The following is a 72,089-nucleotide window of genomic DNA, read 5'->3' as shown; positions in this document are numbered from 1 at the left end:
CAGAGGCAAGTTAAACAAAATAATGCTAGTATAGTATTTTCCAAGATGGCCTTTTTGCAATAAAAGATGACAAGACACTTGTAGCGAGATATTTTGATTCATTAAATAGCCTGAAATATGCAGATACAATTTAAAAAATGTGCTTTAATATTTATTTATTACTTTATTTATTTATTTTGTTACTTAATTAGTTATTTTTTGTTCCAAGACGGAGAACTCATGTAAATGTAATATTCCATTACCTCTTTTTCACAGAAGAGTATATCCTAAGTTTACTTTTCAAGATTACTACTTCTTGGCATTTAAGAAGCTTGACTGTTGTAAACTAGTGTTGATTTTTTTTCACTTCCAATGTATATCAAAGTTTAATTCTGAATAGAGTTAATGACTGATGACTTATGACTGCAAGACGCTTTTCCATATTCTTAGAAAATGTTTTATGGGTTTGTTCTGTTGTCTTGCTTGTAAGCAATGTAAATATATGAATGTCAGTGATAATTTAGATATTATTCATGGCAAAGGGCGTTTCAGTTGTAATATATCTGGGACTGTTTGTGTTGCATCTTGTATTTTTTGTCCTGTTTTTGATCTAGATAAAAACAGGAAATAAGGTTAAAATAGTGAATATATATATCAGCATACTTATACCAATAAGAAAAGGTATCCAACTAAAGTCAGCAAAAGATATTAATATTTGCCCCAGTTTTAACAAATGTATATTATTTATCTTGGAATATGTGTGTAAAACAGAAGACAGGTGGTAACTGGAGTACTTCTTTATTAAACAGAGAATTGTATTGGCAGCATGCAATGAGGGCCAATAAATGGCCTGGGATAAATGATATAATTTCTATTAGTTGTGTTTTAAAAGCTAAAAAAAACAAGGTAAAATAGCTGTTCGTTTCACATTTTTGTCATGTCATACTTCAATCAGTTTTGTCATATGATATTTTTTTTCTATCTGTATTTAAATTTTTCAGACTGTATGTTATAATTCAAGTCTATGTCCATACTCTGATTAAAGTGTTCAATGAGTTACTAAATATCTTGAGTTCATGACTATGTTACATTCTTTTTTTATTGTTTTTTGGTTCTTAGTTTCAGGCTTTGATACACCTATGATTTATTATTGGAAAAGGTGTAATATAACTGCATTTTTTCTCTTTTGATATTTATTTTTATAACTGGGTTCCCTTGCCTGTTTCTGCTTCTCTCAGTACTGTCTTTGAGGCATATACTTTGAAATATAGGTAGATTCAAGCAGAAGTACATCAGACATTATATTATATTATATTATATTATATTATATTATATTATATTATATTATATTATATTATATTACATTTCATTTCATGGTAAACAGAGATAATAAGCTTATGAAATATACCCCTTTAAGTGTACTTAGCTTTCTCTCTCCTTTTCGTCAACACTCAACCCCTTACCCTTTTTACCACCTACCCAACTCCCGATTGAATGCCACCACAATTTCCCACTGCAACTGCCATTTAGGTAGCTCATTCCTTGGGTCTGCAGTTCTCTGTGAAAGTGGTTTCAGAGATTCAGGAAGTAGTCATAAAAATCTGCTGCCTGTATCCCTTCTCTGCCCCTTTCATTCTTGATCAGAAGAACCATTCACATCTCTGAAATCACCTTATGCACCTGTATCATATCCCTCGTGTTTCTTTTAGTTTAAAGTGAAAACATTTGCAGTTCCTCTAGCTTTTTGTCATATTCCTTCATTTTCTGGTTGCTTGTGGAGTCTACCACCTGTGAAGACACTCCCCAGCATTCACTGCTGCCACTGCCTTATTCCACGGTTCCTGTTGTACCACTTCAATTCTGAACAACATCCTCTGATACAGTTACTTCTCTGCTGCCATCAGTTCTACTTCACACACAGCTGATACTTCATATGAATGTTGTCATAGTCTAAGTACAGTACATTGCCTTTGTTAGCATTGAACCTTACTTGCTACCATTCTGTCTGCATATTTAGCTTTTCTAAATTCTTTGCTAGACTGTGCCCACATCATCTACTGTTGCAATGTTTTCACTGGCAAAAAGGTCAGTCTGTTTTGAATTCCCCTTGGATGTGTCTGAGAAAAATACACTAAAGAATACTGGACATAGGAAAAATGTGTGTGACATTACACTAATCAGTTTCCTAATTCCATATATTGCATCTCTTACTACAACCATCTGTGTCCTGACATTCGATTATTCAGTTACCTAGCAGCTCAGTTTTGACCTTATTCCAACTCCATCCAATTTTGTTACATTTCCTGTGTTGTGCTGAGTCAAAGGCCTTGCTGACATCCAGGGGACTGTGCCTTTTGGAGCTCTACTGTGAGATTTATCTATAACAAAAAAAAAAAAAAAAAAATATATATATATATATATATATATATATATATATATATATATATATATATATATTTATATATATCAGGATTCACTTATAGCTTCTGGCCATTAAAACATGCTGACAGGTTGACAGCACTTTTTCTCAGCTCTTTTATCTAAGTTATATTTCTGACAGAAAATTAAAAAAAAATGAGACTCCCAAACTTCTTAAAGTTGACCATTAACTTCTATTACAGTCTTTGGAAGCCTACATTGATTTGTTTAAATTCTACAAATTTTCCGTCAAAATTTAAGCAGAAAGGGCTCAGATTTCTTCACAGAATGAGTCACCAAAAGAGCACTTCACAGGACCAGACAATGAAGAAGGAACTAAATCTTTGAAGTATGACAAAATGGACAAAAAGCTTATCTCTTTTAAAGAAAAATACACAAAACAAATGGAGCAGTTACAAGAATTAATAATGCAACATAAGACTCAGATTGCTGGCATAGAAGAAACATTAAATGGCATGTAAAGCAGACTCATGGAACAAGAACAGCAACATGAGTCTCTCTCAACCAAAATACCTTTCTAACAAACAAATTAGATGACCTAGAAAACAGGTCAAGGACAAACAACTTGCATATTTATGGACTACTGGAAAAGATTGAAGGAGACAAAACAAGTTTATATCACAATACCTGTAGGAGCTCATTATACCTTACTGCCCTGTAGGGATTTTGCTTTCAGGTTCCAAGGGATGCTTACAATTTTGCAGGTCAGCCTTGAAATTTTAGGTCTTTAAGCTTTGTACCCTTAAGCCTTTTACCTTCAGAACTTGATATGGCAATGGCTTTGAGAATACTCTTAATTGGCTGGTCAGTTTTAGACAGGCTTTACAAGCATACCTTTTTGATATGGCCTTTTATGTGGATTAAATATATGTAATTTCTGTTTAAGTTGATATGGTTTTCATACTTATTTATTTTATTTCTTTTGCTCTGTAACATGCTTTTTTAAGGATTTTTTTCTCTCCTTTCTGCATCATCCTATGGCATCTTACCCAATGCCCATATCTAATGACAGTTTCGCTAACCCCCCCCCCCCCATTAGGGCTTGGGTTGATGCAAAACCTAAAGGTGTCTTGGGTGTCTGGCCATTCATATCTGTCAGGAGGGGTCTTATTTTTATGCCCTACCCTGTTACTCCACACTCCTTTGGTTTCTTATGGTATGACTGAGGGCTGGGCATGCAGTGGAGATATATGGTGCATCACCCTGCCTCAGTGGCAGCTCAACCTTGTCTCCTCTCCACCCCCCTTTGGCATATGCCACCTGTTGTGACATCACCAGCCTCCTCCAGGGATCATCACAGTAGACACCCATGCAACTGCTACCCACTAGAGATGGTAATACCCATTCTTACCTTATACTCCATCTTATAGCTTAGCTGCTAATTGAACCCTGTGTTGCTTGGGCAGTAGTCAGGGCTTTATCACTCTATACCATTTTGTAACAGTGTTTTGTTAAAAAGCACTTAAACTGAAGAAACACCCAAATGCTGCAAAGACAGTAAACAGGAAGCTGTCACAAACAGATGCAAATGCCAGTTATAAAGGTAAACACTTTTGTACTTTACTAATACTTAATAGAACTTCATCAGACTGAAGTGTTATTAAAGTACAAAATTGGTTGCCTTTATAAATGGTATTTACATCTGTTTTTGGCTGCTTCATGTTTACTGTCTTTGCAGTGTTTGGGTGTTTCTTTAGTTGTCATTTTATGTTACTTGACTTTACATTTACATGACATTGTGTTTTTATTTACTTAAATAAACTATATACTGTCATTAAAGGTAAAGCCATTACTACTACACCAGGTGAAAATTTTTTATAGACCTTCCTAGAGAAATTTACTATCAATATTTGGTATCATTCACTGTAGTAATTGTTACCATGTTTAGAACCAATAGCATTTTTGTTTATTCTGAACCTATTTCCCATTTCTGTAGTCCTATAAGAACTGGTCTCAGTGGATGGTCCTGTGAAACATTCTGGAAGCCCCTGTGAGGTACATTGATAATCCTCTACCGTAGCTTCTATCCTGCTGCTTAACCAGAGTTTTGTTTCTTGAAATGTGTGTGACCTGAAATGTAATAATTTATCAGCTTTTCCCTTATGTGGAAAAGTGGTGTAATCTACGCATAACCAGATAAATAGTTAATGTAATAATTTGTATTGCTACTGTATGTCTAGTTTAGTCAGAATGTTTGAAATTTGATATGCTTGTTAGCCATAATATGCCTGTTACATGAACAGCTACATGAATGTAACTATCATGTTGGTGGCACTGCATGATGCGAACACAATAGCACTGTTTGGTATCCATTACATGGCTCTGCATGACATGTACAGCCACCAAACAAGTGAATGGCAGAATTTGCTAATGAAAGCATAAAGAGCTAAAGTACATGCTAATTAACATGGCAGAGATATTCAGGAAGCTATAAGAGCAATTGTGTACACTGAATGTAGGCTTTTGCCTTAAACACCAAAACTCTTTGGAATACATCATGATTACACTTAGAAAAAAAATAATGTGAGTAGTTACTGCTGCTATTATTATGCTGTAGGCGCAACAGGCCTTAAATCAGGGTGAGCTGCTGCCAGACCTTATGCAGGAGAAAGAATGGCATTTAGACCCCATTTGACTTATCATGGACTGCATGACACAGACATTGCTGAGAGATACAGAGTAGACATTGAAACATTGGAGGAAATATACAACTTCTGCTGCCCCTACCTCAGGTTCCAGTGAAATTGTGGAGAACCCATCCTGGTGGAAACAAAGGTATGTGTAGCATTACTTGTACTAACAATTTGTCCTTCCCAGAGACCCACAGGGATATATTAGTGATATCAAAGGCATCAGCCTCTAGAATATTACATCAGCTCTGAAATGCTACTACTTGCAGGGGATAACATCTGTTTGCCACACATCCCATATTGTGAAATGCAATCCATAAGTAAGGTTAAAATACATCAATTTATAAAAAAACAATCTACCTTTGCAGCAATCCAGTTGTTAAAGTAGAAACAAGTTTTTAAAGCAAATAACAGTAATGAGCTCTCTGGATACAAATTGTCTCCCCTACTATAATACAAGTTCCTTATCTACACGAGTACCTTTATATAGTGCAGATCCAATCCTCACAGTACTGTGAGTATGCAAATGAGGCATGAACTCATTAGCATTCATAAATTCCACAATATGCGTTAAGTGCAGGGCAGTTAAACATGGTGTAAGGACCTCCATGATTGTGTGCACATGCTCTAGCAGTGCAAAGGACAGGCATTGAGAGGTGTGACATGCAAAGAGCTTGCAAGTGTAAACGATTAGTCTGACTGTAATCAGGGTTTCATTATCAGCACTCTTTGATGTACACTTAATGAGAGTGTGTCAGGGAGAAGAGATTTACTTAAAGGTCTGTTAGTACATTGACTGACTTAGGACAGCAACATTCCTAACATTTGTATGAATCATTTATGACCAGTCTTTGCACCTCTGAGTAAATGTTCTTCTGCAATTCTAAGGAATTGCATCACTCACTGAAACATATATCAACAGCAAGGCAAATCACATAGCAGTCTTGTTAGAAAAGCAAAGATAAGAGAATGATGCTCACAAAATAAAGAGAAGAAAAGAGGTGCAGTGTTGTACATTTTTATTTTATAGTGTTAAAAGAAAGATAAGCTTATCTGTTTCCAATATAACAGGCATCTACGTATCTGACTGCAAATTACACAGCTGTCAAAACCTGGCTCTGCTGCACCTGTAATATCATTAAAGAGTACATCACATCTTGAGTATATGTAACATACTTTTTTTCTTGATAGTATATGCGTGTGTCTGGTATATGTGTGTGTCTATGGCACATTCTGATAATAATCTCAAGTGTGTGTTGTAAATGTCCTCGGATTCAAGCCCAGAGTGGGTGCTGTTTGGTGTTTAAAGAGCATACATTCATGCTGCAAGACAGCAAAGTTGAGGAAACATCAGAGGTCTATATTTCAACTACTTGTTTTATAATGTTTCTTCTGTGTAAGTGGCATTTTTTTTCTCTTCATTTGTGTCCCATTTGGCATTGTGCACCCTTGACTGGCAGTGGTCCCTAGCAGTGAACAAAGGTTCACATCCTAAGGAAAAAAGTGAAAAATATATCTTGGCCTGCCTTCTATAGTGCAAACAAGCCTAACACCAGTGTATAGCCATCGACATTCCGGATAGTACTCAATGAAGAAAATACACCTGTTAGGTAAGTTTCTCTATGGCACTTGGCACAAGGTGTATATGAAGTGAGTTTAGAGACAAAGGCCACACAATGCATTGTTTGAATGCAATTTACACATATTTTGTATGACTGAATTAAGAATAAATATTGACATCCAATGTTGTATATGAAGTGAACAGGCTAAAGTCTGTAATACATGATAAAATTCTTACCTATAGCCCCTGTGAATTGATGTTACAAAGGTGTTGTTATAAACTCACCTTTTCTCATTACTAATAGCAGTATCTTTTATGGCTGGTGTGACATATCTGACATTTTCTTGAGTGTGGTATCTCAAAAGCAGTAAAATGAGTAATGTGGACATATGTGTCATATATGCTGGAGAATTTATCCATACCTCACAAGTATTCATCATGACAGTTATATAATATATTGCAGACTTTGATGTCACAAGTAATTGTATGTACTGTGACAAGAATGACCCCTTGACATTCTCCGGGTGTCCCCTTTCACCTTTCAGAGCAATTGCCATTACATGAAATCCTGATGATGTGTATCCTAAATGCTACTTGTGATGTTGAAAGAAGATGTACAAAGGATGAATGTGTCATGCTAATGCTATAACTGCTGTGTTCCTTGCTACATATAGCCATTAAATCTGTAGGTCTGCAATGCAATGTATTTTTTTTAATATACTGCCTTTTGCATTTGCATAGCAGAGTGCAAACATGTTTCATCTCCTAAAGAAGAAAATTAAAAATTTAATTTGGGCTGCCTTCTGTTGCACAAATGAGCCTGGTGCCAATACTTGGCAGTCCACACTCTGGAAAGTCTCAGTGAAGAAATATATCAGTTAGATAACTTTCCCTGTGGCAAAAGGTTTAAGTGTAGTGAGCTTATAAAAAGAGAACAGTTGATGTATAATTCTAATGTAGATTACAAATACTTTGACAGAGGTGTCAGTATGCCATCTGTCACAACATTTTAATTATGAATGTAACAATAAATGTAAATGAGTATCATAACTATGTTTATCACAGTAAATGTATCATTAATGCTTGCTATAGAAGCCCAATATTATCTGTGTAAATTATGTTAAACATGACAATGATGATATTAAATTTAAAATGCACATGTACATGCATAGGTATGATGTACATGACATTTTTGTTATAATTATTGTGAGTTATCACAAATTATGAGTATGTGTTTATGATATTATGTGTTGTGGGATATACTTCTAATCACTGAAATATACAAATTTTGAGCAGCTAACAAATGATCCTGAAAGATAAAACCAAAACACTGAAAAAGCAAAACACATTTTTTTGTGGGGGGTGCACCCCCAACACCCCCTGCTAAGTATATACACCAACTCCAAGATGGGTATACAGTGGAGAAAGGGCAAATTCTCTGATTCCCTCTGTGCACAATCTTGCATGGACTTAACACTGGTAGAAGTGATCAAATGAGTTTCAATCACTTCTGCCAGTATTAAACACATTTGAGACTATGAACATTCAATTATATGGAGTGTTTCCATCTTGTGAAGTATGTATGTAACCTAACCCATCATAGTTTACTCAGGTTATGCAACTGTGTACATATGAGATACACAAATACTAACTTTTACATAGAAATGTAGTCCCATGACTAAGCACAGTCACAGACATTCTTTCTTTCTTTCTTTATTTATTTAACATACAGGCATTTCTAAACTATATCTCCATGTATTCTCAAATTGCTATATCTATAATTATGTTGTTTTAAAACATATATGACTTTCTGTGACACTGCCAATTAATAAACAAAGTTTAACAATTTAACCTTTTTTATTTTCATGAGTTTGATTCCCAGGTGGTACTACTCAATTTTGCTAGTGTGTTAGTCCCAACAGCCCAATATGTCACAATTCATACCATTTGTACTCCAACCAACTATAATTATAACAAAAAGCATGAAGCATTACAATGTTTAACACTGGAGCATATGTCAAAAGTTTGAACATCACACATGGCCACATCTCACTACCACAGTTCACATCTTCTGTACTTTTTAATGTAATCAGTGCCAATGTGTCTGCCAAGCCATTGCTGTGCTTTCAATTTCCCAAATGGAGCTGCCAAGGCTGTGCATCTTTGCACACAAGCTGTTATATGTGAAATATGAATTGGGTGCCAATTCACTCATATTTCTAGTTTGACTGCTGCAGACATGGCTGGCGATGGTAGTGATGTTATTCCATTAAGAGCAAAAAGGTGGGGTGTTGAGGAGTCCAGGATTTTGTGGCACTCCTTGTGAACCACTACAGCCAAAGGTTTCTGCAGGGGAATTATACCGGGTCTAAGTATAAGGCTGAGGCCTGAAATAGCTTGTCCATGGCTGTCTCCAGTGCAACTGGCATCCCATGCATGGAAGAGCAATGTTATCACCACTACAGTGATAATGAAAAACTGCAAGTGAGACCTCCTGAGCCAATGGTAGGATGAATTTAAAACTGCAAACACCCCTCAGCTGTGTACGTATACTGACCCATCACCTATGTATGATATGGCATTAATTAACCAGCCAATGCAGTTATTCTTTATGCTTTCATATGTCTTTTTTTCTTTTCTCTACTGTACAGCTTCAGCAAATAGAGCAGAAAACCATGAAGCACATTAGACTAACTTCCCTCAGAGAGGCACAGGGTAAATGTGCATCAGGTCTGAATTCAGGGCAGATAAGTATTTTCAGGCCATCACTGCATATTATTTTGAGCAGGCATACCTTAACTTTTATATCAAGCTTACATGCCTACTCCAGTAGATCTTGGTTATTGCATCAGGCAATGAGTACATCAGCTTACGTGTGTGTGGATTTAATACCCAGAAACAGATATTTGATTTTTCTTTACAGGATAGTAGTTATAAGATATTAACTGCAATACTGCATGACATAAACAATTCAATATTTGCAAATGCTTTTATTAACTTTGAAAGCATATATCTGATATGGCATAGTCAAATTTATGATTTTATTTGTCACATTATACAGTGAGATTGATTGATTTTATGACACATTAATGCCTACCCATCATATCTGAATGTGGCAAAGGTGTACATATTTATTTCTCATACTGGTTTATATACTGAAATAAAAAAGTAATATGATATGTCATTGATCTAACTCACTCTCTTTTTGTCTCTGCCTATCTTTGCTGTTGCAAAAAAATAACCATCAACATAGGGAATTATACTGACCACTGCAATTTGGCCCACCATACCTCCACAGGAGGCTGCAGCAGCATCAGCACGGGCAGCATAGACATTCAACATATTTGGGTCTCAGCCTCCCAGCCTTATTTCCACAACTCCTGCCCTACCTGCTACATCTGTGTCAGGTAGTTCTGCCCACCTGATGGTGCAGTGGTACCCTGCAGGAGCAGTAGTATTGGAGTGGAGGTGGTGATTTTGTCACCTGCCAGGATCTGACAGAACTAGTGTAAGGCATGATGGAGGGGGACCTCAGTGCTTGAATTGCCATGGTTGAAAAGTCCTACACTTATCCAGGGAACTGACACAAGAAACAGTGATGACAGTTCTGAGGGTGAGGAACAGATTCTCACTGTTCTAAGCGTGTCATGGATGTGCCTCTGATGTCCCCTCCCTATCCCCAATCATGGCATTCACCAAATTGTTCCTTCATCGCCATCACTGTCTGTCTTGAATGTATTGTATGTCTGTGCATGCTTCCTAGCTTATTCTTAAATATGTCCCTGACACTCTCATTCCTAGTCACCTTAATTAACATTCCTCTCTCTCTCCAAAAAAACAAGCAATTACACCCCATGCATAGCTCTGCACTTCACCTATATGTCATCTTGGACATACTTAAATTGGTCAAATTGGCTAAGCAGCATTATTCTGTAGTTATCACCCATCCCTGATAAGGTGACTCTCCAAAGTTATGAAATTTTGTGAACAATTCTACATTTATGCTGTGATGACATAGAGAGCTTTGTTGCTCCAACCACCATCCTGGAAATTCCTGTATTGTATCCCCTCTATCCTACCTTCTGCCCCCCACCCCCCTTTCTCACCATTGTCCTATCAATCCCTTTCTCACACATTTAATCTGGTCAAAAAATATAATCAGACACACAACACACATGACCAGAAATGATCCATCAAAAAGCCTTCAATTCTTGTCTTCTGCATTGCACAGAGGTTGGCATCACTCACCATTGCTGAGTGACGGTGAATGCTGTTTAGCTTCCAATGACAAAAGCTGAAGGTTTACATTTCTGCTGCACTAAAAATGTTCACTTTGTACAATTGTGCTTAACTCTGTTGCGCTATAGGAAAATAGAGTAAAGGAAGGCTAAAGGCAGTAGTTGTGAAACAGTTACTGTAACAGCTATTCGACTGGTGAATGTAATGAACTAGAAGTTTTTACATGGTGTGTTGAGATCATTTCCCAGTCAGTAGACTGAGTTCTTGCATAGTGTCCTGGGTTTGATTACAGCTCTATGTCAAATTATTATTCCATGACATTTTATATATTTGGCTCCAAATGTTTCTACTTATTTCTAGTTACAACTTTCAGTTAACGTACTGTTTGAATAATGCAGCAAGAAAGCACTTGCAAAAACATTCCATCTGCAACATGGAGACTCAGTAAACCATCCTTACCCTGCTTATGTCTTCATCTTGTTTCTTCTCTCCTGCTCTTACTTTCCCCCTGTAGCAGGCATTTTATTGTACAGAGCACGGCATGTTGAAATTCAGGGAAAACCTAAGAGTAACACACCATAAAAATGGTCCTAAATGTACCATAAACAAAATTCTTGCTATTTCTCTCTCTATCTCTCTTTCTCTGCTCAACCCATCTGATTCAGTGAATTCTCACTGAGCTTTCGACTGTGTGAATTAAACCATGCAAAGCAGGATTCCTTTGTAGTATGCTGAAATTAAGCCTAGATCTGTAGACTGAGTTTTGCATACATTCAAAGGTTCTATTCCAGAAATATGTTAAACTGTTATTGGCTGTTTTTATTTGATCATTTTATGTGTAGCTTTTGCCTGCATATTGCTTTTAGCCACTATTATCTGGCTTCTGCCATAATTTACTTGGTCCATCTACTCCTATGTATCTACCCCCTTCTCTGTCATTTACATATGCTCTTTAATTTTGAGGACTCAGTACAAAACCTTCTAGAATCACCAGGTTTGGGAAATACTATAATGAGACTGTTCTGCACACTGAGATCCTTCTATGGTCCCAAGTTTAAGACTCTTCTCATCTTCATCCCTAACTGTTTGACACTGGGATTCTGGTATCCAGTATGTCTTCAAAATTACTTTCTAAGCAGGGGCATTTTCTATGTTGTGCTACATTAAACTGGTTCAGCTAGGCAACTATGAATATGTGTCTTTATTCATAAGTAAAATTCCTTTATGAGACATTGATACTATTCCTTTTATTCCAACTTTAGGACTTTCTGTGGAAGCCTTAATTGTTTCTGGAAACATAAAAAGTTTCAGAAGGTTAATTTGCTGTAATTATTTTGGTTTCCTTTTTCCTGGTTATGTCACCTTTTAACTTACTTCACTTATTTTTGCAACAGTTTAAACAAAGCATATGCCACTTTGCATGGAGCTTGTTTTAACAGCGCACACCAACTCAATTGCTTTATCTCCTAGTATGAAAATTCGGAGATGAGTATTTCTATTATGTGCTCTTTGCTATATCACCTTTGCTCTCTTCAAATGTTTCGCTACAATAGGAATTATAGTTTGTAAGTTGCCCTGCAGGTCTGAAAGGTACTCTTCCTATGTTTCTTTTTCTGTATCTAGCAAATCTCAGGGATGACTGCCATTTTATAAAGAACAATATTATATTTATACTGTGTATTGCAGTTGAGTCTTGGAGAACTTTCCTTACAGCAAATAGAAGATATGAGAGCATTTATCCTCCTACTATTATAGCATTTCATAAGACTGATTTTAAATTTGATTATTCTTTTAAAGTGGTAAAGGAACCATTCTCTTTATTAGTAGTACACAGATGCATGTAGCTTTTCACATTAAAAAAATGTCAAGATTCTTGAATTACTGTACACATGAATGGGCACCTTTGTAGGATCTATCAGGAAATATCTACTCTAGAAAAGAGGACTACTAATTCTTCTGCTAAGGATTTTTATTGACTTTTTGTATGGGTATTGCCTCAAAAGTTTTATTGCAGAATCAATAATTCCCAGGATATATTGCTTGCCCTTTCTTGATGTTATACGTGAATCCACAGTGTCCACAGTTATTAATTCGAATGGGATAGCGATACTGGGTAAGAGTATCAATGGGTTCTTAAACCCTAGGTAGAGTGCTCGCTTTTGATATTCTGGGTAAACTTACAAAAAATCCCTATTCTCATCATAATACAAGGGCTGTAAAATCTAGCTAAAATCCTAGCTTTTGTCTTATCCATTCCTAAAAGATCACCCCAAATGTGACTATGTGACCTCAATGAAATTGCTCTCAAATGTCTTGGAACTAATTACTGCCTCCATTTCTGTTCTTTGCTTTGAGTTACCATGTAGAACAAATCATTTCTTAATTTAAAGTAAGGGTACAAAGTGGGGTTGTTTTTTTTTCTCCCCTTTGGTTCCCCTTCTACTCAAGCTATGTTCTTTATGTGTTTTATTTTATCTCATTTGTGTTTTTACTAGAGTAAAGCTTTGATCAAGAGTGACCAGTTGCAGTTGCAGTCTCACCCCAGGTTGCATTACACAACAATTTTACATAACTGGCAAAGCAAACAAGAAATTTAATACAAGAAAAACGTAAGTATAACATAATAAATGTGGTGGATGGTTTTATATCTGCTTACATATGTATTGTCACGACATGCAAGAGTCTAGTTACTCTAGTATTACCTAGCATATTATACTCTAATATTACCTAGCGTATTATCTTCTGATTGAGTTTTTGTGAAACTGATGTGGCGTATCTATAAGACAGCCAAATCAACATTATTTTTACCGGTATTTTGTCATGAAATAGAAACGCTGGAATGCTCTTCTATTAATACGGGTTCAGGCATTCCTCAACTCATATAGTTCAATTTTGCACAAAAGTCTGTTGTAATTGTTATAATGAAGTTTTCTTCCTTTATATCTGAAGGTGTGCACTCCAGCCTAATATCTGAAAACTTTTAGATTAAAGTAAGTAACTATTTTATTCTTGTATATGCTTTTTTTCCATTTTTTCTATATTCTTCTAGATTTTTATTGTTTTGCTACTGAATTTCTTTACTGATTTTTTATGGTGTGATATTGTGCATGCATCATCAACTGTTCCTCTATTTTGTCTTAATTTTAATTTTATTCATTGATTCAACAAATCAGCATTATGATACATATTAAAATCAGTGTTATGATACATATTAAAATCAGTAGGCAGTATTCCTCTATTTAAATTCACATAATGATATAATCCATTTATCGCTCATATGCTAAGGCTACACACTTGATTTTTTACAACTCTGCTACTGTATTTCATGATTACGTAATACAGTTTAGTATACTTTTTCTTGTCTTTTGCAATCTGTATAATATCATTACAGTCATCCTCACAAGATATTTATTGATTACAAAAGTTAATATTTCACATATTCATATTTGTTTGAGAAAAAAATTGCTTACCCTATGACATCTCAAGCTATAATACAAAACTTTTAATCCTAGATGATTATGAAAAAGACATCATTCCCACACATGAACAATACTAATGATCTCAGAAGAACATTAAAGATGAACACATGAACTAAAACATCAACAATATGTCCCTAAGAGTTGACACAGTTGTTCGGGATTTGGGAACTTAAGTGGACAGTGAACTAACTTTTGACAAACATATCTATTGTTGTTATTAGACAATTCTGTATAATTGTTACCCTAACATTGATGATGTATGTTATGTATATCGTATTTGGACGACTGAAACTTGATATTTCAAGTAGCTTGTATGTATATTTTCTGTGTCATTCTTTTCCTGTATTTAAATAGAAGAGAAATGGAATAAAAATTATATTTGAAAAAAAAACATATCTATTGTTGCAAAAAAGCCTCTCTGTACTACACAGCTTATAAACAAATGAACTGTGTCTAGATTTAGGGGTGTCATTGTTCTCCTTTACTCAGCCCTCATTAGACCAGTTATTGAATATAATAACTCCTGTGGCATGTATCTGCCCAGAGACATGTAACAACTGGAACACAACAAAGATACCTGAGTAAGAGGACCCAAGGTCTAAGCAACATGTCCCACATGGATAAATTCAAAGCCATATCACTATCCCTAGTATCCTACAGACTGCTAGGAGGTGACCTGTGTTTGGTATACAAGGCATACCCCAACCAGTTACACACAAACACACAATACCTTTCACTCATCACCGACCCTAACACTAACTCACACACACACACACACACACACACACACACACACACACACACACACACACACACACACACACACACTCTCATATGTTTGAAAACATATGTACATATGTGTAACATGTTTCCATTCTTTTGCCAAGTGTTCTGTTCCCTGGTGTTACATGCAGTTGAATGCGGGATTTTCTGAGGAAAGGAAAAGTCAAGTGGACCAATATCAAACATTGATGAGTGGGAGTGGTTAGCAATGCTAAAATTCTTATTGGTAGTGAATGTTTTGGCATTAGGAGTGTGTGTGTGTGTGTGTGTGTGTGTGTGTGTGTGTGTGTGTGTGTGTGTGTGTGTGTGTGTGTGTGCGTGTGTGTGTGTGTTTACAGGTTAGGATTGCAGTTAGGACCTATGAAAAGGATACCTTAAATGTTGTGCTTGTGTATTTGTGTGCTGTGTGTGTATCTGTCTGTCTCTTATTTAGCACTACTGTTAGTGCAATGGTGTTAAACGACTTAATGTGCATGGCTGGTCTTGGGGTATTTTTACTGCTAGGTTTAGCACACAAATAAGGTGGTGCAGTGGGTTAAAGCTTTTTATATGAGGCAGGTTAAGCTACAATAAATGTGTATTGTGTTAGGAAACTAACAATGCAATTAAAATTGTTTGATATCAGAGTATGGTGTGGTAAGTGGATTTACTTTTTCCCTACTGTAGTTTGATCTTGGAGTTAGTATATTTAAGAAGTGGGGGTGCAGCCCCAAGTTTGGGAGGAGTGAAAGGGGTGTTTCTCCATTTGTACATGTTGAAATCAGGTATTTGTTTGCAGTTTCAAAATATATGATAATTAAATGCCCTGCCACTGTGTTGTAGCTCATTGCTTCTTGAGTTTGATGAAGGCAAACTCAATTTACTGCTATAAATCTTCCAAAGACAGAGTTGCATGACCAACAAACATATGCATTTGTATCTGATAACATATCAATCTTATTATTTGAATATTTCCTGCTCTTCATACTCACGGCTTCCCCTTGTCCTCATTGCTGTTAGTGATGGTAGAGTCATATTTCAACCTTCTCAAAGTTGCACTCTCATTTTTAAACTCAGGAAACTTTCTCTTACTGCCTGATCATGTCATAAATTCCATATCTTATATATAAAAAGCCTGTCTTGATGGCATATGAGATCACAGATTCACAATTAAAAATCATTAGCACAATTACCAGTCTCATTGTCACCATTCTTAAATGACTCACACACTGAGGAAAAGAACATATGTCAGACTCAAACTGTACCTTGTCAGGAAGTTTCTTAGAGTTAGTCATTTTCCATCACAGCAACCATATCTTCTCATAATCTGTACATTCTGTAATGCATTTATAATTTTGCAGGGTTTAACTGTGCAGCTGAAGGATTTCTTAAAGTTTAAGATGACACTATGCCATTGCAAAGATATTAGAGTATATTCTCACTTTAGAATTAGGCAGTGTAGATAGAGACAGGGAGATTACCATAAGTAATACATACAATTCATTCCGTTGAACATGGAATGTAGTTCCACCTGATATGACAGCAATTAAGAAAAACAAAAAGAAAAGCCTCTTTGTTCAAAGTAATCCACTGTTGTATTCCCGTAGGTGTTTTCCAGTTCTAGCTGTTTAAATAACCCAATTCAAGGGGGTGTGGTAGAAAAAGCCTTTATGATTTGGGATAAGGTTATAGTTCCTGATTGGCTTATAGTTTGCCTAATAGTTGGAGAGGAGGTCAAGTCCATAATTAGGATAAAAGTTATGGATTGGCTAATAGTCAGCTCAGATGATTCAGAGGGAGGCTAAGTAACTAATCAAAATGTGACTCATAGACTAGTTAGGCTGTTATTCACCTCCATCTCTTTGTTAAGGAAAAATATTCATTCACAGTTTTCTAAAAACAAAACAAAAACAAAAAATTGTACCTATTGAAAAGTAATTTATTTTTGCAGGTTAATGGGAGCAATGCGTGTGTCAGATTCAACATAAACCGTGAATCAAGGGTGCCCAGTTTTACAGGGTCTCCAGTGTCACCTATCTATATAACAAATCTAATTTAAGCTAATGCGAAGTGAATAAAAACTGTAAAATATGAGTGCCCATTTTATGGGGTCAGTGTTAACTAATTGAAATAGCCATCCAGTATTAAAGTAAATGCTTTTCCTCCTGAACCAAATGTTCTTCAGATTGTAGAACTAGGGCAATAGAAAGGAAACTTGTGAAATTAGAGAATCAAAAACACAATTTGCTATAAAAAAAACTGTTGTGGGTGAGCATTATAACATCCAACAGATCTTTTGGGCTTAGCACCAATGTGGTTGGTTTTATTTACCTGTAAATCTTGCAAAACCTATTGGTGAAGATCTATTTGAAAAACCTGAAGTTTAAACAATGATTGTCCTTATAGCAGTTGCTTGAATTAATTTTGAGGATTTGGTTTTACCTTCACCACATTTCAAGTACCCAGTATAAGGCTGTGGTCAGTCCTGCATTTACTTATTCCAGTCACCTGTTTACCTGATCTGATACCCATGCAACCAGTTTGCTGTCTGTGGGGAATCCTACCTTAAATGTAAAGGTTTGGGATCAGATAAAAAAAATACAAGAAAACACCAGACCCTGCTCCTTTTTTTGTTTGAATTAATAGAAGGTACTTTGTTTTGTTTTTTTTTAACTGAAGGACATTCTTGATTGAACATTTGAAGTTAAGACCTTGTTTGTTGTATTCATTCAACATGACTTGCCATTATAGAAAAAAGATGACAGCAACATGGGTTGGATCTTGTAACTATCTAAAAAAATGGAAAAAAGAAACAGTGACTTTTTCCCCTCAATGAATTCAACTCTTGGAGCATATGAAGGAAAATGTAAGACTGGAATAAGGAATTTGTTTATGAAAAAGGTAGAAGAAAGTAGGACAATATTTCTAATAAAGAAAGGCAGCTCTTTAGGAACTTTGCAAAGATAAGACTAGAAGGATAATGGAAGCTGGTAAGGGAGGAGGCATCATAGTAATGGACACTAGAGACTACATTAGCAAGATTGAAGGTATGTTAAATAATCCCCATTACTAGAGCAAAGTGGATCTGGGTACTACTTAATCTGCCTATGACAATATCTATTGAATACTGGAACACTGCTTGATTTGGAAATTACAGGTAATAAACTGCACAATTTTCTCTCAGTCTCACACCATAAGACACCATCATTCTTTGGTATCCTAAAGCCACATAAGAATATCAAGGACCTTCCATACAGGCTAATAGTTGCCAGTAGTGGGGAAAATCACTAAGCTCATGACATATATTTAGAGGTTACCACCAAGCCACACGCTGTCAGCATTAAATCATTGGTACAAGACACACTGGATTTCCTATAAATGATTAAGAATTCAATATCCAACAAGACACTCTGCTAGTCATGATAGATGAAGAAGCACTGTATGCAGCTTTATATCATAGCTATTGCATCAAAGCAGTAGAGGAAGCACTTTTAAAAGGAACAGGAACCTTGACAGGAGAGATTGAAAAGACCACTAAACTGTTGCAACCTCCCCCCACAACAATTAGTTTGGTTTCAACAGTAATTATTACAGACAACTGGAATAGCAATGGGAGCACTGATGGCTTCAACTTTAGCTAATGCAGAACTAGACAAGTGGGAAACAGAGAATATCTGTAACTCTGATTTTTAGACTACTATTGCTTATTACCTGAGCTTTATTGGTGATATTTTTATCATGTGGACAGGCAATGAAGGTCAGTTGCTGGAGTTATTTGACTATGTCAATAATTCCACTTACTTTTTCGGGTTTGCCATGTACTATAACAAAGAAAAAGTAGATTTCTTGGATCATAAGATCAGTTAAAGAGAGATAGATGGACAACTTACTAATAATCTTTTCAGGAAACCAACAAGAGTTAATATGTTTTTGCACACCAAAAGCATGCACCACCAGATGACAAAACGTAATGTAAGAAAGTCCCAAGGAATGCACAATGCGAGAGTTTTGAAAGCGATGAAATTTCTTCATTGTGAATCTTTACCTAGAAAGAAGCTTTTTCACTTGTGGCTGTGAAGCAAAACTACTGCACTCCACACTAAATCCTATTATGGATATTAATATTGAGGAAGACCTGGTTGCTTTAGTGCCTGTTAACATACATCACCCAGACTTTTCCACCCTTTTCAAAGACCCCAAGCAAGAAAATATAGCTCAGCCCTTGCCTTCACTCTTGACCACTTATCTATCAGTAAGATTATGAAGAAAAACTGGGACATTATCAACAGTAACAGACTGCCAGAATCTTAGAACTGGGACCTAGGTTTATTTTCAAAAAAGTAGAAGTATTAGGGACTATCTTGAGTCTAGCATGGACACGATGGAACGTACAGAATTGGGGCTTTCAAATGTGAAGATCAAAAATGCTCTTTCTGTGAACATATGAACAACACAAACCCTTTAACTTTTCCAAATACTAAGAAAAAATACTACAGTAGGTGTAAAGTTGAGTGCAACACAGAAACTGTAATCTACTGAGCTCAATACACAGAATGTGAGTCATTCTATGTTGGGAATACAATTAATGCACTAAAAATACATATGTCACACCATTTTTTTGATATTAGACATAGGATCATTCGAAATACTCTAGCAAAACATTCCACTGAGATGACAGATCACGCTAGGTTTAAATTTTACGACATTAACAAAACTGTGAGCTTGCTTCTGGATAGAATAAGAATATGATCTTAGTAAAAAACTGGAATGGTAAGTCAGGTTGAAAACATCCAATAAACCAGGTCTCAATTTTGGATGCTTGATCAAGTGTGTCCTTCAGCTAAAAAAAAATAGCTATAGTCCCTGCCATTAATTCAAATAAAAGGGGACAGAGTCTGGTGTTTGCCTTGCATTTTTGATCAGATCCCAAACCCCTTCAATTAAGACCATATCCCCCACAGACAAGAAGCTGGTGGACTGGGTATCAGGTGTGGTAAGCAGGCGAACTGCAACAAGGAAATGCAAGAGTGATCATCACTGCACACTAGCTACTTGAAAGGTGATGAAGATAAAACCAGATCCTCAAAATTAATTCAAGCAACTGCCATAAGGACAATCATTGTTTAAACTTTAGGTTTTTCAAAAAGATCTTCACCAATAGGATTTACAATATTTTACAGGTAAATCAAACACATTGGTGGTAAGCCAAAAAGATCTTATGGATCACACTAGGCAATGCTGGCATACGTGTGATGACACTCATCCATCATAGTTTTATTATGGTAGATTTTTTTGATTCTCTGATTCTTATAGGTTTCCTTTCTAATGCCCTAGATCCAGTAATCTAAAGAAGCTTCAGTTCAGGATCCAAACATTTACTTTAGTACTGGATGGACCTTTTAGTTAGTTAAATCAGACCCAATAAAATGGACACTCCCATTTTACTGTTTTTATCCACTCCACTTTAATTTCAGATAGATGACACTGGATGTCCTGTAGACGCAGGCACCGATTATTCATTGTTTATGTTGACTCCAATACACATGTTGTTCCCATGAACCTGCAAAAATAAATGTTTTTTTTTCAATGGCTAAACTATTCTATTAAAAACACATTTTAAACTGGATTTTTCTATATAACATTGGGAAAGAGTAGAAGTGAATAACCATCTAACTAGACTGTAACTCATATTCTAATTAAGGACTTAGCCTCTCTCTGAATCAGCTGGCCTGACTATTAGCCATTTCATACCTTGTATTCTAATTAGGGAATTGGCCTCCCCTCCAATCATATGGCCTGAATATTAGCAAAACCATGATTTTTATTCTAATTAGGAACTCCTCTCCAACCAGCAGACCTAACTATAAACCAATCAGAAACCAGAACTTTACCCCCAATCATAAGAGCTTTTTTACATGGCACCCTTTGTTTAGTGTTATTTAATCAGCTAGAATTGGAATGTTTTTTCAGGAAGAAACATTGTATCTTATTAAGCACTCATTACTTTGAATAAACCAGACAATGTAAAGCTCAAAGAAGGATTGCTTCATGTTTTCATTGCTTGAATTTGAGAATATATGCATACTGGCGTTGTTTTTTGGCAGTTGCCTTATTCCTTTTGTTGTTTGTAATATATGCATTCTACTCTGATTAGTTCTCTGCCTTGAAAATACCTACAGGAATACAACAGTGGATTATTTTGAGCAAAGAGACTTTCCTTTTGTTTTTACATGTTGGCCTTGGGGAGAACCAGCCATTCCAATGGGTTTGGAGAGCATGTAAGGGGACCTGTTCCACGATAGGTAGCCTACATTTTATATATAAGACAACAGTGATACCTAATGAGATTTCACTGCTTCAGTGCATCATGGTTACATCAACAGAATAGCCTTTTAGATGCAGCCAGTGCATAGAAGGTATTGTACTGCAGTAGGTTATGTGGACTTGCTGCTCTCTCCTCTTTATGCAATGGGTTTCATCCTAACTCAAGGCCTTACAAAATAATTTGATGACTACCAAGATCACTTCATCTCAGAGATGTGGTATAGTTATAGCAGTGACTAAGAACAATGAAAGTCTCTTCATAAATAAATGTTTTTATATCTCAAGGGTTAGTGATCCATCCAACTGCCCTTTAGCTCTAGTGTATAATAACAGTCTATGTGAGCTGTCACGTACATAAGGTAGCCCATTGTTTTTCATGTTAAAGAAATGCAGCATAGCAATAATGTGATTAAGGAAATACATTTTAACCATATGATTTTTATAAACTTTGAAGTAAAGGCTTTGATAGATATGAGTAGAGACTTTGTTTTGAATCCTTGTGTAAGATACAGTCTAAAATAAGAGTTAAGAAATCTCAGTATTATTAATGTGTAGACAGCATCTATGGAGAATAAAGAGTGAAGGCATACATTCATCAGCTTTCTTTTGCATGTATGTTTTCCTATACATGACGAGTGTGACAATGAGTGAGAGGTAGAAAGTATGGGATCTAGGGTCTGTCTCAGTAATAAGTAATGTTGTAAGTAATTATGCAGTGAGTGACATGTTATTCTCTCAACAAAAATCGGTATGAGTAATTACATAACTGTCTAACTCACCGATATCTGACATATTAATCATGGCAGCAAGTTCTGTCAGAATAAATGCCACACAATGAAAGTATACTGAAGTGTTTCTGTCCACATTAAGTGGTCTGTGCAGTAGTTCAGCCCATGGATTTCTTTTTTCAATAAGTGAGACATCTAATTGTTATGCTAGTGTCTGCACTGTGCAATACCTTAGATCTCCTGTAGTGAAGGCCTGTGGGATATATGCTAATCATCCCTTAACAGCTGCATGACTTTTGAATGCTCATGATTTTCTTTTTACTTTTTAAGTCTTTATGGGTACAATCAAACCAAAAAAGTCAAACCCCTCTAGATGTAGACATGCCATGCTTTGGCATTTTTCTGACCTTGTCAGTACAGCATAAGTGGATTGTTTTATTATAGTTTATTAACACAGAGCTTAAAATGAAGCCTGGGTCTTCCTTGCAGTTCTTCTGGAATGGCTTGTCTGTGGAGCCTTTTTACCTCTGTGTCTGTTTGTTGTTCTAGGTGGGGATATGACAATGTATCTAAATGTAGATGTTCTGTGCAGTAACAGTGTAGATATATTTATAAGTGGAACATGCATTAATTATGACCGTTTTTAACAGTTTTTATATTTCACACATATATGTACATATACTCCCTATGTCACTGGTACGGAGCAGTAGGGAGATGCTGAGATAGTGACACTTACACAGGGCTGAGCTCTACACTGAGCAGCACCTAAGGATAAGCAGAATGGATCCAGGTAAGACATTGTAAGGTCTTCTTAAGCAAGAAAAGCTAATGCTTAGAAACATAAGTCATCATGACAAATGTCATCAAAGAGGTAATTCATGGTATCAGTGAGCTTTTGATCCTCGTTTTTTTTCCCTGTTATCCATTATTGATGACATTGGAATGACAAAGTTTTTAAGTGGCTACATGAATCCATGGGGGCACTGGCTATATCCTGCATGATGATATTTGTCAAGCTGGGAGGGACAGGAGGAGAAAAAGAAGAAAACAGCATTTGTGACGTAGTGATATAGTGAAGTTTAATATCGAATGAGACCCAGATATGGGTTTTAAGACACATTTAGCAGTGGTGCTGATCCTGAACTATTTGGGGTGAAGAAATTAGGCAAAAGTATTCTGTACTTTGTTCACAGGGCTGTGAAGGAAAAAAGTCATAGCTAAGTGACTGAAAACAATAATGACAATAATAAATGATGTCGAAGGAAGGCAGGATATTTTCTATTTTTTATCCTCACAGTACTGCATTCTTAGCTGCAGAAGGCAACAAATGTGATCTAAAGTGATTATTGAGTAAATTAAATGCATTATCTGGGTGACTGTCATGACTTATTCATATTTTTTGTAGCTTATGAGAATCCCCTATGTGACATGTTATTATCAGTTATGGGTTTTACCAATACAGTTTTGTCTATAGTTTTTCCCTTCTGCAAAGTAAAACATTCGTGGGGCATGGCACCCCAAGGTGTTGGAGTGAAGCCTCCAAATGGGGGAGATGGGGTCACCCCCCTTACCTGAGAAATGTATAGTTATTTCTTTATTTCCAAATTGTACATATTCACTTTTGTTTTTCATTGGTCCAGGTTTTGCTTTCCAAGGCTCTATTTTTGTGATAGAGAACACCTTCATCTGTTTAAAATTATCATCAGAGATGGTAACAATAGCTAGGAGAATGTTGGAGCTTTAGATCAAAGAGCTCAGGTTTCACTACCTTCAGAAGACATACCTTAATGAACATGACTACAGATATCACCAGCTTCCAGCACTGACTCACATTAATGGACTCAAGCTCTGGCTTGTAAAAGATATTATGACAGATTCATGCCATTGCCTCATGTGTACAACCATTATACCCACTAAACTTACAATAATAGTTTGTTTAAAAAAAAGCAACAACAAGTAATACCCTCTGCATCTGTACATCATCATGACTCTAAATGCACTGTTATGTCACTCAACATAAGGATAAATGAAAACTCCTTCACCCTCCAGGATTTTGCAGGTTTAATTGATTGTATTTTCAGTACTGATACACATAAAAGTTCTTTGCGTTGATGAATATGTATATGATTATGATACCAGTAAATAAACTGCACATTCCCATCATTGATTGTGTTCCTGCTGCATTACTGGGGGAAAATAACAACAAAAAGTATTTTACCATAATAGACTTTAGATGAACTTCTTGTGGAGAGAGCAGTGGTCAATGGAGTCGGTGAAAGGCCCATCTGCAAGTTCCCAGCAAGTTCCACTTTTTCTTCAAATCTTCCATAGTTAGCCATTTTGAAACTCTGGCCTACATCCATGAGGACTGCCCTGCTTTGGTCACAATTTTCATTGCCAGTGTTCCTGTGTCAACAAATCACCAAACTGTATATGTATGTATGTATATATATATATATATATATATATATATATATATATATATATATATATATATATATATATTGTCACATATCTATTGCCTTTATACCCCCAGGCCAAGTCTGGTATTCACTCTGTGTTTAATACATGTATATATTTCATTTTGTCATTCACTTTGTATATAATGCCATGTATCTATTGTATTGCCCTGGGACAGAGTCAGAAATGGGTGCAATGTGATAAGTGCTCTACTCCTATTCATAAATTCAAAATAAAATATAATAAAAATAAACACTAGGTCATGGCTAACTGAAGCAGAGTACCAGAAATAAGTATTTTGAATGTCTATAGTCCCTTATGTTAAGTACATATAATGTAAATAAACATCTTCAGTTTGGAGTGTGTATGTTTAGCCCAGGATGGTGGCTATTGCCAATCTAGAATAACCATGTTCCAATATATACATAATTTCTGCTTCTTGGCTCTGTTTACATCTATGGTTAAAGCTGCTTCACTGTTGCGTTGATGGTAGAGGTATTTTTGAGGAATTCTGTACATTGTTCTTTTCATCTGCTAGACAGCACTCTTTGCATTTTCAAGTATTTCTCAGTGTTGCTGCGTTAATGGATTGTTGCATCGATCTGATAGTTGAACTGTGCATGCGGTCCACTAGGTCAGTGATTCACACTTTGCTAATGAATCTTCTTTTGCTGTTGTTGTTTCCAAATTCCCTGCATTGGCAATGTCTCATATCCTTTCTGTGCTGCTGCCATTGTAATATTTTAAAAGTGGTCAAGTATTCATGAGGGGAGTTTCATCAGACTAAGAAATTCTCAGAAGACTCAGTCAGAATTACCCAGAAGTTATGTAGGTGGACTTCCAATAACCACTTGAACACATTCATGATTTTCTTGTGTCCTACAGTATCATAGTTTTATCTGCACTTTGCATGCTAGTACACATTTAATGGGTTATTTTTGACTATTTTGACTATGTGTGGCTTGGAGTCCTCTGACTGTAATGTTAAAAACATGCCACGAATTAGTGTCAGTGGATCATTACTACTCTTTTACCACTGTTTTTCTACCTTCAGATCCTTGGCTGTTTTTCATTTTTTCTGCAATTCTCCACAAAGATGTTCTGCATGGCAATCAGGCATTTGTTTTAGCTGTTTCTAGGAATTATCCATTTTATACCCATAGTTATTAGCTTGGCTGCCATGGTGGTGCAGCAGTTAGCATTGTCACCTCTCAGCAAGAGGTTCCCTGGTTCAATCCTCAGCTGGGGTGCCTTCTGTGTGGAGTCTGCATGTCCTCCCTTTGGTCGCATGGGTTTCCTCCGGGTGCTCTGGTTTCCTCCCACATTCCAAAGATATGCTGTAGGTGGTTGGACACTCTAAATTGGCCCTAGGTGTGAGTGTGTGCATGTGTGTGCCTTCTGTGGAAGGTTGGGCGCTGGGCTGGCAACTCGACACTGTAAAACTCCACTGCCAATCATGATTGGATAGGTGATCCGCTGTGGTGACCCCTAACCGGGAAAAAGCAAGAAGAAGAAGGTACCCATAGCTATTAGCTTATTGTTTTGGTTAAATTTCATCAATTTGTATTATTTATGTTACTATAATGTCTTTGCTTCATACTCAAGAATGCACTTGAAAGGAATAAGTCTACAATGTTACCAGTAAATTGTATATACATATATATATATATATATATATATATATATATATATATGTGTGTGTGTGTGTGTGTGTGTATGTGTGAGTGTGTCTGTATGTATATATATATATATATATATATATATATATATATATATATATACACACACACACACACACACACACACAAAAACATATATATATATATATATATATATATATATATGTGTGTGTGTGTGTGTGTGTGTGTGTTTGTGTGTGTGTACATATATATATATATATATATATATATATATATATATATATATATGTCTCACTGATCTGTACTCATATATCGCTTGAATTTTTGTATACTGCTTAGGAAATACTTAAACAAAAGCTCCTGACCTAACATTCTTTCTTGAAAACTTGGAATTAGTGATGCGGATATCCATAGTATCAGCTGGAATTACAGTTATGTAAACATTTTAGTACATCTTCATTGAGAGAATTCACAGTAGCTGTAAAACTACTTAACTGACTGACAGCATTTAGCACTGATTACTTCTTGCATGAAACAAAATAAAATTGTAACACGGGCAGAGAAATAAGCCTTGATGGGTAAACTGTACTTAAATGTGCTGCTATGTGTTCTTTGACAATGAGCTCTACTGTAAAAGATGTATAGGACCTTAGTTTATAGTCAGGTAATAACATAAAACAGAAATCAGCTCAGTGAATATTTACATGCACTGGCACATTCTGTATTCATCATGTTTATTGTCAGATGTATATAGTTACGATGCAGAGAAATATATAATTTAATTTTGCTGTAAGGGTACAGTTTAATGCAATACAGAGGGGCACTTCAGAGTACCTGGAGATGCAACATGTTTTACTGAGTTAATGAGTTACAAAGAGAGAACACAAAGAGAATATGAAATTCCTCACAGGCAGTAATTAGTGGTCATAATGGTCTAAATGCTGGCAACTGAGCAACTGTTTTGATTGTGTTTATTTGTATTACTGTTTCACAGCACTGCGATCTGTGGTTCTATCCAGACCACTAGAGAGCAAGTGTAGAGGTTTTTCTTCTCCCTTTGTCAAAGTGCATTTAATTGGAGCATTCCAGTATCCTCTCAGCTTCAAACACCTACTATTTAGTTAGGCTAGCTGTTATTTACATTAAGACTCTGTGAGCAAATGTGTAATGTCTTCTGTTCTTTCCATAGCATATCCTATCTTTCACTAATATTTTCTGGATAGATGTGGGATCACTGAATCTCTCAGCTAGACTGAACAGTTCATTATTATGAATAGATGCTCATAGATCAGAACAAATTAATTCACTTTTTTGAAGTGAATAGTGATACTCCGTAAATTCACAATACAGAACACATGAATTCTGGACACTGTCAGAGACATATAAGTGCATCCTACATAAACAGTATTTTTAATTGTCATAAATATGAGGAATTGGCAGGGCTAAGCTTGACATCTCATACACAATGACACTGGTTTGAGCCTTACAAGGGTCCTTATGCAGTGTGGGTAATCAGAACTAATAATCTGTCATCTCTGAGAATATCTTTTCTACTTAAACTGTTTTACCAGCAACTAGAGCCAAAGCAAATTTCATTTAACTCATTATTCCAAACCATAAACTACGATGGTATTTGTTAAACTTATAAATGATAAGTTTATGTTTACTTTGAACTGTATTCATCTATTACCTTCCAAGGGTAAATTAAATAATATAAACTATTCACAGAAGCCAATCTGTCTTCATATTGTTGGAAAGTAGAGAAAATTGGATTGCCCAGAGAAAACCCACATAAACCGCTGGATATAGTCAAACCAAACATAAGCCATATCCAGACATCAGGATTAAACCTGTGACCCTGGAACTATAACAAATCTTAAGCACTGCGTCAATGTGCTATGCAGCTCACAATAGTGACATTGTATCAGAATATAATAAAATGCGCAGTTTATAGAAAATGCATGCATCTAGCCTATTACAACGAGAAAGGTGTTGTAGTTATGTAATACACTGCTTCCGGGAGACAAAAGATAATATACATAAACACAGGCCTGCATAGGCATACTTGTATGAGAAGTCATACCTTAGTGGACAGCTGTTTTCAGTAATCAAGTATTTAAGTTGGAACAGCTTCATTTTAAGATACCTATTTTACAAAGCATTGTCTCAAGTTCCCAACCCAAAATTGTTATACCAGAGGCAACTGAAAAAAAATGAAAAACAGCATGATGGTCTAAATGGTGTAATATACTCAGACAATAAGTCTCACAGAAGCAACTAACATTCCAAATTACTCAGAAATTTTTTTTTTTCTTTTATGACTTTGGCATTTTAAGAGAAAAAAAATAGATATGGACACAGAATGCTATTTAGTCACGTGGTATAAATGATGTTTGCTGTATGTACATACTTGTCCTCTTACCACTTGGGGCATATGCTGGGGTATTCTTGTCTTAAGGGAAAAGATCATTATTTATTTGCCCGTTGTTGGGTGCATACTGTCAGTTCCATGTGGCTGAAAAAAAATGCACTGTATAATTGTAACCAGGCGGTAAGGCATCTCTTAAAGCTGTAAGTATATTTTCAATAACTTCTCTTCATGGTCATCTCTTGTAGTGATTGACTAGGTCAACATTTGTTCCAGTTTTGATTGGATGATGTTGCATTGACCAATGTTTTAATGGTTACTCCTCTGGTCTGGAGAGGTTTTGACTATTTTCTTTTAGATGTATATCCCTCTTTTGGTAATGTTGAGCTGAAGTAGTTCAGCATATGGTGTTACTTGGTGGATCTGTTTTGGAACTGATGTCCATTCTGTGTTGCTGTTCACCCAAGCTTATACTATAATACAAAAATAACAAAGAAGAGGAAAGGGGATAAAACACATATTGATAGTAATGTCATGGTATTTTCTCTACAGTTTTATGCTGCCTGATCGATTGATTGCCTGATCGATTGATTGATTGATTGATTGATTGATTGATTGATTGATTGATTGATTGATTGGTTGATTGATTGACATTTGTTTACAAGGAAAATCTGACTGAGCAGTGTCCTTTTTCAGCAGAGACCCAGGGATAAAAGTTCCACTATACAGACATCAAGGACATAATTTGCATTGCTTTATCATTTGCAGTCAGTTTAATTCATGAGCAACAGTTTCATTATTCAGATATCCTCCACATCAGTTACATCATTTACAAACATTTCTGTTTAATAATAGCAGTTACATGGGTTGTATGAGTAACATTTGTAAGATAAAGAAATAGAGCAGCCCTAAGAATGGAAGGTGGGGAGGAGGCACAAGGAAGATAAAGTAAATGAGATGACAGAGGAGGGTCTAGTTGTCATAATAATGCATACATTTGTGCACCACAGAGTTATGGCATGACTACATATAACTATAGCTGACAGAGAGGAGTTGGGATTGATTAGGATAGGAGAGGCATATAACAGGGTGGGGAGTAGAAAAGTAATTATGTTTTGCCTAGCAGAGTCAGTAAGGTAGTGTTTGACTCTATAGGCAGCCTAGCTTTTGGTGCACCTTCTTTATGGCTTGCTGATAGTGGAGATCAAAATTCCAGGTAATTCTTTGGGAGGAGAGAGAGCTAGGGGTGAACATAATAGTCTGATGATTTTTTTTTGATTCAGGAGGAGTTGTGAGTTGTCAAGCCAAGCTGTTATAGAGGACAAGGATTTGTGGGTGAATGTCTAAAGCAGCACATATCAGAGTGGAGTCATCGGAGTATTTTACTGTGGTGCCTTCTTTGGTTACTGCTTGTAGGCCATTGATAGCTTAAATAGTAGTGGTACTAGGATGGACCCTTGTGGAACTCCAACATGTATAGGAAGGAAAGAGGAGAAATCAACTTGCCATTTCATGTCTGGGACTTATTAGTGAGGCAATTAAGAAACCAGTTAGATAAGGAGGGTAATAGTTCATAGGAAGATTTAATTTATTTAGGAAATGTCGCTGACTGACTGTGAAGTGCCTTGGATAAATCCAGAAATAGGGTTGAGGTTAGAATACTTAAATTTCCATTGGGATTTATTATATCTATGAACCTTAGAAGGGTAGTGGTTATCTTTTGGATACTGGTTTATCTTTTTAAAAGGTTACAGTGATTTTATGAGTAACTAATGGGGTAGCCAAATTACTCTTAGTATTTTAAGTGAAGACAATGATGTAATGAAAATCACATGTGAATATTTGCATAGCTATGAAAACAACAAATTAATTATAGTGTCTTAACTAGTCTTTTCTTTTATGGTGGGTACTTTATATTAAGAAAATTATTTTGAAACAAACCTCTCAAGTGTATCTCATTATGAAGGCATTCCTCATTTTAGTCAAATGTCCATGTTCCTCACTATTCCACATTGAAATGGTCTGCTACTTATTATTTTTTATTACTAATATCCATAGTAAATAATACTGAATCATATAAATTTATTAAAATAACACTTTCCCCCGGATTCACGAATCCTCTGTGTAAGACTAAATAAGTCTTACTCGGAGGCTGCAGTTGAACGGTATGACATCAGCGTGCCATGAATATTCATGGGGACACATTGACCCAACTGCAATTCTAACATGGACCATGCAGGAAAGCAGGGGGGCGTGTCCGACTGCCAAGCAGTCTAAATGTCCATGCCTTTGCAAGTGTCCAAAATGCAAAATGTAAACACACAAGAGTGAGTCCGCTCAAATGTCCATGTACTCAACACCACACACCCTGACATTGTAAACCCCCAGCACAGTTATCAAAAGTAAAACATTAATTTTATTTTTCTCTAATTCCCGAAATAGCTGCCCGTATTTGCGCGTGTGTGCGCGGGTGTGCCCATTGCTTAGCTGCAGTTAGCAATCCCGACATGGAAGAACATAAGAAGGAATGTTTATGCAAATTACGCCAAATAGCAATAGCATAATGGTAGAGCATTCGCACAAAGAGGAGGCATTCACGGTTCGAGTCCCGCCACTTCCCTTCCTATTTATGTTTTAAATTAGTTATATGAAATAATACCCGACATATATGATTACAATTTTACTAAAAAGCAGTGAAATGGCCTATGTATCAGTGAACAAAATATATATTTATAAAGGATCCTGATATATAATTGCTCGCAGTTAAGCAGTGCTTTACCAAGCACAGTAGAGTTGCCCATAGCTAAATAGTGCTTTACCCAGTGCAATGTAGTTGCCCATAGCTAAATAGCACTTTACCCAGCACAATCGGTTTGCACGGAGGTGAGCGCCGCACCAACCAGTGCACCATAGGGCAACGTGGAGCAACGTAGAGCAAAGTTGCTTAAACACAGCCACACCCCCTAGTCTGTCTGGACAGTAGTAAAATAAAATGCAATGGCAAGGTTCGAACCCAGGACTCTCTGCACCATAATCAAAGTCCTGATCACTAAGCCATGACAGCTCAGGACAAACAGCCACTGTTAACATACATATACTTATAAATGGTAGATTAACCATTACTAAGCAGGTCTGCAGTCAGCCGAGAATTTTCAAAAATGGCTAATCACAATAAAGCGCGGGAAATGCAGCATATTTAAGCCCCATAAGCTGGAATACTCACCATAACTGATTGTAGCTCACATCTGCAGTTAGAATGGCTGGTGCTGGAGAGGGTACATGCTTCCGAGCGCAACGTTGTGGCATCGAGGGGTCGAAATACATGGTTTGGCTCCTTGTCCACTGTCATGAGTCAAGACTCCTGCAGGGCCAGATCCAAGGGACAGAGTACAAGGCAGAGGCTTGGAACCGGTTAACTCATGGCCTCACCAGTGTCACAGGCATTCGTCGGACTGGTGAGCAGGTTCGTCACCACCATGCAGACCTGAAAAGAGGGAAGCAGGACCTACTGAACCAATGGATACAGGAGGCCCATGGGATGCAAGATGCCCCACAACTGAGTAGGTAACCATGGAATGCAGTATGTAAGAAATGATAATTGATTCTGTATAATGGATAGGTATGTCTCAATATCCCTTCATTTACTTCACAGCTGCAGATGACCGTGCTGCGAATCAGCAAGCCTATGCAGATAGACTGCTAAGGCTGCACCACCAGGCAGGTTAGTGATTATTCTGCATGTATTATTATATAAAATAGGGGAGAGAGCCTGAAAGAAAGTGTTGTAGTCCAATAATACAGCCATAAAATGCCCTGAATAAGTCCTCTGCATGTACTGCTATATGAAATAAGTCAGAGAGCCAGAAAAAGAGCACAGTAACCCATTAAGAAAGGTAAAATATGTCCAGAATAATATCTCTACAGGTACTGTCATATAAAATAAATGAGTGAGCCTGAAAAAGAGTGTTCTAACCTATTAATAAAGGTATAATATGTCTTGAATATGTCTTCCATATGCACTGTAATATCAACTAAAGGAGCGATCCTGTGGAAAAGTGTGTAATGTAATTAATAAAGGTATAAAACCTGGAGTGTGTCTATGTCACTTACTTTGAAATGTTGTTGTACCCCTGCATTATACAAATAGTACTGTTTTAATAAGTGCTGGCAACACACAGTTGGGCAGTCCCATCTAAAGTGGGTGATGGAAGTGCTAGTAGCTGTGAAGCATATATACAGTCCTCAACAGTCAGTTACTGGCTGGCATGCATAAGTAAATCTGCACACGAGTAGCTTGTTAATTTGTTCCCCAGAAATGTAAGTGTGCTACAAGAAATGCAGGGTTCTGTACAAATTGAACTGAAAATGTCATGTGAACACATCCAGATATGTAGATAAAGAAATATAAATACAACAATAAATATGTAGCAGTAACATCTGCTTCCTGGACAGTTAGTATGTCAGATATAGGTCAGGTATATAATGAACTAGCCAAACCCATTACACAACCTAATGCATGTTGCCAAGTGTAATAATACATGTAGGGGATATACACATGCAGTCAATAGGAATGTAGTGTAGACTAAAAGTACTTATAAGATGTTAATTGAGGTTTCTTTCTACATCCTACTGTATGTGCATAAACATGCAATTCCACAACTCAATGGGTATGTGTAATCTCAAAACATTTTTTAGACATGTGTCCTATTGTTCTATAAATATCTGCATTCACTTTGATGCATGTGCCCTGTTCAAACACCACAATCATGGTGGCCTGTTGCCACCAACCATCCCTGCATGCTGTTGGAATGTCCACTGTCATTCAATTTATGCATGTGTTATGCTTGCTGTTCAACTGTTGGAACCTTGGTGTGTTGGGTTAATGGGAATATTACTGCATGCTGTTACAACTAATTTGGAATGCTGTTGTTTATGTTGTAATTAAACACACCTAATCACAGAACATATGGGAAGGCTGGTCCCAGCGGATCCACCTGTCCCTCCTCAGCTGTCGAGTGCACCTGGCACCAGCAGGTCCTGTGCCCAGCCAGGGCTCCCCTCCTCCATTGGTCCTGTGCCACCTTCGGGTGGAAGTGCTGCAGAGGATGGGGCTCATCCCCCCCCGTGCAAGCGTGGGCAGAGAAGGGCCACCTGTCACCCTACGAAAGGTCCGGGCTGTGGTGCGTAGGGAGATCCAATGTTCAGTTGCTGATCCCCTACGTCAGCTCAAGGTGAGAGTGGCGCATCTCACTGGTGAGCCTGCCTGTCCTATGCATCCCCCAGCACAGCCACCCTTGGGGCTGTGAAGGTGCAGTGGTGACTGCCCATGGGTGGGGATCTAAGTTCCACTGTTACCATCTGTGGGCTCATGGGCTTGCGATTTCCAAACATCCATCCCCATCAATTGTGTTCACCAACCCCATGTGTCATACACCGCCCCTATATGCATCTTGTCTGTCTTGACTGTTTACCTCCCCAACCTACTTCCCCAAATATACCTACTTCCTCAACCTCACTTTCCACTCTCACTTGAAAAAAAAAAAGGGCAATCTGTACCCACAAAAAAATTACGCCCCATACATAGCTGCCCATTTCACACACATGTCCGCTATACATGTAAACTGATAATTATAATTGGCAGTACAACATACTTTGTTGTCCTCACCCCTCTCCCAGGGGTGGAAGGTTTCAAATTTCACTCCAAATTTATTGCATATGCACAGCTGTTGCTGGTAAAGAAATGGGAAGCTATGGACCTTCCTACACCCGTCCTGCACATCCTGAGCTTGTTTTCCTACTGTCTTTCCCTCTTTGTGTCCCCTTTTTCACCACTTTCCTATCTCTCCATTTTCTTTTCTTTCAAAGAAATTAGCACAGGGGTTAGCGGGCGTAAGCACTTTTAAGCAGTAGTAAGCGGGTTTAAGCGAGTGCGCACATGTATGCACTTAGCTAAGCATCGCTAAGCATCACGCAAACCCAAGCAAACCCACTTACAACTGCTTAAAAGTGCCTTAGTCACTCTATGTCAGGGCCCTTGTTCTGCTCAGCAGAAAAATAAAATACCTCTGCCAGTCTTGAACCCCAGACAATGGACTGGATGAATTACCACTAAGCCACTGCAAATACACGATAATGTGGTGCTCAAATAAATATATCATGTATTTCAATGACTGAATGTAAAGGAAAAATAGGAAGGCCATAACACAAAGCTTGTTTTGTGGATCTTTACCAGCAATTGTTCTGAAATGCATTACATGAGTGTGATATGAGAAGCAGCCATTCTAGCAGCAAATAACGTTACAGAGGCACTTTACAACCTCCACACAGTATCATAGCAGGACAAACAGTGGCAATCTGATTAGGGCAGAGGCCATACTACCCAACTGTGACTACTTAACCGGGATGTCCCTGATTGTGAAACATAATTAAGCTGTGTACCTCTGAATACCTCTGAAAAGAACTGACACCAGTCAGAATGGTGGGGTATTACACAATGAATGTTGGCAATAATAACAGTAGACACCGCTTGTACTTCATAAAAGGAGTACGTATCCATATGCACTGCTTCACACAAGTCTAGACTTTTACTGTCACCATTTTGTGTAAGGTGTACTTCACATTTAACTACCTATCCCTGACTCCATGCAAAGATGTATCTGAGTGTTTCCTACGCCTGGCAGAGGCACAAACACACAGGCATAGCAGCTATCCTGCTGTTACACACACTGCAAATTGCTGTGGTAGGACTTCCACAAGCATACCCTTATGTAGGAGTACAACACAGAAATACCAAAGGATGCAGCCATGTACTGGTAGCAACTGACTGTACCAATGTCATTGTACTAGTGATGAAAATACCTGTGGGTTGCACAGACAAAGAATAACAGTGTAACATTTGACTACCATCTGGATAGGTTCACAGTTGGGAACTATGCAGACAGACCACCTAACTTGATAAACCAGCAGGTACACACCAATCATTTAAGTCCAGTAAGATAGCATTCACACAATAATACATAATGCTCTCTGTATGTCAGCAACCCCCCCCCCCACACTTTAAATACACTTGTGTGTTTAGGGTCTACCAAGGATGTAGGTAGGCATACACAGTAATGGAATTGTTCAGTTGTCCTGTGAACCCTGTGCTAATGTCAACAATAAAACCACAAACCCTGCAGAAGTGACTACATTAATATTCACAGTATAACAGTTCACAAACAGTTCATGTGCCAAAAGAATACTTCTCAATAACTACGTTTGTATGGCAGTTAATTATATGAGTAGAAAAGAAACTACATAGTCACATAAATGTTGTGTAAGCATTTGTAGGGGTGAGATATACTCTACACTGACAGCTCTGTACTGCAAGTGGCAACAGTCAGGCCTGAGTACAACATGTACATCACTGTCTACACCTCTAGCTTCAGATATAAGAAGTATACCAACCTTCTGACTTACACAACAGTGTCTACAGCAAACAAGCATGGCCCCACTCTGGAAATCTGAAATGGCTACGCCTACATACCTTAGCAATTTATAGCATTGGGTCACTATGACAGTGAGTACTGCAATTACCACACAGCAGGCTGTATGCATTTACCAACTGCTGGGCACCAATTGGTGCAGAGGGCATCACATGCACATGGCCAGATACCTATAAAAGCAGATTGTACTTGCTATCCCCACATGCAATCATTACATCGCACGTGTCAGCAACTACTGATAAATTTTATTACTTAATAAAGAAACCTTACTTAAGTAAATATTATATTTACTCCTCTAAAACCAAAAAATATCAATTAAGAAAAAAAAACTTAATTAATAACCAATAATAACAAATAAGTAAAACACTTTACTTAATAAATAAAACAAAACCTTGAAAAGCATACACAGATGGACCTGACAGTGAGTAACAGGTATGTAACAGATTTGTAGTTACCGGCAAGTAGTAGATGTTTATGAATAGTACTGTACATACTCAGAAACATGCATAAGTGGCAACAGTAGGTATGTATGCTGTGATGCCATGCATAACTACTGCCATGGACAAATTAGTGTGTAGCTGTGTGCAGTGGGACATAACTGTGACATATGTATCTCAGCATTATATGTCGAACATCTGAACATGTTATCTATGGTCTGTACAGTACTGCATATAATGGCAGTTTGGGGGAGTAGTGCAAACACCTATATAAACTTGGATGTGACAGAGTATGACATGCATGATAGTAACATAATTTGTAGCTTAGCATTGGCAACTGCTGTACCAGGCTAGTATAGTAATGTAGCATTTGCAGCTATATATACTCCCTGTACTATTACTGTATGCACACATGTGACAACTGTCCATGTTGTAGCAAGGTCCAACAGGTCATCCTTGAGGTCTACAGACTTACAACACTGTGGACCCTGTGTGTGTATGGCACATACATATGGAAAGATATGTATGTGTCTGTTAAATTAGCATCTGGACATGTGCATAGAGCAAGGGACATATTACAACTGTTTGTGAAGGGTGGACAATTATATGTTGTTTCAGGTTGTTATGTGCAGTTTCATATGTAGGTGGTAGTGTGTAGCAAACAAGACAGCCTACAGTGCTGGCATATGACATGTGGCGTTTAAATGCTGTGGGTATGAGTCTTCAGGTTTTAGTCTTCCAGATAGGGGGTCCTGCTAAAGGTACATGAGCTGAGACTACCTTCCATGCATTCTGCACAAGACTGTGCAATATCATTACATAACTGCATCCCTCTCAACCTTTGCATAATTGATATTCCCACCATGAAAGGTGGACTGTATATGTGCCTATATGTATATCTATATGTACACCAATGGATGTTCATATGTACGCCCAAGCTCAATGTTGTAAATGTATTGCCATCCCTCTTGGTAAAAACCCTGTACCCATGAACTACCACATAGGTGGTAGTCTACTCAACACCGAAAGTGTGATGAGAGACTACGGGACAAAGGTGGACAGTAGTGTCCCTATTGATAATCACAGTGTCACACTAGTCATGTAAACTGTGTACGGTCCACATGTCATCAGAAAAGGTGTGTCATCCATGGAATAAGAGGTCAGTGTTCCACTGTACTCATCAGTCATAACACCCATCATAGAGTACATTGGCCCTATCGGTATGGTCGGTATGTACCTCAGAAGACATCCACAGCGACAGTAGATGCCAGACACATACCACACAAAGAGTATTACCAAACTCAAACAGATGCCCTATGCAGACTGTCTTACAAAATCACAGCTACACTGTGTCACATACCGCCTACCCAGAGGCAACCTCTGCCTAACATACAAAGCTATGCCAAACCCACAGGTGTTGGACATGCTCCATATATACAGATTAAACTCCATACAAGCTACACACTGCACTGATCTAAACCCTGTAGCGTGAAAAAGCAGAACATGCTGCAGTGGTACATTATCATCTCAGACACATACCATACTCTGGAACTAACCACCTATCAATAGCAAATGAAGGTCCTCATTAGCAGTTGTCATGAATAATCATGATGAGTGGGTGAGAGATAGGAAACACAACCCGGGAGTCACCACTGTGGATCTGCATGACAGGGGCACATTAACCTACTTTACATGGGTGTGGAAGGGCAGGGTACCATATGGCTAGGCTTCCATAGGTCCTACGGATAATAGCCTATTAGCTACCTAGGACCCGATACACAAATGCATGTACTTGTTGTATTACTTGCTATGTGAGGTTGACTGGGTGTGATGGTGAATGTGTAGGCAAATGTGTCAAAGTTGTGTATATGTGTGATAGCCTAGTGGGAAACCGTATATCATGGTATGCAGTGTTGTAGCTCAAATCCCAGCAAAGGATACATATGCTATTGCTAGGCAGGAAAGGCAGTAAGGCATACAGTGTGATGTAGTCCCATGGTGTTGACCAGAGTGTGCCATTGTAGGCTTAAGCAGTACATGTATACTTATTGATTGGTAACACTAGTGAATACAAACCCTGTATGAACAGTAGTACTACCTGAAGTTGTAGGCCTAAACAGCACAGTATGGTTTATATCCACATTGCTTGGACACACTGTTTTGTTTGTTACCTGTAGTCCTCACACATTACAAACCTCAGGCATGAGATTTTGTAGGTGCTGACACACAGTACTGTATCTTACACAGGTAAAACTGATCTGGGTTGCCATACCTATGTGTCCTGTAGGTATGTCTGATATGTGTGTGTGCGTATGCCTGTAACATGGCCTTGGTGGTATGTGTGTCACAGGATATATGTGCATATCTAGCAACATGTGTAGTGTATTACAGCAGTATGCCACCTATAGTGATGAATGTGCACATTTGTTATTAAGGGGTTTGCTATCAACAAGTAGCGTGGTGTACTGATAGTACTTAAACTGTACTTAACATTCATTTCAATGGATGACAAATGTCTGCATGCATTAGCTTCATACACACCCCCTGTAGCTAGGTGGTACATTGTGTCACATAGAGTGTGCCATGCACTGTTGTATAGTCTTACATACTGGTTCCACTTTGTTACTGTGCAGAACATGTTTTGGAATATAGTATGTGCCAGGCACTGTCAGGCAGTTGTGGGCTGAGCAGTCCTATGTGGTATTAAAGGTGTGTATCTACTGACAGCCAATAGGTTGCTATATATGGCATTTCATTGATGTCTGTACTTTAGCATGTTAAGTGTGCCACATGACTAGCTCACAATGACTGTTTTATTGTCTTACAGGAATATGTCTCACAACAGGAAGCCTGCCTATTCCTCTCAGGAGGAGGAGGTCATCTTTGATGCCCTGGTACAGCATTACAACCTGCTGTTCTCCAGATCTAGCCAGGACCAGCATGGATGCACTGCACTGTGGCAGGATGTTGTCCTTTGGGTGAATGATGTAGGCATGCATAACTGGACTTATGAGCAGGTACGCCATCACTGCAGTGATTTAATCAGACATGTCCAGCAGCATGCCTCCGATGTCCACAGACAACAGCTTGCCACAGGTGGTGGTGCATCAACACATCCCCCCTCACCAGAGTGGAAGAGCTGCTCCTCAGCGTGGTGGCTCCTGGCCAAGCAGTACAACAGACATGCATCATCATGGAGGCCGGAGTCACCCATCATGTAGATACAGAGCGTGCAGGTAACATGGCATATCTGTAGACTACTGTTAGATCAATTGTTAGAACATGCATTTACCAGATGTGTACTGTGTATTCAGAAGATGTGGAGCCTGGTGTCATGCAATACTGATAATTTGGAACATAATTTGTATGCCTGTGACTGTCATCTCTTGTACTACTGTGTAATTGCAAACACACAACAGCAATGCCATAGTTGTTGACACTGACAAACTGTCTCATATCCTTGTAGGTCCCTCTGGTGTGATAGCAAGACAGCACACCCATGCTGGTGAGTGTTCTACATTTAATATAGCATATAACATGTGCATGTCATAGGAGACCTGTAGGCCATATACACATGTAAAACACCTACGAATAATGCATGCTCTGCATGTTCTCTGTGGGACTATGCACATCCCAGTAACATGAGTATCTGCCTCAAACACATGCAATACACAGAGCATCCCAACCAATTGTGGTACACTGTAGTGGACATTGTATAGGCAGAGTCAATACACATGCACACCACATACACCACTTTGTCATATGCAGCTAGTGTTAATTTGATACACATGGTGTATGTAGACACCTGCTGTAAGGTCATACTCCAGTATCCCAAATGTCAACAACACAGCACACATACTATACCTGGGGGTAGAGGGCTATCATGGGGTGGTGTGACACGCTTAAACACACAACACATTCACGTGAGGCAATGCTCCCTATTGAACACCTTACATACCCATGTAACAACTGGCTGTGAAATGGTTAATGTAGCCAAAGTGGTGCAGGTCAGGTACAGCAAGATAGTTGCCAGTGTGACATACATTAGCGGCCTTGAGTGACCACATGATGCTGCCTGATGATAGCTCATGGTACTACACTACATCCAGTTACAGTAACTACAGTACTACACATAGCATTCATTGCTATACACCTGACAGTTGTGTGCATCCGACCATGGTATGTATACCTATGAGTGATGGTGCACAGGACATTGGGAAGCGTTCCAGACTTGCACAGCAATGTTGTGCCCATGTACAAATTGTGTTCCAGGGTGAGGCCAATCATTGAACAACACACATGCATCAAAGACATATATACTGTTATCAACAAGGACTCTCCACACTCGCACTGCATGATGTTGAGCAACACACATCCTGCATGCTGACACGTGTGATAGGACTCTTTGGCTTGTGATACTGTACTGCACCATCAACCACTAATGGATATGTTCTGTATTGCTGTTGGTGTGTGTGTGTGTGTGTGTGTGTGTGTGTGTGTGTGTGTGTGTGTGTGTGTGTGTGTGTGTGTGTGTGTGTGTGTGTGTGTGTGTGTGTGTGTGTGTGTGTGTGTCAACTTGTGTGTGTGTCAACTTGAGTGCATGTGTGCATGTGTGCATGTGTTCATGTGTGCATGTGTGCATGTGTGCATGTGTTCATGTGTGCATTTGTGCATGTGTGCATGTGTGCATGTGTGCATGTGTTCATGTGTGCATGTGCGCTAACATCCTGTACAAATTGTTAAGTGTGTTTCCTGTCTTTATCTCACAGGTGCTGAGGTATTGGATGAGTGCAGCAGGGAACCTGAGGTTACTGCCACAAATAGTGGGCATGATGACATGTGTAGTGGCACAGGCAGGTTTGTCAGGGTCTGTCGTTGGTCCACCAATCGACAGTACGCAGCTGTCCACCCCATCTATGTGCACAGTCATACTGCCGATACATCCCTCAGCACCAATGGCCTTAGTGGAGGAACAGCATACAGCAGACACCGACCAGGATAGTGTGGTATCTATGGCACATGCAACCCCACACAGCAGCCATACGCAGGCACCTGGAATGGTACCACATAGGTATATGTCCAGGGGTGCTCGTGGGAGCACTGCTGGTCATAATGCCCCTGGCAGATGTGCCCCCACAGGTCTCACAACCTCAGCCATGTTCCGGTCTGTAATGCAGGCACAGGCACGTATGGAACGGTACACCAGGCAGGGACTAAGAGTGCAGAGGGCTCACAACACTACTATCAATGACAGTATCCGTGAGCTTGCCAGTGCCATCTGTAATTACACCGAGGTCATTGATAGACATTGGGGGGAGACACTAGATGTCCTCCACACTGTAATGTCCATGTGCCAGAACAGTGCAGGATGGCTGAGACATTGACGTGGACGTATGCCAGCAACATCATCAGCTGGCACTCGTCGCGGATGACACACAAGTCCCAGCCGCTCCCGTAGTGGCAGTACCAGCTCCAACAATGCTGGGGCTGGCCTGTCAATAGACCATCCTAGATTACCATGTGCACGTGGCTCTGGCCAGTCCCAGCAGGGACATGGGTCCAGTCGACATCCCTCTGCCTCTGACGATAGTACCCAGTCTGGCTTTGTGCCCAATAATGTCCGTGGCACCTCTGGCAGGCACAGGTTCTGTTTCCATGGCCGGAGACAATGATCTGTACAGCCTGGCAGGTACAGTCCGTGGCTGTCCCACAATCGCCCATATGTGGCAGCCACAAGGTGGAACTGTGTGCATGCAGACACACACACATAAACCAAGCACCTAGGACTAACACATACACACACACATAACACCAACATTGACCCATACTGTACTGTTGTCCCTCACATACACACACACAAACACATACATGTCGATTGCATGGGTCATTGTCGGGCTCTGGCAAACCAATAACACACCCTGTGCATATGGTGAAACTGTGCCACCTCCTGTCATCTGTGACAATGATGCAGGAACAGGCTTACATGGTGATGATGCACAGGGTGACCTAATACCAGTGTAGCAATGTTAGCATGTTGTCAACAGCAAGGTGTACTGATATCTTGTAGGTATATATGAGCAGGCATGATGCATTAAGGCTATGATTATCAATGTAGTATTGTTTACACCACTGTTAATTCAAATACTGTATTGTCCGCCCATGTACCACTTGGCTGATGTGTGCGGTACTGGCAGCATGTGTTGGTGAGTGGATGGTACGTGTGTGATGTGTGCAGTACAGATTTGCAGGTGTACATTTGTGAACATGGTGGAGGTGCACCATCTGCATGTATGTGCATAGTGGACACATGGGAAGGGTGATATGCTCTGTATTACACAGTGTTAACACTTCATATTTCCTATTGGTGGCAAGTATGCATTTTACTACACATATGTTACGACTTGGGTGCACGTGTGTATGACATGGTTTGACACTATGCTGTGGGTGATACTGTTTATATTGGTCATTGTTTTGCATACTGGTAGTATACATAACCTCAACAGCCTGACTTTACCCAATCGTTTGCTGATGTCTTGACAATTGACACACAGATGTAGGATACACAGTAGCATTTGAGTCCTTCCGGTACTATACTATACCAGTAACCAGTGGTATTGGCCGCCACATATTCCTGGGACCACTCCTGTTTGGCATGTAGACATCCCAGGCACAAGCAAACACACTAGGGATATCTCCGTCCATATCTGGTAATGCATACAGTGGCCTACAATGCATTCTCCAGATGAGACACTTATCCTCCACAAGGGTATCATACAGACAGATACCTGTTGACCAACACATGCTGTAAAGCTATAAGCCAACTATAGCATAGTCATCCACATTTGCAATTCATAGTATCCTGACAGTACCGCATTGTTAGTAGCCCACAACATGTAGCAGGGGTACCAATGTTCACATACAGCCACATGTTATGTCATCTGTCCTTTGGTATTCACATTTCCAAAGGTATGCTGATGTCCCTCAGTGAATCACATAAGCATGAAGGTGTCTGTATGCATATCCACTGAGGTGTTGTACACCTGTAATGATTGGCCATTATTGACAGACTGTGTTGTGTTTGAACATGTCTGACATATACCTCAGGCATGAACCCTCACTCACACTATTCTATAGAAACTGTCATGGGTGTGTGTGACACAGATGACCTTGGCCACAGATCACTACAGTGGCTGGCCCTGACACATACATACATATGTGACCTAAGGTCTGAGAAGCAGCAGCACAGACTGTCAATAGTAACAGATGTATTCATGTAGAAAGCAGGCTTCACACCTATGAACTCATTGAGGTCACATGTACATATATTTATTTGCCACATAGATAACAATTGAGGTCACGTGTACATATATGTATGCACCACACAGATATCGGAAGTGTGCAATGCACATACTGTTGTTTTACTGATATGTCGTACAGTTGTAAAAGTAAAACCCACCACACATTAACCAACAGTGTCACACACACAGCAATTGCAGGATTCAAACCCCTACCTAACTATGTTATGATACTAGACAGATCCACATGAACACAACATGCTAAATGCTTCACTGGAAGTTTTCATTTCCACTGCTGTTTTTCTGGGATACTGACATCATCAGACATGCCAAAGAGGAGATTATCTCTTTGAATGTGTTTTCACAGACTCCAAAAAAGGCACTCCTCTTAAAAGAAATCACATCCCCCAACACACACACTCAGCGATTGCAAGATTCAAATCCTACCTAACTATGTTATGATACTACAGAGATATGCATTAACACGATGCGCTATATGCTTTACTGCGTGTTTTTGTTTCTCCTGCCATATTTGCAGGATGCTGACATCATCAGACTTGCCAAAGAAGGATATATTTCTATTCATGTGTTTTCCTAGTCTCCAAAAAGGGTACTCCTTTCACAAGGAAACACACACACATACATCCCCCCACACAAACTCAGAGCAATTACAGGATTCAAACCCCTATCTAACTATGTTATGATACTACAGAAATATGCATTAACACAATGCGCTGTATGCTTTACTGGGTGTTTTCTTTTCTCCTGCCATATTTGTAGGATGCTGACATCATCAGACTTGCCAAAGAAGAATCTACCTCTTTTCATGTGTGTACCTAGTCTCTAAAAAGGGTACTCCTCTCACACGAAGCAACACACACACAGAACAATTGCAGGACTCAAACCCCTACCTAATTACGTTATGATACTACAGAGGTACGCATTAACACAACATGCTATATGTTTTACTGGGTGCTTTATTTTCTCCTGCTATATTTGTAGGATGCTGACATCATCAGACTGGACATGGCAATATGTGTGCACTTTGTTTTATGCAATCCCAGGAATGAACCATGTGGGTCAGCAGGTGTTAATAGCTTGAACAGGACTCCACAATTCGTAGCGTGTGTGATCTCTCTGTGGACAAATTTCCATTCCTTCATATGACAATACATATTTATGCACAGGTTGTTGAATTTGTGGATACAACATGTGTCTGTGATGTTGATAAAGGGCTACTCAGAGTCTATGTGGCACGTGTGTAGCTCCCTTCAGTGATGTGTGTCCTGGGTGGCTGCCTTGCAAACAGTCTAGCAGGTTTGGAAACCATAATCTGCCCAAGATCATACCACAGTTGGTAGGGCTGTGTGTTTGTTGGCTTTTAATAGCTTTGTTTATGACTTCAGTCATGATGGACTCAATGGCCTTGCAGATCAGATGTCATAGGCTTATAGGACTATAGTTCCCATGGTCTATTGTGCACCAACACTTGTGGGGTGTGCCATATGTTGCTGTAACACATTCAACAGTTTCAGATCCTGTAGAGAGGGTGTGGCTCAACAGACTGTTCAGGTGCAGGGTCTGTTTGTTCTGTAGTTCACTTATGACACATATCGGGAAACAATGTCATCCAATTGATGCCATGTTTTCGGCTTTGGAAGGAGCTGTTTACCCATTCTACATGTGATATCTCCTGGTATGATGATAGGGACATTTGTCAGTGGGAGGTGGGTATGTATGTATGGGCCTGTCTGACAGGATGCCGGCATTGTCAGTCAGGTACAGCTGGTCCTGACTCAGGACATATATGTGTGTACAGTGCTGTGTATGACATAGCTGAAGGAAGTGTCATGGTTCTGTCTGGACTCCTTCGCAGATAATCTTTCAAAAATACCAACATACCTGAGCACTAAACCCCTGTTATACTCTTTTACACACTTAATGCCCTACTGATCCCTTTTGATCAGTCAACAGAGAGTATGCCATCATAATATCCTGTCATGTCCAACGGTTGGTTTCGCGTGTACTCTTCAGTCCAGCTGGTGAATATGGGACTTTTGAGGCAATGTTACAATTGTCTTATGTACACAGACAACCCTCACCTCCTACCAACAAACTCAGATATATGTGGGAGATGCAACTATATAGACAAACGGGAGGCTGAACTCTCTCGACCCATGACCGGCACAGTCTATCAGGTGGTGAAGGTAACCACACACACCACAACTCCATCACACATAGACCTATAGTGACAGCAAACAAACTACATTACCACACAATTACATACTCGGAGGCTCTACATAATATCTGCCTAAGCAGCAGAGACCTCCTAAGCAGGCACCCAGACAACTGCTACCCCACGACTTTACCCACATGTCACATGGTTCACAAAGTCAGTGTGTCACACAGTCACTGCCCTTAGAGGTAAAAGCACACCTAATACACTTGTAATAGATGACTCTATTGCCAGACACACTGACGTCACACTCACCAGGCTGAACAAGGAGAAGGCTTTGTGCTCTCTGTCGGGTGGCAGGTTCTGCCACATTAAACATGCACTCAGGTCACTCCAAAGCAAGTACAAATATGGCTCCATCATTGTCCATGCTGGTGTGACTTACCTCAGACGTTCCTCCCTGGACTACATGACAAGGGACATAGAGGAGCTCTGAGATCATGTAACCCAGGCCAGTATGACCCTGACCGTGTGTAGCATCTTACCCTGACCAAGAATGATGGCACAGTATACAGACAAGCTGATCAATTGTAACAGTTGGCTAACATATTGGTGTCATTCAAAGGGGATCCAGTGTCTGTCAGCCTGGGATGATATGCTCGACATGCCACGTAGCTTCGCTATGGACAGCTTGCACCTGTCACCCCTGGACTTTCCAATACTGGCTAAGGCTGTTGCCACCCCCACAGTGCCTTTTTTGGGCAAGGCTCGAATGACAAACCCACCTCCATGGACAATACAAGTAAAAGAAAATATGGATAATGCTGCTCGACACCAGATGTCTAGACCCCAGAATGCATGCACTCAAGACTCTCCTCAGTATGGTGAATGTCGATATCTGTGCAGTAAGACACCTGGTTCAGGCTCCCAAATGCACACCAGTACTACCAGGTTATACTTCATACCATGCTTTTCGGCCACAAGACTCGGACTGACCAACAACTTTAGGGAGAGTATCCGTATACATCACAGATACACACACCTCCAGGTTAGTAGCACTGCAGTAAGCATCAGAGACCATACATGTGCAACTAACAGTGGGCAAAACTGCCTTTCAGTTTGTAGCCTGCTACATACCACCCTCCCAAACACCGGAACCCCACTCAGCTTTCATGGGAACACTGGAGGATATGACGGTCTCTACAAACATCATTATATGGGGTGACTTCAACTACAGAAACATTGACTGGGAATACTACTCAAGCCACAACACCCTCGCCCAATGGTTGCTAGAATTTCTAAACACAAATGCTATGTCACAACTGGTCACCACACCCACATGAGGGGAAAACATATTGGACCTGATCATCACCAACATGGGGACTCCATGTTCCACACCAGAGGTATGCCCCTCATTGGTAAGGTCAGACCATACATTTATCTCACTGGACATCCATATCCCGTCCCCATCCCCATCCTAGGTTCTCTCGGTGAAGTACTTACCAACAGCAAATGTCACACTTCTCTAAACCAAGGTGGTATCCTTCAAAGACCCTGGAACAGAGGTAAGTATGGCTCAGACCGCTGAATCCTTTACAAACACATTCTATTGACACCTACTCGAATGCATGGATCGTGCTATCCCAAATAAGAACAAGACTCACCAGGGGATGTGTCTGGTGGACCACAGCCATAAATAAGCTATACAACAAATGGAGGGGGCTACTACATGATAGATCACAATCCCAATAAGGGAAGGCATCTCTGATCAGTACTAGCAAGAAGCTACATTCACTCATGAATTCATCTAAGACCCACTTCGAAAGGTAAATTGCACCACACACTGAGAACAATCACAAGGCCTTCTTTAGTTATGTCATGAACCTGGGTGCCAACTCCCAGATATGCTGAGTGCTACTGTGAAATGACAATACATACACTGAACCCACAGACATTGCCATCATCCTGGCAAACAGGTTCAGTGCAAATGTCACCCCCCATCCCCCCTAATGAGCAAATGTCCATCCCAACAGAATGTAGCCTATCTGACATCACAGATGATCAGGTGAGTGCTGCCCTCCCCAAAGCAGACAACACAGCATCAATGGGACCGGACGGTGTCCCAGCCTGCATCTTACACAAGCTTCATGACAAACCTAACCCTCACATGAAGTCACTGTTCAATATCAGACTTACTACAGGATATGTACCCAAGAAATGGCATACAGCAACAGTGGTCCTGCTCCACAAAGGTGGTGCCACAACAGACCTCAGACACTATTGCCCTATAAGCCTATCTAGCCTGGTCTGCAAAGCTATGGAGCGTATCATCATGGTACTCATACACACAGACATCGGGAACCTACAGGCACTGGATCCTACACAATTCAGCTTTGTTGTGGGCAGATCTTGCCTCTTGAACATGGTCGACTTCTTTAAGCAGTTACCAGTTTCATAGATGCAGGGAAGGTAGTCCACACAGCCTACCTGGACCTCGCATAAACCTTCACAACAATAGCCCACTCGGGCATCATACATAAGCTCACCAGCTTAGATATTGAAACATATGTCACAAGATGGATTGCTAAGTGGATCAGGTATAGCACCCACATGGTATGTATTGCAGGTGCCATGTCTGACTTTACATCAGTTACACGTGGCATCCCACAAGGCTCAGTCCTGGGACCTGTCTTGTTCAGTATATATTCCTCTGATATGCAGGCTAACACAGGAGGAATACTGCTGACCATGTTTGCAGATGACTACAAACTGGGTGCCATATTTGACTCTCCAGCTGGCACAAGCATCCTCCAAAAGGGTCTCACAGAGATGGATAACTGGTGCCAGAGCCATGGCCTACAGCTGAATGCTATTAAATGTATAGTCATCCCCTTTGGGAATCACATAGTGCCCACACATTACCACATAGGTGTTAACACATTAAGTATGGTAGAAGTTGTTAGGGATATAGGGACATGAGTAGTTTCTAATCTTGCCTTTGACAATTGCATTGCCATAGTGGTTAGACAGACATTCTATATAGCCCTCCCTATCCCAACAGGTTTCACATCTAGATCAAGTAAAGTCATTGTGCCCCTATACTCATGAGACCCATGATTGGATACAATGCCCCATTTGTGATGTACCTTACCCGACACCTGCAGCAACTGTATCAGCCACAAAACTACCTCATCAAGTGGATCTAGGGACTCACACAGATGCCCTGTGCAGTTCGGCTAAAGTAACTCCAGCTCTACTCAGTCACTTATGACCTACTCATATGCGATCTGTGCCTATTGTTTACAGCCATGTCCAATATAGAATTAATGGACATGCTCCACCTCAGGGTATCCGGATCCCTTAGAGCTACACACTCCAGGGACTTACACCCCAGCACAGATATTTATAGGACATGCTAGAGGGACACATTTCTATCCCAGATGCTCCCCTCACTCTGGAATGGGATCCCAGTCCCATCTAGGCTGAGCCCCCCACTGACCCCCTACAGGAGACATATTGATGAGTGGATGGGTGATCGTATGTTTACCCCTGGAATCTCTTCTGGGTCCCTGCTGGACAGAGGCACAATAAAGCAAACGTAAAAGGCCTATCTTGTGTGACCTACTATTCACAGGCACAGTCTACTAATCTAACAGGGCTGCGAAAGCCAAACACACTCTGGCTAGGCTTATACATGCCCTAGGGCAGATAGGCTAGTATCAACCTATGCACCTATGGTAATGTTCGAGATGCACATTGTTTATTGATGATACTGATTGCAGTTTTTTTCTCTTCTTTGCTTTCACACTTTCTACGAACAACCTAAGTATCTGCAGAACATATTTTATTATGATAGGGTTCCAATATATTATATATGTGTCTGTTGTCATATAACTGTGTGCACATGGCAGATTGGTGAATACTGAGAGGTTCCTGTGTTAACACATGCAACTGCCAGATATGTGTGGCCCACTGCTATACTCAGACATGGCCTAAGTGTGTGAGCATGCCCAGTCTGCCCTTTCAGTATTTTGTTGCCTGACATTTGTCTCATTTATTCAAGTGTGTGAGCATGCCCAGTGTGACCTTTCAGTATGTTGCTGTCTGAAGTCTACTACATTTGTTGATGTGTGTGAACATGACCAATATTAACAATTATACTATATGTGTGTTGAAAATCAGGTTCTATTCTTACTGCTGGGCTCACCTTTGTGTCATAACTCGACAGGGATTATGCTGTGTCTGCAGGGTTTCCATGAGATACATTGCATAGACTTGTCAACATTTCTTCATACAGGCTGACCAGTACAATACTGTCATGGTTTAGTGATTCAGTGCTATGACTGTAGTGCACAGTATCCTGGGTTTGAGTCCTGTCACTGCTTTATATTTTCACACTGAGCAGATCAGACTGCTTAAGGGCCAGTAGAGAAAATATGAGCATGTTTGCTTTTATTCAGCTATGCCCAATGTAGACCAGGCTTGTCCAACATTGCTCAATGTTAACCAACATTACAGAACATTGCCCAATATTGCTCAACATTGACCACAGTTGTGCTAGTGTTAGTGTGTGCAATTGCTTTACATATACTAAATGGTGGTGAAAGCTGTTTAGCACTGCTTTATATTGCTTAACACATGGCAATCATGCCTCAGGCGGTGCTGCAGGGCTGCCTATGTCGGATGCACATACTGCACTCCCTATACATGTTTGGAAAGAGGTAGAGTCAAATTAAGCATCCTTTTACTATTTGTGTGAGTCAGAGAGAGGTATCATTTCCAGGGTTCCTACTGAGCCAGTGTATGTGCTATGCGTTGCCTCTTTGCCAAGGCCAAAGCATACTTGGCACGCCTCCTTCTGCCTACTGGGGCAGGCTCAGGTTGTTCCTCCTCCGAGTCACTCTCTGCCTGTGATGGCCTTGGCAATGGTGGGGGGCTGTTTGGCCCAGGCCTATGCTGCTACTGCTGCAGCTGTTTTCACAGGATCATATTATGTAGCATGGCACATACCATGACAATTTGGGTACATGTAGTTGGTGAGTACTGCAAGGCTCCACCAGATGTGTTCAGGCACCGGAACTGTGACTTAAGCAGGCCAAAAACACACTCAATTAAATTTTGTGTTTGTGCGTGTGGCTCATTATGGCATTCCTGTTCAGATGTGTGTGCATTTCTGATGGGTGTCATAGCCAGCATCCCCCACTAGGTGACCATGAGGGATGTCCCCATTGGCAAATGTCTGGTGCAGCTACATCAGATGCCAGATATGGGAATCATGGTAGCTTCCAGGGCAGCCAGCACACACATTCAGTATTATGCCCTGGGCATGGTGGATGGAGAGGAAGCCCTTGTGGTTGAAGAAGACTCTACCCTGCTCACCGGCTGGTGCTTTGATGCATATGTGCGTGCAGTCTATTGCACCCACTACCTCAAGATATTCTGCTATTTGCTGGAAGAGACGCGTACTGCTGGCCAGTACCTCATGGGAATTGGGGAAATATACATGATCACCGACATGTGCTGACATGGCATCCAGGAACTGGTGCAGTACCCTGGATGTTGATGCCTGTGATATCCCCATCATATCACCAGTTGGTCTCTGGAAGGCACCTGTTGCTAATATTCTTAGGCCAACACATACCTTGGTTTCCACTGGGATGGGTTCCCTTCTGTTGGTTCTGTGTGTGAGGCGCGGCCTGCACAGCTCAACAATTTGCTGCAAGAGGTCTCTGTCCACTCTATAGCGCTCCAGTATCTCCAGCTCATGTAGCCCCTGGTAGGTTGCCCTGGGCCTGTACACTCTTCTCCGGCTCCTCACTGTGGGTTGTCCAGCAGCATTTGCATTGTCACCACCCTCAGCATGTTGCATATGTCACCTTATAACAGCAATGGCAGCCCCTAACATTTCTTTGTCTCAGTAAAGCTTTTTCAGTTTTCACTTCTATTAGCTTACTGCAGTGTTGCAGTGTCTCTTGAGAGAAACATAGTGGAATGTTGTTTGCAGAGTTTTAAGTGCTGGGCTGGGCTGGGCTAGTGTACTGCCTGTGTAATTGCCTGATTCTGATTGTTTTCACCTGCTATCTCTGCTAGTACTCCCTGGTTAACTTCCTACTATTTGTTGTGCTTCCTTTTCCCTTTCTGTTTCCTCAGGGGGGCAGCGCCGCACACACAAGCACAAACATGCGCACACCAGCTCACACGCGTGCACACATGCTTGACTTACACTGACTAAAACTTGCTTATTCTTGGTAAAACGCACGCACACTGGCACAAACATGCTTACAGAACTTTAAACAGCCTTATACATGCTTACTCCGACTTAAACGCGGGCACACACGCTTACACGCGCGCACACAGTCTTACTCGGGTTTACAGGTGTGCACCCATGCTCATACACGCTCAGCAAGAAACTTTAGTGTTATCCACGACATAGACCTTCAATTTCTTGCCTTTACTTAGCCTACCTGTTGACACACCTCTTCCAATTATGTGCAAATGACAGCTGACACAGGCCACTCTGCTCCAATGAGCTTTACTTCTTTCATACATACCCCCCTCATGATGTCACCTATCTTCTACTCTGTTACTCCCCTTATCCTACTCCTACACTCCACTGACTGTGCTCATTTGCTATGAAAACTTGTGATTCAGTATCCTAACCCTCATTTGTATAGGATTGCCTACTAATGCTTGGTTACATCTCTTTGACTGAGCTTCCCCCACTTAGCAACCTCTACTCGGTGGCCATGTTGTCTTCAGCCTGCCATTCCCTTGTATTGTAAATTCAGAATAGCAATAAAATCCACATTTGTGGATCTTAATTATTGATTTTCTGGTTTTTACAGTGCAGCACGTTTGTGTGGTGCTGCTCTACACTTAAACCCCGGGGATTGGGATGAAAAAAAAAATGTATTTTATTTTTATTTTGCGTCAGTGAACATTGCCAATGGCCGTATTTTTGGCCATTGGCATGCTTCCTCAACTGGATGCATCCTTTTTTTGGAGCTGTCATGGCTCCGTTTTGCTATTTGCAGAACTGTGCTCAGCTGTCAATTGAGTACATTTCTGCAAATAACATACTCTTACTCGGACAGGTTCGGGTTTCCTGGATCGCAAATTTACCTCATTTGCATAGCTTTCACCTGCAATTGAGGTAATTTGCATATCCAAGCCCTGTCCATGTAGGACTCGTTTTGGAAGCTCTGTTGCACGCCCCTACCGTCTGTTCCTGGATCGCTCGGCAGACATGTTGGCTGCATGGAGTCTTACTCTACTCTTAGACTCCATGCAAGCCTTCGTGAATCCGGCCCTTTATTTATAGAAAATTACTAATTTCAACTATTGGTGGTGCTGCGGTAGCATTGTCGCCTCATCGCAAGACGTTGTCCCATTTGATTCTCAGCTAGAGCGTCTTCTGTGTGGAGGCATACATGAATGGGGCGTGCCGTCATTGAAGGTTGTGCGTCAGGGCTGGTAACCTGGTATGTAAAAATCCACTACCAATCATTAGCAGACCGGAGTTCCGCTGTGGCGACCCCCTAACCGGGAAAAGCCGAAAGACACAAACAACTAATTTCAACTATTACGTGAACTTCCTAGTTGAAGTTGTTACAAAGCTGTTAGTAATGCACATTTTCCTATTTATTCCATACTGTGAGAGGAAATTTGGAGATGGAAGGTTAAGACCTATGACGTAAAAACATTAAAAAAGGAAGAATAAATAAACAAATGAAATATAATGACAAACATAAAAAGTCTACAGTCTGAAGCACCTGAGTGATAGTTGAATCTCCAGTTATTTTTTGATTGGTTCTGAAGATTTTGACCAATTTGTCAGGCATTTATTATTTATTTGGGTGTTGCAGTATTTTTTGCAAACTAGTTTTTATACTTGGTTCTTGACTGGAGTGCCTTCTGTGTGGAGTAAACATGTCGTTCCTGTGTTCATGTGGGTCTCCTATGGGTTCTCTGGTTTCTGCCCACATTGCATGCAGTAAGGTGACTCATAGTTTCATAGATTAGTACTAGGCTAACTGCCCTTTTGGGCCATTTGAAGCCTAGCCAGTTACCACATGTGAGAATCAAACCCTACACCTTGTGTCTTTAAGGTAAACACCTTAACCATTATGTCATCCTCCCACCCCTCTATGGATGCTAAACTACCCATAGGAGTGAATGTCTCCATGTGTGACATGGAAGAAGAATTTGGCAGTCAACTCCAGTTTCCCTGTTCCCTTGAACACTTTGCTGGGAATGGTGACTGTCTACAGGGGCATTCTTTGCATTGGACTAGACTCATAAGGGAGTGAGTGACTGAATTTTAATAAATTTAATTGGTTGTGGGTTTATTTATAGTGAGAAAGTTTAATAGAAAGGGATGGTTTATAATAAAGTCACGGTAATTATTTTGTTTTATGGGCTCATTAAATCTAAAATGCATGCTATTTTAATTCATGTTACCATGTCCCTGATTTTCCCATATTACTTTGGTTCAACTCTAATTTGGGTGGATAAAGGGGTGCAAGTTGGTTAACAGCACTGCAAAGTAATACGTAGACATACTTACTGTCAATAATTAATTAATTAGAATATGTACTTAATTATATAATGATATTATATTAGCACATTCATTTATTAAACTTCAGCATACCTGTCAACTGTTCAGTGTTTGTGGAATGTTAGTGCTTTTTTCTGCAAGCCATTGAATAATGAAATCAATGGCTGATGATGCTTATAAGGTCAAATGGCCATTACCATCAAGAATTTTACTGAATGGTTTTGAAAGAAAAGATTGTATTCTACTTATTAACAATAACAATGTCTATGAATTATGTAATTCTTTCACATCAGAAGGGACAAGTTAATGCACATTTCTTATCCTGTCAACTTATGGCACTGATATGTGAAATATCCCTAATCCTCCTGATTACTCCAGTCTTTAGTTACAGCCATTCAGTGCCTTAATTATTATCTTCTGTTATACATGTTTAGGTTGACTTAACTGGTTTATTCTTGGATGTTTTCAAGAGTGTTTGTCTTGAGTTAGAAGATTCCATTCTAATTCCTGCTAAGGAAGTTTTGGTGAGTGGTTGTTAATTGCCTTGTTCATAGGTTCATAGGCTCATTGCTGTTTACTAGGCTAATGACCACAAGTCCTTTTTAAGCCTAGCCATGCATCCCAAATCTCTGACAAGTTCTGATACCCTTGATAGGTGTAAGCATGGGCCTGGGAGATGAACTATTTACATGTTACCTGTTTGCATTAGAGATATAGCTGCCAAACCAGGGATGAATTTCTGGTTTCTCATCCAATTGTCCAAGTTGACCTTGAACTGGGTTAGGGAGGAACTCTGCTTCACATGGATGAGGAGCTTTATTCCATAGATGGTGTAATCTCTGGGATACATACATATTTCTCCAACAGGTCCTATTTATATCACAGGCAAGGTTTAAGTACTGATATATGAAGGTCTATGAAGGTCTCAGGAACACCAAACAAGTACCTCCACGATATAATAAAAAACATACAGTTTATTCCAGAAAAAACAAGTGCTTTCACATACACACAAGTATGCTTCTTCAGGTTACAATTTATGTGGAAAAATACAGCCATTTTTATATAGCAATTCTAATTTTATAATCAAGTCATTAAGTGACTTAATTTCCCGCTCTTTCCAAACAATTAAACAGTTGATATATGTGCATTAGTTGTTTCTTACACTTCCAAAATATATACAATCAAAAAATTAAAAAAATATTATAACCCAATACTAAACTCACTATTTAAATATGAATATCTAACAAAAAACATATCTAATAAAATTATATGCATATTTGATATTAATTAAGCATGATGTTACTTTATAAAGCCCTATAAACATGTAGAAATACTAACATAGTCTCATTAATACTTCATCTATTCCATGGGATACATACATATTTCTCCAACAGGTCCTATTTATATCACAGGCAAGGTTTAAGTACTGATCTATGAAGGTCTATGAAGGTCTAATTCCCGTACTGTTTGTTTTGTGGATATGCAGGAGGTCCATCAGAGTGGGGTCTGACAATGCCCTGTATGCCAAGCATAGATCTCCACTCCAAAGTCTGTAGGAGACAGAGTACAGGGATTGGGCCTTGAGGCAGTCTGCATAGGACATATTACCTGTGCCCTGTATTATTTTAGTGAAGAACCTCTGTGGATGTTCCAGTTGTTGGATATGCCTGGTTAGGTACATACCAAAGGGGGCATTGGAAAAAAATTGACCTGTATTATTAATTTCTAACTGTATAAGTTTCTTACATGCTAATGTTCCATAGATACTGTATTGTGCCTTTTTACAACATATGTACTGTTTAGATAGTTTTCTGTATTATTTCACTTGCTTTAAAAGTAATTGTTTCCTTACAAATTCATGTAACGATTTTCATATAACTTGGAGCTTTTCTCCCTGGGACTCCACTGAAAATGGGTCTCAAGCCCAGTGCACTTTCCCGGTCGACAAATGTCAATAAATAAATAAATAAATATATTATAGGTCTGATGAATGCTGAATACAGTGGAACAATGACTTCCTTGAACTTAGATGTCATACCTTTGTTTATAAGCTGCGCAACATAGAATGATTTCCTCACCACTGTAGACAAATGATGATCAAAGGCTAGACTACTATCTGTGTGTATCCCTAAGTCCCTAACTACTGAAATAACTCTAAGTGGTGTCTTGTCAATATGATAGTTACTAGAGATGGATGACTTCCCAAAGGATACTATTATGCATTTCTTTGAATTTAGTTTTAGTCCATGGCTTTGACACCAGTTGTTTGTGTCAGCCCCTCCAGGAGAACATTTGTGTCAGAGTGAGATTCAATGACAGCTCCTAATTTGCAATAATCTGTAAATTTAGTCATCCAGAAACCACTGACATTGGCCATGACTTCTGAGAAGTAAATGACAAAAAGGAGCAGTCCAAGGACTGATCCCTGAGGGACTCCATTTGTGACTGGTCTCTTTGTAGAGGTGGACTCTCCAATTCTAACTTTGTGGGTCCTGTCTGTGAGCCAGCTGGCTATCCACTGGGTGATGTATGGGTTTGTACCTAACCTCTTGAGTTTATTGAGTGGAGTTTGCTGAGTGGGGTATTGTGTCAAATGCCTTGGGCAGGTCAAGGTAAGTCATGTGAACGATTTTGACCTCATCCATTGCTTTGGCGACCTTCTCAAAGAAGTCCACCAGGTTGAGTAGGCATAATCTGCACTTAACGAAACTAAACTGGGTTGGGTCCAGTGTCTGGAGCTTTACTATATCTCTAGTGATCATCTTCAGTATAATTCTTTCCATGGCTTTACGTATAAGACTAGTGAGATCTATGGGTCTGTAGTTTCCAGGGTCTGTAGACAGTCCACCTTTTTGCAGAGGGATGACTGTTGCCTTTCTCCATTCATGAGGCATGAAGCCTGTTTGGACGCTACAGTTAAATAATAATTCCAGAGGCTCTGATAGATCATGCTTCATTCTATTTAGAAGGCATACTGGGATATTGACTAGGCCCATTGATGCAGTGTTCTTGGTCCTGAGCGAGCATTAAGGACCTGTTCCCTAGTCATAGTAGGGGGAGGTATATTTGATGATATTTCCTGAGGAAGGTTGAGGAGGAGAGAGGAGTAAAGATGGAGCTGAATTTATCAGCCCGGAGGTTTGCTATATCTTCTGGCTCAGTATAGGTGGCTCCATTTACACTGAGTTCTGCACACAATTGCCTACTGCCTTTGAGGTTGCGGACATAGCTAAAGAATGCTTTGTGGTTGTCCTTGGCCTGGGACACCAGACTTACCTCAAATTTGGCTTTGGTAGACTTTATTTATCCTCTGAGTTGGTGTTTTTAGTTTGATGAGACTGCTTTTATTCTGCTGGGTGCTGCACCTCCTAATTTTTGCCATGATTTTCTTCCTCCTGTTATACATCTGATTGATTTTGTGATTTCACCTTTGTCTTGGGGCATCAAGGATATTCCACAATGTAAGATGGCTTAACCCTTGTTTTCTTTCTTAGTACGATGTCTTCACATCATGACATGTCACAGGTGATGGAGTATTTCTCTCCATGCAGAGGTTTTTGACAATTAACTTTAGAAGTATGATGGTTGCACTATTAATTTCCTAAGTGAGTCTTGCTGGGGCAATCAGCAGGTGTTCCTATGGTCATCTTCAAGAAGGATCCTCACCAAAACAGGAGCAGGTACAGGTGAAGTAAGATCCAGCAGCTCCACTGAAATATATATTCACCAATTTAGCTGACAGGTAAGTAGGGTGAATTGAGCCAACTAGCTTTGGAATTACAGACACAGCATTTGTGCATTTGGATATATATGCATTAAAAAAAACTCTTCAAACGCTTAATGATGGGAAGAGTTAGTTTATTTCAATTGGGCTTGGACATTGATCTAGCCTTCCATTTAAGACAGGGATGCATAATCAAGTGGATGGGTCGTATTTAGCCCTTGTCCCAGCGGTATTATATTTCCACTTGTCTTCCACATTCTGCAAGCAGTTAGGTTCTATCTGAGTGTCATGACTGGGAGCAGGTATTTTGTATTCTATCAGACCAGGGATAAGGTTCTTCTGTGCTTCTCTCTCCTGGTAAGGTTTGCAGCCTGGAAAATGCAATACAGAATTTTGGGACATTTGGGAAGGCAGTTGTGTACATTTTGTCTTGAATTATTGAAAGAGAACATTTCCCAAATTTTACTGTTATTAATATGTTTGAATCATCAGTGAGGACCTTTATATGCGAGTGTGTTTAGCTTGGTTGTATCAAAACTTTGGGTAGCCCAAGGCTATTTACAGACATTATGAGTAGGATTAACATTGTGTTTATGCTTGATTGTCGCTGTGGGGATTAGACACTCAGACGACAGGCTGAGTTAAACAGGATACCTGTACAGGATATCTGAGCCAAACATATATAATGATTTACTAATACACAGTTTTTTTTACTACTAAATAGTTATACTTTATTATTATAGGTATTTCATCTCCCCATAAAAATGTGAGGTGCTAATAGTCAGCAGTGTTGGATGAATGAATGGGACCATACAGTAGTCAGAGGGCTATATCATAAAGACTAGTAAGAATCCCATCCAAGGGCTTAGTTCAGACCTTGCACACACTGATAGCATGTCAGTAGTATTTGAACTATATTATCACTTTGCTGCTGGGTTCCATTGCCATGGCTTCCTATGATTTCTTTTTCTTTGTAAATCTTGGGGTATATTTTGAATGAAGGCAACATCACTTGACTATTCCTCATAGGTAAGTGCTAGGCTAGTTGCCCTTGTGGGCAGTTTTGAGCCTAGCCAAGTTCCCTTTTAAAGGTGAGAATCAAGCACTGTACCATGTGTGTGTGAGGTAAAGATATTAACCATTTTACCAAGCTGCTCTGCATTGCTACAGTTCCTACTAACATTCTGTTTATAGCTGGCATTCCTTCTTCCATGCCAGCTCTCAGTAAGCATTCGTCTGAATATTTTGCATTATCCTTTTAATGCTTAATCCAAAAGTCCCATGGCACTGTATGATACTTAACTTGTACTCATCACTCATACACACAAGATAAACAGATAATAAGATAATAGATAATATGTTGCAGGATTGAGAAGTTTTAGCCTGGACTGCATCTCATCTGAGCCAGATTTGATTAGTGGATGCAGGTGTTGTAAGAACCAGCTAGGAAAGAATGGAAGCTATTGACTAAAATGGTTTGATAGTCCTAAGGGGTGGGAGTCTTCATATTCCCATCAGAGGACCAGAACTTGTGCCAAGGCCTGATTGCTATCTGTACTCCAGCTGGATCTATTCTCAATACAAGCATGCTTTCAGTAGAGGTATACTAGTAAATAAGTATACCAAATAAGTAAGTCTTTAGGTAACTATCTAAGAACCACTAGCATTTTGAATGAAGCCATATTGGCTGAGTGCCTGTTCCTTTTCAAAGGAAAACAGTTTGCATACAAATGCATTTGCTATCTGTTTGTAATTCTACACAACTGGATTTTTCCACAGCTGGTATAGTTGGATAACTTATGTTTCCTGTACATGGCCTTATGCCACAACTTCCAGGCCTGACTCAGCAAGGAAGTTCTTTCTGTTGTATTTTTGGATGAAGTTTTACTTGTTAAATGTGCTTTTGAAATCTCATGCGCTTTTAGTCAGCTCTTTCGCACAAAGGGATAAGACCTTGGTTATGCCAGAGATCTGGGAATGATTAGTGACCCAGATTTGGGAGAAGCTGTCTGGGAAAAACCTGGGGGTGAGTGACAAGTGCCTTCTCACCAATCCTGCAGAGAGTACTTCATACACGTCCTGCTGCAGGAAGAGCACCTGTGGGTATGCTGACAGTTATACATCATGGCATGAACATTGGGTAAGACTGTGTAAGCCTACCCAGCAGACCATCTCTGTCTCTCTCTATCTCTCTTTCTCTCTCTCTCTCTCTCTCCCTCTCTCTAGCTTGGTATATTTAATGAGTAACTGAGCATAACTGGGATTATACAACTCTTGCTGACCAACAAGGGGAGGGCTTGTGAGCTGAGAATAAAATCTACTGACTCTTAATGGGCTCTGATACCCTGACCTTACATCCAGTACCCAGCATCCTTGAATGGTGGAAACAGGAAGGGGACAAATGAGTCAGGAAAGATAGGACTTGATGATTACAAGGAGAATGGAAGGCCAAAAACCGACATTAAAACAATAATATTATGCTTCTTTGGAATTATTCAAAAATATAGGACTGCCTCCCACTTTAAAGCTATCCTACATGATGGTTATATCTGAAAATATGCATTAAGTGATACAGGGGCAAAGTGACTCATGCAAAGATAGCACTTAAACCCTGAAACATGTGTATTTGGGGAAGATATTGAATATATTGATCTGATGCATGACTACTATGTGGAAATTCCTTGACTTATCTAATATTTACATGAGGTTTTAATTTTATATCTTTTATGTGAACCAGATATGCAGACTGCATCCAATAAATTACTAGTCTGATAAAAAAGCAGTTTTGATTTTCTCTCGGAATTCATCGTAGATCATTTTACAATAACTTAAAATGAGGTGTCATAATTCTGACTGGTAAACCATATTTTAGTAACTATAATATTTAATAGCAATTACAACATTTGAAAGAGATTGTATGCCTCACATTATAACCCCAGAGTCATTTAGTCATTTTAAACTAAACTATTGTATGTGTGTGTGTGTGTGTGAGGTAGGGGGGTACAGAATATCAAGGTAATATATTTAATGAAGTCCAAGTATGAGACTAACACTCCATTATTTTTTTTACCCGCGGTCATATGACACAATCAAAAGCTTATTCCTTTTTGCAACAGAGTTGACTTAAAGTGCATGAAATTTCAAACAACATATTTAACAACTAAAACTTCATCCAAAGTACAATAGAAAGACTTTCCCTGGGATTCATGAAGCTTGTGCCAGGCGCAGGCGTAGCGTAGACAGAATAACACCAAATATGTCCATTGAGTGATTCAGGTACGTTCCAATACCACATGCACTACCGGCGTACGCCAGAACTGCACAGCCCTCGGCATAGGTATGCTAATCACCCCATGCACAGTGTTGCACGATGCAAATGAAGGCAGATAGTGATTCATGAAGTGGTGCAGGTGTAGCGTAAGCCCACGGAAATGTAAACCAAAAAACACGGTTTACATTTTCCCAAACAGAACATTGGAGCTATGGAAGCAGACCAGACTCATGTATTACAAAGTTAACATATGTCAATGGTGAAATACACAGCCAGTGGCATAGGAAAAGATGCAGAACACCTAAAAAACAACATTTAATGTCATGTCCACAGTAACGCACAGTACAACCGCAGGGCATGTGTGCGCAAACTGGAACATAAAGAAATTATATAAAAATGTCATAAAATCACAATGTAATACAAATCAGGTTTACACCATAATACACAATGGTAGGCATGGAACACCACAACCAAGGTGCAAGGGTTGCTAAGGGCCTGCGACAGTGTTCGGTGTGGTAACTATGAATTAGTAGTCAATGCCATGCAAATGAGGCAGATAATACTGAATCGCAAATGTCCCGCCGGATGAAGGTTGTACCATACGGCGCAGCGCTATAACACCGAGGAGTGGCTCAGAGGAGATACATGACAGCAGCAGAGGGGTGTGCCACCATAGCAATAAGCACATTGGAGCAATGCAAATCTGGCCTGGCCGTTGCTAAGCAAAGCTGCAGGACAGGGGTGGGTAGGAAGGTATAGAATTGTTTAGCTGAGAGCACACATGGTGCCCAAAAGTGCATGTGTATGGGGATGAAAACGTGCCCGAAACCCAGTAAGTGGATGCATGCGCTGCGAACAATAGCACAAACAGGAAGGTCAGGGGAAGAAAAGAAGGAAATGCCAAAGTAGGGTAATTGGAGTACTAATGAGCAATCTACACCAATCAACTCATGGCGGCCAATCGACGGCAGCTGAAAAGTCTGCTCACAGAAACCTGCAAAACAGGATAGGGGAGGCAATGGAATGCAAAGAAAGGAGGGAAGGCATTGGGTTGCAAAGAAAGGAGATCTGTCATAGCAGAGCAAAGCAAACCGACAGTAGACTGGCAATAGCATACATTACGCAAGATACGCCAGGTCTAGGAAAGTACAAATGAAAGCAGGCTGCTGGATGCACGCCAGAAAATGGTAGGTGGAACGTGCAGAAATGTAAAGGGAAGGTCAAGAAGTAATCCACATCAGCCATATGTAGTTCAACACCAAAGGCACCACAATAGTAGTTCCAGTAGTAAAACACATAAGATACCCTGTAGCTATGATCATAAATACACACCCTATGACATCATCGGTGTTCACAGCACAATAGTATAAAGTGTGAAAGCACCCTACACACACCTATGTATACCCAAAAACTGCACCATAGGTGTAAACACATGGGGAACTTTTAAAATGTACATGTTGGGAGCTGCCATAGCAGTGATTCATCAGCATGTGTTAGAGACTGACGGTGTTGTGGAGGATGATGCCGACAACCACCGCAGGCCCTGGAGGAGGAGAAGAGTGTTCAGATCAAGGGTAACCTACCAGGGGCTACATGATCTGGAGATAGTAGAGCATTACAGGGTAGACAGGGACATCCTACAGCAAATAGTGGAGCTGTGCCAGCCACGCCTGAAAACCAGAAACAACAGAAGGGAACCCATCCCAGTGGACATGAAGGTATGTGTAAGCTTGTGAATACTAGCCAGAGGTACCTTTCAAAGGCCAACTGGAGATATAATGGGGATCTCACAGGCATCAGCATCCAGGGTACTACACCATTTCCTGGATGCCATGTTACCACATGCCAATGAGCATATATACTTCCCCCGAACACAGGAGGAGTTGGCCAGCAATATGCGTCACTTCCACCATGTGGCACACTACCCAGAGGTATTGGGTGCTCTGGCCCTAACAAGTCCAACCCGGGTGGCATCAAAGGAATGGAGCCCAACGATGTCTCTGAATGACGTCCTTGATGGTGTGCCCCATAGCCGTGCAGAACAGTCCAGTCAGGTGTGTAGGACTATAGTCCCATTCATGCATTGTGGTGCCACCCGTGTGGAGTGTGATAAATGTTGCTGTGTGCCATTCAGGGGCCACAATATCTGATACAAGGCTATTACTGAATATGGTGGCCTAGTGGGGAGACATGTCATTCAGAGGTTTGTGGACATCACAGCCTGGGACTTTGGAAGGTGACATGGGGCCAGTGTCCCAGGACATATAGAGTGCAGGTTAGTACTGTGTAGGTGTGACCGCAGGGACACCGCAATGTTCCTGCATAGATTGTGGCCCTGTAGTGAGAACTTCACTGTTTTGCCCAGATAAAAGCCCATCCTTGTAATGTTTACTTACTTATTCTGTTTCTAGAACATATAGGTGGTTCAGATACAGAATAACTGTTTTATGCAACTATTACATAAACTGTAGGAAATAAGTATGTTCTAAAATCTCAGGACATTTGCGATGTTTACAAATATTATGCAGGACACAACTGCCCAAAGAGGGACTGTCTCTCGCAGAGTGGGACAGCTGGTAACCCTAACCTATGGCAGGTGTGTAATGTGACAGGTACAGACACAAATGTGCGGAGTCCAGGAAACAGTATACACCAACAAGTACACAATGAAAGGTGTAGCTTGCCTGTCACTTTCTCCATCAGATATATATGTATATATATATATATATATATATATATATATATATATATATATATATATATATATATATGTACACATATATACATATATATAATACAGATAGAAAGGGCAATAGAGTGATATATGTTGATATATATGGATTCAGCAATGTCTGCAAATATATATAGATAGGTCAATGACATTCATCACACCTCGGAGGTACCCATAAATAGGATACTGCCAAGTATAGAATGTGTAACATACTGACATGCGTAACCACGAGGCTGAAAGACCAAAAGATCACAGTACCAGAACAGTACAACCACAAGTAATAGTATGATGATATGAAGGGACATTTAGTTACCGCTGCCAGTGTTGCGGTCCACGTAGGTACTGTGTTCAACTTTGTTTGTGAGTGCCGTAGTCTGTGTATGTGTGTGTTGCAGGTGCCGTGTGCGTCTCCATGTGACTGTAATGTATGTGTGTGTGTCTGCATCATGTGTCTGTTAGTGCCAAATCGTAGGTAGATCATTACAGTAGGTGTGGGTATAGCTAGCCATAGGCATATGGTCACCACCTGTCCCACATTAGGAGGGACAGCCCCTCCCTGGGCAGGTGTGTCCTGACATAAATCATTACAAAGGGCAAATGTTCTGGATTGTAGGACATTAATATGTCCCATATATAATGTAATAGTTGCATTAAATAGTTATGCCTGTATGTAAGAAACATAATTGTTACATGCAATATGATAAGTAGCTAAAGTCCCACAATACGTATGTATTGAGGATAAAAGTATGTGCTAACCTGTCTACTGACCGTGGCTATGTGTTGGCCTGTAAACACCGCTGTGCGTCCCACAAGTGTCCAACAATGGCCATATGAATAGGTGGCAACCCATCGCAAAGAGGTTGTGTTACCAACACAACCGCAATGACTGCAAATATCTGGGACAGAAATACATGGGATAGCTGTCATTTAGACATATCCCTTTATATATCGCTGCAGTTCCAGAGGTATGGAAATAGCAACCTCACCTGCATACTATATAGAAACCAATTAACAACAGCCCAATGTACAATCCTGTAACATAAGTCTACTAACTGATAGCTCTTTAATTAGGGACGGGATCCACATACATATTTCTGCAATATGTAGAAATGCAAGCCCCACAAACCTGTATATGCTACGTTCACCCACCGACATCCCCCACACTAGAAACCATAGCAATACAGACTGTAATAACAGCACAGACATCCAGTCAGTCAATTACATCTGCAGAACCGTCAACATAGTTTGTGAGAGACACAATTAAAGATGCCATGCAAAATTGCAGCCGTTATATAATGGAACAAACGGCGATGTTACAGGTTTTGTTTGCAATAGTCCTTTATCAGACATTGGGATGACAGGTACACCCACATGTTGAACCACATACTCTAGCAGTCACACACAATCCACGGGAGACATGAATCCAAAGTATAATTGTCTCTATGCATAGCAGTTGCAATTACACATAACAAAACACAATACAGGCCGTCTCCCCGAAGATAGGGCAAATGGGCAATGTCCAAGTGGAGAATTAAATTATACCCCACTGTTGCCACATAACTGGTAAATGGAGTAGCTGCATAGCTGATATGCAAGTAATTAGGTACTCAGGAGCACCAATTGGCGGGAGCAAACCACATGTTATAGGTACCGATGTATATAAGGATGACTTGCCAGACATTCAAACCGTATGCTCATACAGAATACCTGTTTAAGCAGTGTGAGAGAGATAGAGACGAAAGTCCTTAACAAAAACAAGGTATGTAGAACACTCGGTATGTACGTTTATGTATAGCATGTTTTTTATTAATTATTTACTGTATGCATAGCCTGGTTTGCATTAATTAAAAGTGTCCGCAATGCATAAAGTGGGAAAAGGTATTTATGTAGTGATGTCTTGCTGAGCCTACTAACGCATGTAGAAACTGTGCGTCCAGCAGTGGGCCACAAGGTATACATCACAGACACCACAAGGGATGCTACATGAGGGCTTTAAACAGAACAATTCCATACAACCCGCCGTCAGTGGTAGGGTATGTCCAACAAGTATGTGCCATAGCAGGGGATAGTATATGTTGATATACTGTCACAGTAGGCATGTGTATGGGCATATAACGACAATGACATGTCTAAGGTGGTCCCACTGTGCAAGTATGCTTTGAATTATGGGATACTATGTGAAATATGTGTAATGTATAGTATTGTAGGTAGATATGTCAGATATTCTACACAGCATAACAGGCATATCATGCATACCAAAGGTATTGTCTATTGGCATGTACAATAACAGGATACATATGGCTTGTAGGAATGGGACATTGCAATATCATGATAGCTAATCTAAATGGAAAGGCTACCAATTAACCATGCACAAAGGACATGTAATAGCTCCACAGGTTCATAGTGGGGTACTATGCAGTCTGGCAAGTCCATGTGTGAGCACAACTATAGTGTTCACACCAGTGGCACCTCTCCTGGGTAGTGTCCTGTGAACAGCAAAGCCATGTGTTACCTGCACCTCTGCACAGTACAGCCACTGCAGTGATCCCTGGTGTACATGTGTCTCCCAACCACCAAGGGAGGTATCACACGAACAGTGCTACTGAGTGTCCCTGCGTGATGTACATAGGACTCATGTTCCAAAGCATGGTGAGTGTCCGGTTTGGGAATGTAACCCTCAAGCACGTCCCACTCATTGTTGCGTGTGTGCACATATCCATAAGCATGTTGCTCACAGTGCCTTTTGCTTATGTCGCGTATGTGGAGTATATCCATTAATATTGTTGTGGTCATGGGCTCTGTCTGTTCATCAGAGGTCACGACTGAGTATGTAGTATGCAAATGTGTACAGACGTGGTGTCCGTAGTTCAGCTGCATACTTTAACTGTCGGAGCTCAATAAATGTCATGGCGTGTTAACGGTGTGGTATGTAAAGCTGTAGCTGATTTGTAAGGTACACCCTAAATGGGGTGGTATACCCTTGAATGTGCGTAGAAGTCTTGAGTCCAGAGGTACAATGGGTGCCTATGTACCAGTTACACACCCAGTACAGACAAGTGTGGCCACATAGATGGATATCCACACCACAGTGGCAATACAGTAACCACAGGAGTAGGTGCGACATACGTGTGTACTACAAACATGTTCAATGTGACATGTATGTAGGGGACTACCACCTATGTGATAGTCAGTGGGTGAATGGTGTAATGCAAAGGTGATGTTCATGCACCTTGTGTCATGCAACTTGAGGCCATGATGTTCATATCAGGTATCTGTCAGAGTGGCACCTGTATGGATGGAGTCAGTATCAGCTGGTGGATCAATCATGGTTTTTTGTATGCAGGGGTTTGTAAAGCTAGGCAGGGAAAGTCCCTCTGTGCTAGCCTGTACCTCAGGGAAGCATATACTGAACATGAGGGGCCCAATGACTGAGGACTGTGGTATGCCAAATGTAACTGAAATGCAGTAGGTACTATGGTATGTTACCCTCATTGTGTGGGTTCTGTCCATGAGCCATGTTGCATAAAATCCTGAGACATAGGGTACGATGTGCAGGTGGATGTGTATGTTGTCAATACCAGAATGGAGAATGGTGCTGAAAGGCTATGAGAGGACAATGTAGGATGTGTGGACTCCCGTACCATCATCAACTACCCTGGTAACTGTATGAAAGGAGTCCACCAGGTGTAGGGGCCATGCTCTGGCCCTAACAAGTCCAACCCGGGTGGCATCAAAGGACCAGAGCCCAACAATGCCTCTGTGAATGACGTCCTTGATAGTGTGCCCCATAGCCATGCAGAACAGTCCAGTCAGGTGTGTAGAACTATAGGCCCATTCATGCATTGTGGTGCCACCTGTGTGGAGTGTGATAAATGTTGCTGTGTGCCATTCAGGGGCCATAATATCTGATACAAGGCAATTACTGAATATGGTGGCCTAGTGGGGAGACATGTCATTCAGAGGTTTGTGGACATCACAGCCTGGGACTTTGGAAGGTGACATGGGGCCAGTGTCCCAGGACATATAGAGTGCAGGTTAGTACTGTGTAGGTGTGACCACAGGGACACCACAATGTTCCTGCATAGATTGTGGCCCTGTAGTGAGTGAGAGGGTGTAATGTTAGCATTGAATCCATCCGCCAGCATGTTGCCAACATCACCTGGGTCTGTAATGTTCCTGAGTGACTGTTGTATGTGAGAGCAGATGTGAGTGTTGCAATCAACTACTGACATACCACCATAATGCCTTGTGGTGCACCCCAGAATGTGTCACAGTAATGTGTACGTAGCTAGTCTTGGAGTATGTGATGAGGGATCCCATGGCGCTACCGAGATTGACCAGTGAGCTACCCCACCCATGGGATTGTACACCACTGTGCAACAGCCTCCACCTGTTGTTGTACATTATATCCATGGAACTTTACCACCAGAATGGTGTCTGTTATCTGGTGTGTACCATCATGGTTCTGTGTGGAATAGCATGACCCATGCAGTCGTGTACGTGCTAATGAAGTGCACTGGGGTATGTTTCAGCATTTGTATGTGCATTGTCCATCTGCACGGGTGTCATGACGTTAACCACTGCTGTCATAAGACGTCTGTAGTAGGTGTTGTAGTACTCATGTACTGTGTATGCCGTGAATGGTGTGGTGCCAGGATGTGGCTAACAAGGTTGATTAGCATATGTTTGAATCCCACCAATGAGGGGATAACCCCAGGTGTGGAACACCAGTCACATGTTGGTAGTGGTCATGTCAAGGTTAATGTAGGTCTTGGAGGTGGTGTGTATGGGTTGATCCAGCAGAGTGGAGGTTATGATTCATGGGTGTGTCGGTACATAAGTGGCTATCCCAGTTAAGTGTGGGGTAGTGTCAGTCACACATCAGTAGTAGCTGTCTGAGCCCTACTGTCCAGTACACTAACAAATGAGGTCTGGTAACCATGGGGTATGTTGTTGAATCTGTAGCTTGTTACAATGTGTATAGCAGTTTCAGACACAGTTAGTTGCACATGGAGCACCTCTGATGCATTGTGCTAAGTAACTAGCCAGGATGTGTGCACAATATAGTGGGATATGGGAACACCTAAGCTGTGGGTGTGCCGGTCCAGGTATGTTCCTGAAAGGTATGGTCTGTGCATAACCTGTCATTGCAGGTGTGCTCTGCAGAGCCTAGATGCAGGACCCAGTCACTGCTGAGATATTGGAGTGTTGCATTATAAGGTGTGCCTTGCCTGTGTGCGTCACAGAAGATGATGCAAGAATTGTGTCACATGACCCCGCATCTTGCTTGCCAGTTCCCTTTCTGCCGGTGACTGTTATTGTAAACTGTGCAAGACAGGCAGTATAGAAGCAGCAAGAGCCTTACATGTGATCTGTACTCCCAGGGCTGACAGGTGCAGGTCATCTGTGCCAAAGCATTGTGTTTGACCAGGTCAGTCAAAGCGGACGGAAACCAGATGCCTGTGGAATGGCAGCAGAAGCACAGGCAACTGTTGAAGTGACACAGTCAGTCATTGTAGAGTGGTATCGGGTCCAGATGAATGCATAATGCTCCCCAGGGCTAGGCCCACACCTTCAGGGCTAAAAGACTGGTGAGCTATTGCATGTCCCTGCACATGCCGTCTGTGAAGTGACATCACAGGGCAGTCACACTAACATGGAGAATGACAGTCACATCGTACCTGGTGAGGTGTGGCATGGGTGCATAGGTTATGTTGCAGAACCAGTTAGCCGACAGCAAGATGTAAGCCACTATCGCCCTGTGTAGCCTGCTGTGTGGAACTGCAGTGTGACCGCTTACAGAGTCACCTATGACTGGTGTGTTGTGTATGTTATAACACCCTATTGGCTGTATGTGATGGGCACACATGAGTCTGTGGGCTATAAGTTGGTGATGTTGTGTTCCGTGATGGGGGCTGCCTCTGGTGCCTACACAGAGTATGGAGAGGTACTGCACAAGTCGTCCTCGTATGTGTGGCCTGTGGTGGAGATCATGTGAGACTATGTGATGAGTGGGGTGTGTTGCAAATGTTACACATCCCCACATGACTGTCAGGTGCAGTCAGGGTTGGTGACAGCATTACCTCCAGCAGGGCTGCATAAGTGCATCCCCCACAGGCTGTAGTGTCGTATGTTGGGAGGTGAGCATTGAAAGTGTACATGAGACAATTGCTCGATTGCCACATGTATGACATATCCATCATATAGACAGGCAATAGCACTGGTACGTGACAGTTAGACATGCCTGTATATACAACCATGTCTCACAGGATATGTGCGTTACGTGTGTACAACAGCTGTTGTACAATAAGCAAGCTGGAAATTTTAAGACAGCCAGTGTACCTGTGGGAAATGGTGTGGAATGGGTGCTATATTAATCAGTAGCTCATGACATGCTCACAAGTTCTGAACAAGTGCCTAGCATGACCATACAATACAGATAGGGTGTTGGATAATATCAACCCACAAGTGGTGACGACAGTCATAATGGGTGGCACCGCACTATAACCCTGCTGAGTATGGTGTGCATGTCCATGAACCATTATCACTGTAGATGTTAGCAGTACAGATGTACAAGACAGTACAGATGTATGATTACAAATACCTTTGTATGTCACAGGAGTGTTCTACCAGTGGCCTGATGACAGACTCACAACTACAAAAGGTGCCAGAGTGACATGTGCATATCACACCAGTGCCAGCTACAGTAGAACAGGGTTAATGTGTTTTACTCCACCCTCATTGTAACCCATACCACACAGACAAATGTTAGGCATCTGTGTATATAAGGATGTGAATGGCCATGACCTATGAGGAATAGCTGTGTCAGTGTTGTGAACAACATACAGAATGGGCTGTGTGGGTGAGGTGTGTGACATATGTGCACATTCTGATGGATGATATCAGCATTGTCACCACTAGGTGAACATCCCTGTACCCATTAACTACCACCTAGGCTGTGGTTAACATTATGGACACTGTGTAAGGGATGGTGTTGTGCAGTACACCTCCCTGCCTTGGTGACATCTCTAGGCCCCTTGGGTAGTCATACGAGGTACCCATGTCATGACAGGGTGCCATCCATGAGCACGGAGATCATTGGACAGGCATATACAGGACTGGGGTGACCAATATTGGATCACATATCACCTTTAAGGGGTAATGGCCATGCATGGATGGGTGATACCAGCCTTCACAATCCTCACCTCCACTATGCAGCATGCTGTCTACCTTGCATAAAGACATTTGCTACACCATGATGATGGACATGCTACATGTCCATATCCTGATCTGTAAGACATACGTCATGGACAGCCACCATCATAATACTAGGATCACCACATGCTGGACAGATCCCCGTGTCATACATGTGACATACTCCCGCGAAACCATGCAACCCTGTCCATCACAGCTGCACATGTCATCCCAGTCATACATGGTGTGATGGCTACATGTTAGATGTAGTATCAACTGTCTGGATCAGTAATGTGGCACTGATGCACCTCGCGGTGGCATAATGGCTGTCTTATACAGCTAGGAAACCTTGCCTGTACATGCTATGGTTGATAATCCCTGTGAATGATGCCCAACTAGCCATTGTCCCATGTCTATCACATGTGCAACACAGGCGATCCGTGGCAGGATGTTGAACAGCTGTACAGTGCTGTGTAGATGTATATGGCAAAACACATGCATGTACAGGTGTCCATGCATATGTGTGCATTGTCACTGGTCAAGTCCATTAGGGTTGTGCCTGTGTTGATATGTGACATATACACAGCATCAAGGTCAACAGCTTTACCGTG

This window comes from Protopterus annectens, chromosome 12.part0 (assembly GCF_019279795.1).
Source record: "Protopterus annectens isolate FY-2018-M chromosome 12.part0, PAN1.0, whole genome shotgun sequence".
Classification (NCBI taxonomy): Eukaryota; Metazoa; Chordata; order Ceratodontiformes; family Protopteridae; genus Protopterus; species Protopterus annectens.
This window is presented reverse-complemented; position numbering follows the sequence as displayed.